The sequence below is a fragment of the Castor canadensis genome, chromosome 6 (assembly GCF_047511655.1).
Source record: "Castor canadensis chromosome 6, mCasCan1.hap1v2, whole genome shotgun sequence".
Taxonomy (NCBI): Eukaryota; Metazoa; Chordata; class Mammalia; order Rodentia; family Castoridae; genus Castor; species Castor canadensis.
The window spans coordinates 91158448-91230536 of NC_133391.1; the positions used below are offsets into that span (position 1 = coordinate 91158448).

General features: G+C 37.7%; 1 long non-coding RNA gene across 1 annotated transcript; it reads left to right on the forward strand.

Annotated features, from left to right (window-relative positions):
• Positions 1-1851: 1851 nt before the first annotated feature.
• LOC141423901 (uncharacterized) lies at positions 1852-55043 on the forward strand. The gene is made up of 4 exons (XR_012448664.1): positions 1852-2030; positions 6644-6729; positions 34705-34774; positions 52631-55043. It is a non-coding gene; the product is annotated as an uncharacterized lncRNA (long non-coding RNA).
• Positions 55044-72089: the final 17046 nt, after the last annotated feature.

The following is a 72089-nucleotide window of genomic DNA, read 5'->3' on the forward strand; positions in this document are numbered from 1 at the left end:
AGGTCTTGTTTACAATCCTGGTTCTTACTTTAATTTTGTGGCTTTAAGTAAAGTACCTTATCCTTTCTAAAGAACTTTTGTTTTTATCATCTCTGGCATAGAGTAAGCATTCAATAAATGGAAGCTAACAGCAATAAAAGTATATATGAGCTAGAGAAATAATGTAGCAGAGAGAATGGTTTGGGGAATTGATCCAGGAAGGTTTCAAAAAGATGGTTGTGCCTTTAATGGGCTTTGATACAAGAATAGGAGTTTTCCAGATAGACACTATTTTTTAAAGAATCCCAGGTAGAGAAAAGAGTACTTTCAAAGGTACACAGAAAGTGAACTCTAAAAACTCACTAATAGTTTAATATTGCTGTTTATGTTAGTTAGAATTCTGTCACTATAAGAAGTACTTGAAGTAATCAACTTACAAAAGAAAGGGTTTATTTTAGTTCACAGTTGGACAATTGGCAGCCCATAAAGGAAGAGAAAAACTTCTTACCTCATAGTCATAAAGGGATAAAAGACAAAGAGAGAGACCAGGTGTCAAAATCCTCAAGGGAACATTCCCAATGACTTTGTACCAGGCCCCACCTCTGAAAGGTTCCATTGCATCCCCGTAGCACCAAGCTGGGCACCTAGCCTTTGACTCATGGCCTTTGGGGGACATTCTATGTCCAAACTATAGCACCCTTTCAGTCCTTTTGTGAGCTGAGGCTGGAAAAATGGCAGAGGCCCATTCCTTAGGACCTTATATTCCATTAACAAGTTTGGACTCAATACTTCAGTCCAAAGAATGAAGATATGCTTTCTTTGTGATGACTTTTCTGTTTCAGTTTTGTTTTATTTTTGTTTATGGAGTCCAAGGCCTAAAAATAAGAATATTTTACTCAATCTTCCATATTTCTGGCTTCTTCAGAAATTTTCTGTATTTTCTCATGGGTTTTTTTCAATTGGTTGGAGATTAGTAATGGTTGCCCTTGGGGTGGGCATGCATTTTCTTCACAGGCAATAAAGAAACTCAGAAAGTTTTAAATAGGCTGCTTATGTGATGAGACATATCTTATTACTTTCTTATCTTTCCCCGCTGTGCTTGAGGGAGAGGAGGCTACAAATTAAGAAGGATAAGATTCTTTCCAAAGTTAGTTTAATGGAAAAAGATTTGTAATGCTGCTCAGGTTGGTAAGCAGACAGCAACATTAAAAAGTAAATATTACTGTAGACAAGGGGTTATGAATTTTACATATAGAATCAGTGATTGTTATTGACTGTAGAATCACAGTATCTTTGAATTTTTTTCAAAGATACTGTGAAAGAAAACAGAAAAATAAAATCAAGCTACAGTGCAACATAAGCAATCAAATCCAATGTCTTTTCCTTTCTCTTTGTCTTAAAAATGGAAATTCCCTTTCTCCACATAACCAGCTGCAGAAGTAGATAGGATCTAACTCTCAAGTCAAAACCAGTAATCTTGGCAGATAGTTGGGAGACCATAACCTTGAAACTTTCCAAGGTCTGAGAAGTGGTCAGATGCCTAAGTATAGCTGGAGAAGGTCAACCATCCAGGAAAGGAGGAGGAAGAGGAATAACAGTTCTAAGCACAGGGGAGGCAAGAAAAGGATAGAATGAGGGAGAAGGAGGGAGGAGTCCCCAGGGAGACAAGACATTGAAAGGAATATCCACATGAAGCAATACTGAGGGTCTAGGGAGAGACTTACTGATCATTTACAATATAGGAATTAGATAAAATAACAGATGCAAAGCATCCCTGACATTGCCTTGCCACTCTGTGTTAATTGTATTTTATCACCTGAAACCTTGAGTAAAGACCTGTTTGGTATCTCAGGCATTTGGGTTCACTGGTGAGAAAGAAGAGTAAATATTACCATTCTACCCTGGAATGCCAGATATTTACTCATCTTTTGTAAAAGACTGGACAGCTAAGGGAGCCACCTTGCCAGCAAGCCAGGGTATAAAGCAGTCCTTCCCCAATCATCTTCCTTCTTCAGAAGAGCACTGAACATCTGTCTTCCCATGGGCTGAAGGTAATGTGCCTGGATTATACTTAGGTGTATCACTGGCTGCAGAGTACAGGGTATAGTGGGACATGAATATTCAAGACTGGGACTGTGAGATCATTTAGAAGATTTGAAATAGAAAAAAAAAACAAAGGAGGGTCTGAACGAAAGCTTGGGAGTACATATAGAAAAGAGGTAGTATGTCTCGAGGAATGGGGAAGAAGGGAATTCTAAAGGGGAAAATAATGGGACTTATTGTTTCTGGGTAAATTTGCAGGACTGATTTATAGAACAAAAGGAGATAAAGCTACAAAAAGGCTAGACTACTATAAAAGTAACAAAGATGTAGACCTAGAGCTATCTAGTCAGGTTTTTGACATGTAACTTATTAATAATTACAAAAACACAATTAAAAATATTTCCCTGGCTCGTGACATGAAAAAAAGTCACAGTTGACTTAACCCTTTGCTGTCTAAGCAGTTAGCATTTCCTGGTCTGGATGCTATGACAAATTTTCTGGTGCTTAAAGTTGGTATGTACAAGTTCAACCACTGACTATCAGAGCAGGAGCCTGCACTCTGCAGTTGGTCATTAAGTGGAGCACTAAACCATTCAGTTATTTCTGTAGCATAGCTCGTGCCCACAGTTCTGCCTAATTGAAACACTGCAGAGGTCCTCTTCTGTCCCTTCTGTTTATAGTTCTCTGGGAGAGTTGTATTTTGGGGATTTTGCTTTGTGTTTTCTTTTGCATTTTGTATCTTGTATTTATCCCCAGATATATTTTGTGCTTTTCTTGCTAAGAAATGAAGTTCTTTTGGGTATATAAATACTTTCATGATAGACCATAGTCAATATTTGGTTCCTGGAAAGGTCTAATATGTAGTGCGTGCACTTCACCTATCCTGACTGCACTAGGCACATTTCACTTACAAATAAATGTAGGACATTGAAAACAAAGAAAGAAGATGATATCATGACAACTTATGCCTTTAGGGCTACTTATTCCTCTTCCTCTACATGGACAGTATTGCCTCTATTCCCTTAGTCATTCAAACTCCATGCTATCTCCACTGAGAAGACTTCTATAAGAAGATTCAGATATTTCTTCTTTTCTGTATACTTCCTACCTTATAAATAAGTTAATTTGAATAGGTGGGTTATTTTGGAACCTTTGGATGCCTGCTTACCTGAATGTAAGTTCTCAGGCTCAGTGTCATTGAGAACTATAATCATCTACACCAATATGACAGAATTATTAGGACTGAGAATAGAGACTACCTCTGTCAATATGAGTTACCATTTTGTTCCAGGCAATATTTACCCAAGAAAGACAGTAAACTAATAAACAGTCACACTATTTGCCTCAAGTAATTCCTACAAGCTGGTTTATCTTAAATAACAGTTTGCTCATCTTGGCTCACTTACCAAATAGTAGTTTATTAAGCATCTTTTCTTGCTTTGATGACCATTATGTCATCACAATTATTCAGTCCCAACCTTTTTCTGCTTTGAAAGTCCATTCTTAAATTACTTGAGCCAGACTTCCAGATACCCTCTCTTCTGTGATATTGCTAAGCTGTCAAAGTGGTATTTTCTCTTGCTGCAGTGGGAGAGGTCATCTGGTAGTGATTTTAGTGTATATTCAACATCTTTCGGTCTGAATCCATCCTAGAGCATAGTAACACTTAATAAATATTTATTGAGAGAGAAAGTTACGAGAGAAAATCAACATGGCATAGTGCTTGGGTTGGATGTAGGCAAATGGGGGAAAGAATCAGGATGCTCCCAAAGTACTAAGTGTTAACTTGTGCCATCACTTAAAGAGATGGTGAAAACAGAAAAGAATGTTTTCAGTGAGAGCACAGTAATTTCAATTCTAGACATGTTGAGTTTGAGATTTCTGAGTTTTGGAGATAGAGATGTCTAATTCCATGCTTAGTGATGGAAGGCTTCAGATATAAGATTGCAGGGGAGGTTGAGAGCATGTTTTCTTTCTCACAGTATAAGTAGCAGCATCAGCACTACCTGGACACTTGTTTAGAAATGCAAATTTGGGGACCAGGTCAGAGCCACTGACTTGAAAACTTTGGGGGCTAAGTTCAACTATCAGCCTTCCAATTGATCTAAGGCAACTACTTTAGAGATTAATTAGAACAACCAAGCCCTAACTCAAGAGACAAAATGCTACTCAAACTTCTGGTGATATGCTTACTAAGTTATGCTAAGACTCTGTTCTTTGCATAGTCAGTTCTTCACTAACATGGAGAACTAAAAGGCTGGCTGCTTTACACAGCAATTAAAACTTTTGCTTGCTGCATTTGAATTGACTGCACAACTTTTTACGTATACGCTTTAGGGAGAAAATTGCTTAGCTAAGGTTCCTCGTCTGTAAAATAGGAATACCAATATACACATTTCATTGAGTTCTTGTGATTAAAAGAGTTAATATGTAAAGTGTTTAAGGCTATAATATATTTGTCACTTTTAAAATTTTTACCTGTTTATAAAATCACTTGCCTTTTACCTGCTTAACTAAATATTTAATGTTTACAAGTAGTACACTTCAATTCTTTCGTCAGTCAGAAGCCTTCACTAGTTAGCCTTAGCATTAATTATACTGCATTGTTTGACCCACAGGAGGTGTTCAATAAATACATTAGTTCAGTGAATCGGCTTCCAGTAGTCATTTCTTTATTTCTTCTCTGAATTTTACAGCTTTTATTATTGGTACCTGTTATTTTGGCTCAAAACTATGAATTGTATTTATGTCTTGTTTCCTTCCTAATTATAACCTGTTGGGTGGAAACTATTGTAACTTGCTTTTTTTGGTCACCTACATAAAGGGAAATGAGAAATAATTTGTGCAAAATAAATAATTTTACTAATATTATTTTAAACCATGAAACCATTTACCCTACTAAATTATCGTAATTGGCTATTTTCCCACCTTACAATAATTTCAGTTATCTTCAGTTTATCCTGTCACTTTCTTCAGAAGGTCACAACATGGAAAGAACCAAGATTCTCCCATTCCTGATGTTAGCCAGTAAGATGGCTTTTATTATTTTGAGCCTCAGGGTCAGCCTCCTAGATTCAGTCTAATATTCCTAACATTATTTCTTGAACCAAAGCTAGGGTATTACAAGCTATTACACTTAAGCCAGAATAATGGTGTGTTATATGTTTTTCTCTAGAAACAGACCTCCAAGACTGGGGCAGGATGCTATTTGTCCTCTATGAGGCCCTATTTTCACCTGTAGGTTCCTTCAGCTTTCATTTAACCTTTCCAATAATCTCACTGCTTTATTAACACTGAGTTGAAATTCTGCTGGCATAGAGTATTAAAAATGTCCCTTCTTGTGAAGCTCCTTTAAATGTACAGAAAATTAGTATAATAAGTGTAATGAAAAGAGGTAAAGTAGATCTGAGCCCTTTTATTTGGAACCAAAGAAATCTGAGATTAAAATTTTAGCTCTGTTACTAATTTTCTGACCTTGAGTAAACAATTTAACATACTTGAGTGTCTATTAACTCATCTATAAACAAGGACATAAATATTTACTTTATGGAGTTATGTGAGGAAATCAAATAAGACAAGTTATGTTTGGTGCCCAGGGCATTGAAGGTATTTAAAAAATGATGGTTATTACTAAAAAAACAAAGGAAGAGAGGCCAATCTAGAGTGCACATGTTGTCATTATCTAGAAAATATGGTGGCCAGTATTGTGGGTATTAGTTGTATTCTAAAATTCTATTTAAATTCTGTTCAAATCTAAAATTACTTAAGGTAACTGATCTTTAAAGATCAATTAATCCTTAATGAAGTATTAACTGAAGGAATCATCCTACATAGTCGGATTCTGTGACACTTCTACCCTGAGAAGTTGTTCACTGTTCATGTGTGACTTAGTAAACCAGGAATTCTCTTAACCCATAGGCAAAGGCTGACTATAGCTAACTGACTGACTATTCACTGTGCACATCTCAGTACTGCCTTTAGGAAACAGGGTATGTTAAAAATAGTTGTTCTCAAGGGCTCTTTCAATTTTTTCATCAAGCTCTGGAGGAGGCAGTGAGAACCTGGAAATCCAACGATAAGCCTTTTCTTCTCCAGAAGAGCATATGCATTCAAAAATAAAACAGAAAAGTCTTTCTGAAGAAGCAAGATCATGGTGGTTATGAGTGGGAGAGAGCATTCTGAAGGGCATTTTGGAAATAAAATATCTTACTGTGCTGGGTACTAGTGGCTCATGCCTGTAACCCTAGTTACTCAGAAGGTGAAGCTCAGGAAGATAGTGATTTGAGCCCAATCAGAGCAAAAAGTTTGTGAGACCCTATCTCAAAAATACCCAACACATAAAAGGGCTGGTGGAGTGGCTAAAGTGATAGAGTGCCTGCCTCACAAGTATGAGGCCCTGAGTTCAAACCCCAGCACTGACAAAAAAATAAAAAAGAGAAGAAATCTTATCGTGAAATGCCAACATGCCACATGGCTTGCAAGGGTATTATTTTATTTATTTTTCCTGAAAAATACCTGTAGAAAAATCCCAACTGATATTCTGAGTCCTGTTGTTTTGACCACTGTCTCACATATAAGAACAGCTTCAATTTCTCCTATTTCTTCCTGTTATTTCCCTTAGGGCTAAGAGCTACCTAGGCTCCAGTGAGGGGAGCTGGTATTCTTACACAACCTGGGAGTTCAGAGTGGAGACTAAGAAGAACAAAGGTCAGTTTATGGAAGGTGTCTTCAAAGAACTTATGTCTGGCCAGAGCACAGACTTTGCAGAGATTTCTGCTGCAAATTTCTTTTTAAGTTTGCCAAATACAGCTTCATTTATATTAATAGACTTTCTATCTTTTACAAGGCATATCTCTGTAAGAAGTCTAAAAGCTCAAGCTATGCATATATCTCTATAAATTACTTACTTGCAGTCAATAAATTATTAGTGTCAGTGTTCTACATTATGAAATTTATACAAATTTGTGATAGATTGAACAAGAATCACAGAAACCATTGAGATTTATAAATAATAAAGTTGATTAAGTTATAGCTAAATACATTTTATACTATAATTTTTGTTCTCTACCCTTCCTTTTCTTATGAAGAAAAGTTTTTTTTACATTCTTGAACAAACATGGGTCCCACCCCCTTCATTTGTGATATGACTATAAAAATGTTTGTCGAATGAAGAATAGTCAGAATGTTCTTGCTATTCAAATTTGTTTTGGATTTATTAAAGCCTCTTCCTGACGTTTATGCTTCCTGGTTAGTTTGGTGCTCTTTTTGTGTCGTACTCTTCAATTTCGGTCTCATTATCCTTTTTGATATCCTAAAAAGCAGTCTACATTTGCTCCTACTTTCTCCCTCCATTTGCTCTTCAAAGCTTTGTAATTCGAATTTTGTCTCCTCTATTTTACTAATACCCCTCATAAAGCAAAATGGTGCCCTTACATTAGTCAAATTTGAAGGCCTCTTTTAAGTTTCCATCACTTAATTTTAATGCAGAATTGAATCATCTTGTCCTTAAACCTTTGATTCATTGTTGCTTTTTCTCTCATCTCTTAGAGCAGCTGATTTACTAATTTCTCTTCCAGTAACCACTATTCAAAGAAAGAATTCCTTAAAGATCCCTCTACCTGCCCCAACTTCCAGTGGTTCTCAGCTTTGGCAGTGTTGTAGAATTACCAGGGAAAGCTTTAATTATTTACGAGTCTGAGTCCCACCAGCACAGGTTCTGATTTAAATTTGCTGGAATATAGCCCAAGTAGTGGGAGTTTTTATTAAAAGCTTTCTAGGTGATTCTTCCATCCTTCCAGGACTGAGAACCATCTTAAACCGTAACTCAGATTTCACAGGAGCTATTATTTTCTTAGAAGGGCAAAATTGGATCAAGCCACCATCTTATGGAAAGCCCTAGGTGCCCTTTAATCCTGTGAATGCTGGGTGTTGACATTCTCGTGGTTCCTTCTTGTTCCAAGTTTCTAATCTTCTCAAAATTTGGTGTCCCTTGCATCTCACCTCTTCACTCAAGTGGTCATCTTGCCTCTGTTCCACACAAGTCAAATGCAGAATTCAACCCTCTTTCCTTGCCATCTTCCTAAACCAAACACAGAAGGTATCTTTGTGGTGGCAGACATTACTGAAGATTTGGGTCATTGTAAAGGTTTCATGTTGAAGCAAAAGAACATGGGCAATTTCTCAGTAGACTCCAACTCCCTCCCATATCCTTGAGCCTTCTCTTACCCAAAAGACTCTTCTCACACTTTAATTACCCTCATGTGAGTATGCTAAGTAATTTAGGTTTCTATCTCTTTTGACTACTTTTTTTTTAAATTGACCTCATGATTTTATTTTCTTCATTAAAAAAAACAAAAGATGGATCTTAGAACTGGATCAATTGTCCCTTTCTCTTCTTATCTCCTACCAGTTCAAAATGCTTCCATCCCTTAGTCAGCATTCTCTTAGACCTGCAGTTTTCTTTGTAGTTTTAGCCTTTTTTCTGGAAGATCGGCTTGGTCTGCCCATCATAGCCACTCTGCTTCCTGTCATAATGCCATTTCCCTGGCATACAGAGAATACTCGCCAGTCTTGTACTGTGTAATTTTGTGAAGTTTCTGTTTACCTCACTTTTTACAGAAACCCTGGTGAATTTTAGGAATGTTAACCTCTTTGATCCCACCACTTCAATTCCTTGCCCCAGAACCAGGTTACTTTAGAGTTACTCGGCCATTATTGGGTTTCTTTGGTTACATCAATGCCACACAAGGGCCTGGCCCCATCTGGGGAAAGTAACACTGACTCGGGGGCCAGGATGGTGCTGGGTATGACTGCGACCCAAGTCCTACAATGATTACCTTTTCACTACTTCTTAGTGGCAATCTGCTCTTACCAGTCTTTAAAATTGGGATCTAGAAGTATATGTTAGTTTTTTTCCTCTGAAAAGAAGAGGTCAATAGAATGGAAAATCTTGCCAAAGATCCAAGAATATGAAGGATTTTAATATATAATGTAGAAATTTCAATTCCTGAGTGCACTGAACTTCTAGTTTTGGTGGTATAGTGAATGTATGAGTTGATCACTCTCTGTGGCCCACACATATCGCAACAATAGAATGTAAGAAAAAGAAGAAACAATTTCAAAAACAGAATAAACTGTCCATGATCTTAGAATGCAACAGAAATGCAATGTAGTCAACAGGGCTAAATTCCAAGCTTATTGGTCTCTGGGTCATTGGTGCTTGGGATTTGGGATCTTTCACAGGAAAGGGTGAAGAAAACAGGATCACAGCTAGAAATTGTGAAAGAACTACCTCCCTTATGAAATAAGGTTTAAAAATAAAAGCAGAAGGTGAGTGCTGAGGACTAAGGCCTGCAATCCTAGCTACTCAGGATCAGGATTGTGGTTTGAAGCCAGCCCTGGGCAAATAGTTCATAAGACCCTATCTTGAAAAATACCCAATACAAGAAAGGGCTGACAGAGTGGCTTATGCAGTAGAGCTCCTACCTAGAAAGCATGAGGTCCTGAGTGCAAAACCCCAGTACTGCCAAAAACATAAAAATAAGAGCAGAGACACTGTACCTGACCCCATCTTTGGACTTTGAGGAAGGTATGGGCTAAGGGAGACTAAAAGAAACAAACAGTCATGAAATAAGTAGTTGAGCTAAGTCATCCCTCTTTTCGTGACTAAATGTGCAAAATCTACAATATTTCCATAGGTAGGACCCTACATCACTATGATAAGGTTCTGATATGAGGTTCTTGGCAGAACCTGAGATGAATGAAAAGCCAGTAGGCTAGAAGGAATATAGGAAGAGGTTAAAAATGAACAGAAAAAAGGTTTTTATTCAGAGTGTTTTTTCAATCTCCCCTAAATCCCCAAAAGTCATGAGGAAATCAAATGCCAAACAGACAGAAAGCAAAATCAGTAGTCAAAGCTGGCATTTACTCCAGAAGAGAAAGTTTGAAAGTAAATATGCTTTGGCTCTTCGAAAAGTTGAATGAGGCATCATTTTCATTTTAAAAAGCAGTAAGTTGTTAAATGATATAGCCACAAATGCAATGAAACAACAAATAGATTTGATTATATACCTTAGAAATTAAAAATAGAGCCATTGAAATAAAATGTAACTACTTCAGTTATCTATTGCAAATGTAATTAATGTGAGAAACTGTCTGGAAATTTAGTGGCTTTAAACAATGGCGGGGTCTTTCTGCTTCTGGGTCAGGGCCTTGGGCAGCACTCACTTGGATGGATAGTGTATTTGACTGCACTCTGATGGTGGCCAGTCTGCTCTAGAAGATCCCATTCACATGCTTTGGAGTTTTACCTTGTGGATTTTTTCTCTCCATACCATGCCTCATTATTCAATAGTCTAGCCTGTGCTGCTTTAAGGCATAGGGGCAGGTTTCCTTGAAAAAGTATGAAAGCAAAAGTGCCAGGCCTCAGAAAGTACTGGAATAGACAGAGTGCCCATTCTGCTGCAGTCTCTTTGTCAACTGAATCAATCCAGATTCATGGGAAGGGACATAGGCTCAACCTCTTCTTGACATGAATGCAATGGAAATTCTCATTGCAAAAATCATGTGAGACAGGAGATAGTGTTGTGATCATCTTTGGATATAAAACCTATTTTAAGAGTAGACTGAGTAAACACCGTAGGAAAAAAGTTAGTGAATTGGAAATGCTATTGAGGAACAGACTGAGAAAGCAGCATAACAGAAGCAAACAAGATGAAAGAGCAGTTAAGAGAACAGATTGATAGGAAGAATAGAGTTGAGTGAGGAAATGACAAAAAAAGCAGCATTTGTTGAGATGGTTAATAAAAATTTTCTCAAACTGCAAAATGTCAAAGTAAAAAAAAATTGTTTGAAGCAACTTGATAGCTACCCTGCAATGGAATGAGAAATAAAATTTAAATAGATTACAGAATGTGATGAATTATTTTCAATAAATATATAGAAAATAACCTTCAACCTCTAATTTTATATCTAGCTAAGCTATCAATCAATAATGAGGCAAATACATAACATTTTAGACACTGTAAACCTTAAAGTGTTTACAATTCACACACTAGAATTAACTTTTTTGAGATGGAAAATGAATAGAAGGCAAGGGATATAAGAAACAATGACAAACATAGATATTGATAAAATTTTTTGGTAAATGTGATATGTACATTTAAAAACAAGCTTGCATTAAAAACTCCCTCATAATAAAATTTTAAGCAAAATAATAACAGGGGTGGTGGTGATGTTAATGACTACACGTATCTTTGTTGTCAGCATAAGGATTAAGGTAAGGAATAATGAAGGCTTTTATTAAAAACAATTAATGATGAGTTCACATGTTGAAATTTAAGATTAAGATCTAAGATTAAAAACCAGACACATTTATGTAGAGAATATAGATTGCTTTTTCAAATCAACCAAAGACAAGCGATTAAAAAGAAAAGAAACACCAAGTTAACAAAAAATGCAAAAATAAAGATGCAAGAAATAAGTGAAAAAGTATCTGAAGTCTTAATGACATAAATGGATTAAATTCACCTTATTAAGGCATGATAGATTAAGACTTTTTACAAATCCAACCATATGCTAGTTACAAAAATAAAGCTGTATTATAACATGGAAAATGTAATTCAAAGCAAAGGATATTAACATATACAATGGGTACATAATAATGTGATGAATAGTCCATCAAGAAGACACACACACACACACACACACACATGCACGCTTCATTCACAAAATAGCCTGAAGATGTATAAAACCAAAATTGACAGTTAGAAAGACAACTGGACAAGCATGTAATTATCACAAGAGATTTAAAGATATTCTGCTAGAAGTAGATACTTTCTGATGTGATGTGCTGAAAATTAATGATGGTGTAAGCAGAACTTTGTGTGCTCCCTGGGTTACAGGGGTGCTGAGGTATGATCTTTTTGCTATTGTGGTTTCTGTTGTAAGCCTGGGACACCTGAGCAGCCCTTCATTCTCTTGCAACTGCCTCCAGTTGTGAACTGACTAACACATTTATAAAAGTGTCAAACTGGTGAGCAAAAATTTAAAAAGAAAACGTAATATCTTGAATGGGAACAAAGCCAGAAAGTTAGTGCGTACATCTATGCTTTTAAAGTGTTTAAGTTGGGATATGTTTTCTGCTTTGTAATTTGACAAAAATTTTAAAAACATGGAATATTGTACATATTCCAATTCAGTAATTATAATTCTAAAACATTTTATCAGTATAATCACACAAAAATACAAGTATATATTCATAAGGATTGTTATTACAGAATTATGTGAAACAGGAAAAGATTGAAAATAACTTAAATATCCAAAAATATGGAGTTGGTTAAATTCACTTGTAGTTATATGATAGAATGATATGTAAAATTAAAAGAGGTATAGAAATGACCGAGACAATATTTCATACTTCTAGCAAGTGTTACCTGGATTTGTGGAGACATTGGTATAAGGACTGAAGCATTCCTTCTGACTTATAACAGAGTCTCAGAATTCTCTTAATATCAAACTGTAAGTCAGAATCAGAAATAAAAGAAAATGTGAAGTTTATGAGCCATACTTATTGTAATGGGAATAGCTAATGACATAGAAAAATGCTCATTATGCACTGTATAAGGGGGAAAGGTGGAATTACCCAGCAGCATATATTGAAGACAAATTTTCTTTAATGAGTATTCATGCTTACATATGTGTAGATAAAAATGTTGGCATTAATGTAAAAGTAATCATTTTCAGGTAATGGGATTGTGTATGTGTTTTATTTTTATTTCCCATAGTGGTGTATTACTTTTGTAGGAAAAATACATTTAAAACATATTTTTACTTACTTTTTAAGCTCCTGCATTTAAGAATCCTTCCACATATTGATTCATTTTCTCCCTTGACTCCTTCAGGTGTCTGAGCCTTTTTCATTGCACTTATCAGAGTTTGACATTTGTTAGAGCAATCTGTGTGTATACGTCTTTCTCCTCAACTAGATTGGAATTTCTGGAGGGTAGTGACTCATCTTACTCATCACAAGTGGATTGCTAATAATAGATGCTGGGAATTATTTTGCTGAATTGAATTCAATTAACTTCTGGAGAACACTTTCATCTAAGTCCAATGGCAATAAATCCATATACCTTATACTCAAATACAGTCAGAATTGATTCCAAGAGGTGATAGAACCTTGAAGCACGTTGGGCTCAGGGAACTTCTTCAATTCCTTTAAAGAGCTTTCCCCAGACTTCTTAATTTTGTGCTAGCAAAGGTAGATATTTTACTTCTACTGTTTAGAACTTGGTGGGATGGATATTCTAGGTAGTATGGACATTTTAATTAAGATGGACAATTTAGGCAATACTTTTCCAGTTTTCTGTCTGCAGCTGAGGAGGTGTTCATCTTTTTAGAGGTTCTTGAACTCAGTAGATATAGATTATTTTTCACCTCCGTGTCCCTGTGGCTATGATGTCATTGTTTAAAAAAAGATGAGCTGGAAATAATTTCTCCCATGGGCAGAATATTCAGTGATCCAGAAAAAGTTACTTAATCTCCTATTTTGCATCATTAGCACTATTTTCTGTTAGAAGACACCTGAAAAATAAGTATTCTGAAGGCAGGACCATAAATGGAGTAAGAGAGATAGAGAGATATTTCCAGGACATGCTTAATGGAACACAGAACTTGTGAAGCTAATCTGAACCTAAAAAAAGGAAGCTGGAGATGAATAATAGAACTATCATTTCCATTATTCAGTGAAATATTATTATTAGCTAAGCTTTTCTAAAGTTGAGTTTAAATAGCCACACAGCAATAATAGCAACAAATCACATTGTTGTAGTCCCTGTTGTTTGTTGTTCTGCTTTTATATTAGTCATGACCAAACCATTTCAGGAAAGAAAAATGCCTTCTTATTAATGCTCTTCAAAGTAGGAAAGTATATAACCTTTCTGGGTAAACTATTTCAGAGTTGAGCATTGCTTGCTTTAAACAACAAAGAACATTACATATATAAATAACTGACAGTGAAACTGAAGTCTATGCCATTTTGTTCTATGTTTAATAGGTATGGGACTAGTGGTCCTAGTTCTCAGTATTATAAAACTTTATATGTATGACAACAGGCACTTGCACCAGAGTTATAATTATTAGGGAAATGACAATAGAGATTTGTATGTCTCTAAAGTTTACTAGTCTTCCCAATTACTTGTAGTTGGGTAAGCTGGCCATTTGGGTGGCGGAGTTGTTATGTATGCAGCTAGATGTAATTTTGTGGAGGACATGAAGACTAGGATGACCTGCATTCATGCAAATGTAGTAACAGCATAATCAATAATTTTTCCTATTTCTCTTCATGATAAGCCAGCTCCCTGGTTTTATTTCTTGATATTTAGACATAGGAACATGGGATTTTATACCTGGAAAAGATTAGTAAAATACTCTGCACAAATCTCATAATTTTCCAGACAAGAAAACCAGAGGACTAGACAGCATAAGTAAGTGAAAGAGCTAACGTAGAACACAAGGCTCCTGACCTCTGGCCCTAGCTTTTAATGCCTCTTCATTACAGCATTCTGTATCTTATGCTTTACAACAGTGGCTCAGTTAAAGACATTTGTGCACAAGAGCTTAAATTCTTGTTACCTCAATTATAGTCCTTTGACCTGTGACAATCCATTATTGTCTATCTCTGGACAGTGATATGTAAAGAAACCAAAAGTAAGTATTTACAAACTTGTATAAAAATAAATTTATATTTATTGTATTTATAAAAATAAATACAATTTATTTTTATTGTATAAAAATAAATTTGTATCTGTTGACTCTAATAATAAACCAGTTGGACTTGTATTTTTTAATGTGTGTTTTTGTAATTTCATAATTCATTTTGCAGTATATTATAAATACATTGGTCTTTACTTAATTAGAAGTAAAAACAAGTCCACCATAAATGGATTGAGAAGCACTGATCTAAGTGGGGCCTTGGGTTTTCCCAACATTGAGAAGGCATTAAAACAGAACAGAATGCTTATAAACTTATAAAAACAATCAAAAGGAGTGAGCTTAGCATATACATTATAACTGAACTTGGACAGGTAGGCTCAGAAAAACACTGAGTTAGGAATGTTTTTATTATATCCTATTAATTACTCTTCAGTCAACAAAGTTCTTTTTTTGCCAAATCAAGAAATCTTTTAGCAATGGGACAATTACTATATACTGTTATTCTACCACGTTTTCTACCATCATTTTTAATACGTGGCCCAGTATATCTCTTGTCCCTTAATTTGAATTTTCTAAGAATGGTAGTATCTATCACTACTTACTAGCCAAGTTCATTCTAATCACAAGTAAAATTTCATTGTCATTATAAAAAATTTTATTCAGTCCTCTGGGCTTTTTCACCTCAAATTCAGTAAGTATAATTGCTTCCCATTATCCAAGTCAAAGAAAAACTCAAGGATGCTTGAACACAGTATCAATCAAATTTCTCCCAGGATTGATAATGATAACTGCCCTCTCAGATATCCCAGCCTTTTATTAACCCATATGGCACAATAAGGGCAAACTCCCAGAAACCTAAGTACCTAACACAGCTTAAACATGAAGTAAGAAAACCCCGTGATCAGTGAAAAAGGGCTCTCATAAAATCTGCACACATTTCTAAGTACCAGGGCAAAGTGTCAAGCTGTCCCAGATCAGGGTGGAAAGTCTTGGTGTTATGAACAGATTCAAGTTAGTCACTGATGCTCTTCCTTTTACTATGAATAGCCTAGCCACTTCTATACCGAGCCCTCAAACATTGCTTTCTCTGTCAAGTCTATTCTAAGACTTCTGTCCTTTCATTCTCACTGCACTGACAGGGCTTTGAGTATATTTCAGGGGATCTTCTCTAACTCATTGTACTTTTTTGTTTACATGTTTGCCTGTCAAAATTTTCCAGTGAACAAGATATAAGGCAAGGAATGTGTTTTATGTGTACCCTTAGCCACTAGTATATAATAAGCATTACACAGGGTTTGCTGAAGGAATGAATATATGGTTATCTGATTTCCCTTCAGTTCTTCTGAGGTTTAAAAGCCCCTGTCTGGTTACAGCTATCATATTTATTCCTTAGTCATAAAATGTACATATAACCATAGTACTTCTGTCTACCAGCAGGTTGCAGTTTTTTCTTGCAAACATCTGTGATTCCAACAGAAAATACAAATGATGCTAGAGTAGAATTTTGTCAAGGATAAAGCTCATAGCTCATACCTGCATTCTTGGTTCTGGTTCTGTTTTATTAATCTGTCTGTTTCTATGTTTGACCCTTACTTGTCTTGACCGGTGGAGAGCTGATGGGCCCTTCCCTCCAGTTAGACAAGGTGTGTCGATTCCCTTCCTGCATCCTCTAATCTGTCTCATGCCCAGCATATCCTGTTCTTGTTTCCACTTGTTTATAATTTTAGAATATCTACCTCATGTAAATTTCTAAGTATGAAATATGAACTCTAAGCCAGATGTGGTGGTTCACTCCTGTAATTCCAGCACTGAGGCTAAGGCAGAATCATGAGATTGAGGTCAGCCTGGGCTACATAGTGAGACTATCTCACAAAAGAAAACCAAACAAAACTGACCAAACAAATGAAAATCCTCTAAATACGAAACACTGGAATGTATACTAGGCATGTATTTTGCATTAGGCTTCTTATTTTATACAATGGACACATGAAAGGGCAATGTATAGCCTTGTTCTTGGGGAACTCACAATTTAGTGGGAAAGATACATGGATTAAAAAAAAATTGATGGTACTTGGGATTAAACTCAAGGGCCTCAAGTACGCTAGGCAAGCACTCTCCCATTTGAACCACATCCTGGGACTTTTGCTTTTAGGGTTTTTCTTTTTTTTAGACAAGGTCTTACACTTTTGTCCAGGTAGGCCTTGGACCTTGAGCTTCCTCCCTCCACCTCCCAAGTGGCTGGGATTTTAGGTGCGCACCACTGCACATAGCCAGATAGTAAATTATTAAATTACCTAGTGCTACCACTGATTGAACAGGCACTCTGCTAAGTCTTTTCCTTCTTATTAGACAACAAAATTATCATTCTTGTTTTACAGAGAGAAAAATGAATCTTGGGAGAGATTGTATAAATTATCTCTGGACCTGTTACTTATAAGAAGCAGTGAATATTTAAGCTTAAAGCATTTGAGTACCAAATCTATACATGTAGCTGTGTGGTACTGTCTCTGGGGCAGAGGTCCCTTCCTTGTCTTCTTTCCTAGCTTATCTAGAAATTTCATTGTGAGGAATTTCAATTACATCTGATAAGTTAGCTGCCATGTGTACACTATTTTTCTTTAATATAGATGAGTGATGTCATGCAGGATCTTAAGTAAATGTGAGAAATTAAAACCTGCATATTTGCTCCAATATATCAGGACCACCACCTTACCAGAGACTAGGTTATTATTTTAGTATTTATTATTTAGGAAAACAAGCAGGCTGTCACTATAGCCTACATTCTATAAATGTCTTGAAAATCGTTTTGCCTTAACTTTCTCTCCCTATTCTTCCCAGCTAAGTTAATTAGTCTTATACTGTATAAATTTCCAGGTCATTATCCCATTTTTTTCTTTCTAAAACAGAATCATCTTTCCATTTCCTGAAACCTGTCTAATCCTATACAAATTCTTAAAACTGACAGTTAGCTGACCCATGAGAATCTGATAATTTCATAAACACCTTGTTAGGAAAATGACAGGCACTATAAACTTGAACTCATTTAAGTTCCTCCCAGTTCTCCTCCAACTGTTGCTTGATTTCTTGCCCTTGCAGCTTATATAATATCTGCTATGTTTCCAATAACACTTCATTTCAGTACTGTGGTTTTATTAGTGTTAACTATGGTCAGTTCTCAAAAAAAATCATAAAACAAAACCAAAACAACACAAGAAGTCACATCAACGTATCCCTTCATTTTTCCTGCAATGAGAAGTGATACACATTGAACCAGAGTTCTGGTTTCCTACAAGCTAGCAAATCCTGCCTTTGTTACTCTGAACATGATGGCATTTAGTAAGCAGCGAACCATGTCTGCTCTTCTTTATGTGCTGATGCTTCTGTGATATGTTTCCCCCCGATAAAGATGGAAACTCCACAATCTGTTGAAAAGTAAGCATTAAATTTATAGTGAAGGGTTGTGAATTTTTGAGTGCTATTTTTATTTAGTTCTGCCCATATTTGATAACTCCACTATCCAAAGAGACACAATAGTTAATTCAACTCATTTAAATATAATTAACACATTGAATTTGGCCAATATTTGATTATTAATGCTACATTTGGATCTATTTTTAGTGGATTTTAATAGTTACTATTAAGTTGTGAATATGTCACATTCAGGACATTTCTTGATGATTTTATAAAAGAGATTTCTGCCTTAAAGACCTTCATTTCATCATATTGTTGTACTCCACACAAATATTATGGAACACAGTAGTCAGAGATTGACAGACAAATAAAACCAATAGGATGCATAGACACTTCAAGCACAGGTACTTTCCAATTGGAGATGGAGTTTGTAAGTAACAATCTGTATGGCTAGAAAGGAGAACTTGTTAACTCTGAGCTAAATCAAGACATTCCATGTCATTTCATGGAAAATGAAATAGGTAGAAGCACCCACACATGAATTTCTTACCTCTTCTACTGAGTAATAAGATGCTTATAGACAGAATTATATATCACTTTTCTTCTGTTCCTTATGGATTTTTGCATCTTTGTATTGTTTAAATGAGAGAATGAATCTCTGAAACAATTAACCCATAAATTCAATAAGCAAAGCGATCATGGAAATCCAAAAGATCATCAAGGACAAGATTAAGTGTAGTGACAGTCCAGCTAGTGAGGGAAGAGATTGAGTACAATGAGAGGTGAGGGAATAGAAGTGTCTGGGAAAGAGGCTGTTGTCATAAAGAGAAATGCAGTGAACTTGATGTCTTCATCATAGTGGTTTTTTTACAGAATGTGATCCTCCTGCATGTAAAAGTCCTGAGGTGGAGGTATATGTATAATGATTTTAGACAATCAGTGCAGACAAAAATATTTTTTAAAAACTTAAATCTTTGCTAAAAGAATTCTGAAGAAGGTTTTCTATAATATGTATGGAATATTATACAGAATTTAAGATCAAATATCCTTCCCACTGAATTAAAATTTTATCAATGATAGACAAGAGTTGCAAAATAGAATGAAGAGTAAAGGTAAAAACAAGTGGCTTGATTAGCAAGCTCCAACTCACTATGGTAAATGGGTCAAAATCTCTACTAGGTTACTATTTATACATGAATGAAGTATGATGAAGTTACTGTGCTGAAGTAAGTCCAAGTGATAATTTACCTATTAGACATTCTGCTTCCAATACTGTTTTGAATCAAGGAATTTACTAATGTAAGTGTCAGACTCTGAGTTCATTAGTGGTGAATTGACACATCTGCCTGTCGTCATGTGACTTGACTCCAAAGGCAAAGGCAGGTAGAATGCTAGCCTTAGTTCAGAGAATGCTCATAAAAAGACAGCCAAGCACTGATCTCCAAGGGTTCTGAGTCCTTTGATAGGCTTCTGGCATTTACCGCTTGGTCCTTTGCCTTTCATACTGAGGCTTTTGTTTCTTTGAGGACTGGTTTGAAGGAGCAGGCACAGAGAAACGCTTCCATGTATCTGGCCATGCCAATTGCTCTATCACATTTGGGTTACTATTAACATCTGGAATCTACCCATCTCATTATTGCACAAAGAACAATCAGCTCAATTCTTCCCTTCTTATCCTGCACACTGAAGCAACATGTTCTCAGTGGAGAGAAGCATAAAAGTTCCCTGCCTCCTCTCAAGGGAGGAGGCTTTATTCTCTCTTTCCTACATAAACCTGACAAGGCCATGCGTTAGCAGCACAACTTTGACCCATGGGTTGCAGAAGTGGACTAAATAACTCTGAGCACCTTGTGAAAGTCCTCTGGGAAGTCTCTTTTAAGATAATATTGTGTTCCTTGGAAATGTATAAAGGAAAAACTGGACTTGAAATAAAAATACATGATTTTGAATTTACCCCAACTTGCTAGCTACATAAAAATAGCCAGGTCTTGTTTCTGAGTTTCCTTATGGCATGAGAACAATAAGGTTCACATCAAGTTGCTGTGGAGAAATAATGAGATGTTCTGTGGCAAAGATCCTGGTACCAAAAAAAAGATGCTCAATTAGTAAGTGCTAATGCTATCATGTCCTCATGGCATCTGATAGAAGACTAGGCACTGTGCTAAGTGCTTTCCAGATACCATCTAATTTATTCCTCCCAATTATCTGGTGAGGGAGTCACTGTTTATCCTCATGAATTTGATGAGGAAATGAAAGCTGAGAGAATTAAATAACTACCTCAAATCTCCCAATAGTGAATATAAATGCTGGAATTTGAATGCTTTCAATACATTTTTTTCCTTTTGCATGCATTGACTCTGAATTTTAAAAAGAAAGTTAAAGAGCCATAAAAAGGAATAGGCTGGAACTCTAATAGACTCCTGTTCTCACAGCCAGGGTACGTGATACTTCTCTTACTTGATATTTATTACTTGATACTTCCTCAACAGTCTAAGCTCTTGAAGATTCTAAGTTTTATTCTTTATTACTATTAATTTTATGTATAAAACACAGCACCTAGAACATAGTAAAGCTTCAACAAAAGGTTTTTAAAAAATATTTATGATTTCATGTATTTGTTAGTATAAAGATTTTTGATTATATGAAAGGAGTATGATCTACAATTACTCAAGAGATGAAGAGGGAGGAATGACTGTGGGTTCCCCATGACTGTCCCAGAATTAGTAAGAACTTATAAATTTTCCTGACTGCTAAATCATTCCAAAAATTTATTATAGCAGAAATTAGCCTGACAAGTGGCCCAAAACTAAAACAGAGTTTTGAGTGATTTGGGTTTCTTTGAAATTCCTTGTCAAGTTGGCACTGATTTCCTGACCAGAGGTACTAGTGTGTCTTAATGTTTCTGTGATGCAGGTAACTCACAGGCCAATAATGTCACATAAGTCATGGAAATACACTCAGAATTGCAGCCATTTAAGAGTAAAAAAGTAATAGGTAAAGTGACTTAGGGGGAATTGTTTCTCATGAAAATTCCATTGTAAGAGGAGTCTGTGGAATTACAAAAAGGAATCATGATATCATTTTAAAATACTGAAAGAAGTCCTTGTGGAAACTGGAAGTAATTTCATTAAGAGCTTTGTCTCATGGAAGACTTCTCTATCTCTTGGTTATTGATTTTGAACAGTTTTATTCACCCCAAGGCATACTATGATCTCCGTTCATTGAAGGAGGCAACCCCATAGAGTGACTAATGACTACCTTCATGAACTGGAGATGTGCTGATGGACAGTGTTGGGAGAAGGAGAAAATAAGACTGGAGTGAAAAGTTGGAAGCAGCTTATTAGATAGTGGAAAAGCAAGATCATGGATCAAGGGATTCACCCAGAATTTTTAAAACATAGTTTCAGTTAGCTTTCTCTATTTTCTGGTAGGCCCCTAATACTCTTAGATTCTGATACAGTTTTTATTTATTTATTGACTGAGTTTGCAGTGTAGGCTGGCCTTGTATTGCTATGTAACCTAGGTTGGCCTTAAACTCATGATATTCCTGCCTCAACATCCCAAGTGCTAGGATTATAGTTTTGTGTTACCATGCTCTCTATAGATTCTATTTTTTTTGTTATTGACAGATGAGTAGTTTATTAGTTTGCTTGATTTTCTTTTTTTAAAATATATTTTATATATGTATACATTATTTGGGCCACTTCCCTCTACTTCCCCCCACTTCCTGGCAGAACCTGTTTTGCCCTCTTATTCTCTGATTTTGTAGAAGAAAAAATATAAAAGATAATAAGAAAAACATGGAATTTTTGTTAGTTTAAGATAAAGATAGCTATACAGAAAGATTCCTTATGTTCTTTCCATGCATATGTGTATTACAACTCAAATTGGTTCATTCTACCAGACCTCTTCACTGTTTCCTAGTCCCCTTCCCACAGTGGCTTCTATCAGTTTAAGATTACTATATTTGTTCCTTTATAGTGAGCACGTCATCCACATTCAAATTTTAGGTTTCCTTTCCTTTCCTCATGCCTCCCGTGCACATTCTCCCTTTTAGTGTGTGACCCATGTCCAATAATATTACTGCGTTTGTTTTAAGTCTATAATCTGCATATGAGGAAGAGCATGAGTTTTGGCCCTATTAGCCTAACTTTGCTTAAGATGATGTTCACCAGTTTCATCCATTTACCTGCAAATGACAAAATTTCATTCTTCTTTGTGGCTAAATAAAATTCCATTGTGTATAAGTATCACATTTTCTTAATCCATTTGTTGGTAGTAGGGCATCTTGGCTGTTTCCACAGCTTGGCTATTGTGACTAGTGCTGCAATAAACATTGGTATACAGGTGCTTTTGTTGTAAGCTGACTCACAGTCCTTTGGGTCTATCCCTAGGAGTGGTATTGCTAGATCATATGGCAGTTCTATTTTTAGCTTTTAAAGAACCCTCCATATTGTTTTCCAGAGTGGCTGTACTAGCTTACATTCCCACCAGCAGTGTATGAGGTTTCCTTTTTCCCGCATCCTCGCCAGCGTTTGTTTTTGTTGGTGTTCTTGATGATTGCTATTCTAACAGAGGTTAGGTGGAATGTTGGTGTGGTTTTGATTTGCATTTCCTTTATAGCCAGGGATGGTGAGCATTTTTTCATGTGTTTTTTTTTTTTTTTTTTTTTGCCACTTGGACTTCTTCCTTTCAAAAAGTTCTGTTTAGTTCATTTGACAATTTCTTAATTGGTTCATTGATTTTTGGCAGAGTTTAGTTTTTTGAGCTCCCTCTATATTCTGGTTATCAGTCCCTTGTCTGATGTACAGCTAGCAAAGATTTTCCCCTATTCTGTGCATGGCCTCTTCAAGTTAGAGTCCATGCGTTTTGTTGTGCAGAAGATTTTTAATTTCATGTAGTCCCATTTTTCAATATTTACTCTTAGTTGCTGAGCCAATTGAGTTCTACTGAGGAAGTCCTTTCCTATATCTATTGCTTCTAATGTATTCCCTGCTCTTTCCTGTACTAGTTTCAAGGTTTCAGGTCTGATACTAAGGTTCTTAATCCATTTTGAGTTGATACTAGTACAGGGTGACAGGCATGGATCTAGTTTTCAGCTTCCTGCAGGCAGATAACCAGTTTTCCCAGCAACATTTGTTAAAGAGACTTTCTTTTTTCCATCATATGTTTTGGCACCTTTGTCGAAAAATAGGTGAGCATAGTTACGTGGATTCATATCAGGGTCCTCTATTTTTTTCCACTGGTTTTAACGTCTGTTTTTGTGCCAGTACCATTTTCAATCTTTGTGATGTCATTGGGATTTTGATGAGTATTGCATTGAACACATAGATTGCTTTTGGTAGACTAGCCTTTTTCACTATGTTGATTCTGCCAATCCATTTGCATGGAAGATTTTTCCACCTTCTGTAGTCTTCTTTGATCTCTTTCTTCATTGGTTTGTAGGTCTTGTAGATGTCATTTACATCATTTAAGTTTATTCCTAGGTATTCGATTTTTTTTGAGGCTATGGTCACTGGAATTGTTTTCCTATATTCCTTTTCAATCTGCTTATTGTTGGTGTGTAGAAAGGATATTGATTTTTGTAAGTGGATTTTGTATCCTGCTACTTTGCTGCAGCTGTTTATGGTGTCTAGGAGTTTTGGGGTGGATTTTTTTGAGTCTTTTAGGTATGAGAGCATGTCATCTGTGGATAGGGATAGTTTGACTACTTCTTTACCTATTTCTATTCCTTTTATTTCTTCTAATTGCCTTATTACTAATGCTAGGAATTCCAGGACTATGTTGAATAGGAGTAGAGAAAGAGAGCACCTTTTTCTTCTTCCTGACTTCAGGGGAAATATTTTTAGCTTTTCCCCACTTAGTATGATGTTGACTATAGGTTTGTCGTGTACAGCCTTTATAATGTTGAGGTATATTACTTCTAGTCCTAGTTTCTTCAGAGTTTTTATCATGAAATGGCATTGAATTTTATCAAAGGCTTTTTTTGCACCTATTGAGATGATCAAATGTTTTTTGTCTTTGCTTCTTTTAATGTGCTGTATTACTTTTATAGATTTACATATGTTGAACCACCCCTGCATCCCTGAGATGAAGCTGATTTTGTTGTGGTGAATGATCTTTCTGATATGTTGTTGAATTAGATTTGCCATTATTTTATTGATGATTTCTGTATCAATGTTCATTAAGGAGATTGGCCTGTAGTTCTCCTTTTTGAATGTATCCTTGTCCAGTTTTGGGATGAGTGCAATACTGGCTTCATAAAATGAGTTAAGCAATGTTCCTTCCCTTTCCATTTCTTGGAAAAGTTTAACTAGTGTTGGTATTAGTTCTTTAAAGGTCTGGTAGAATTCAGTGGAGAATCTGTTAGGTCCTGGACTTTTCTTTTTTAGGAGACTCTTTATTGATGCTTCAATTTCATTATGTGTTATAGATCTGTTTAGGTATTTAATAGCCTCTTGGTTCAGTTTTGGGTGGTTATAAGTATCAAGAAATTTGTCCATTTCTTCAAGATTTTCCAATTTCTTTGAATGTAGGTTCTCAAAGTAGTCTCTGATGATTCCCTGTATTTCCTTGGTGTTTATTGTTATCTCCCTTTTTTTTAGATTTTACTAATTTGGGTCTTTTCCCTCCTCATTTTAGACAGATTTGCCAGGGGCTCATCAATCTAGTTTATTTTTTCAAAGAAACAGCTTTTTGTTTCATAGATTCTATGTTTTTTTGTTTTTTTTTTTGGTCTCTATATCATTAATTTCAGCACTTATTTTTATTATTTCTCTCTTTCAGTTTGTTTTGGGTTTTGCTTGCTTTTGTTTTTCTAGGAGTTTGAGATGTAGCCTTAGGTATTTACTTGAGATCTTTCTGTCCTCTTAATAGATGCACTCATGGCTTTAACCTTTCCTCTTAGGCCTGCCTTTGCTGTGTCCCTAGGTTCTGAAATGTTGTATTTGTAGTTTCATTAAATTCCAGGAACTTTTTGATTTCCTCCCTTATTTCTTCTATGACCAACTAATTGTTGAGCAATATGTTGTTCAACTTCCAGTTGCTTGTGTATTTTCTGCTGCTGTTTTTGTTGTTGTTTTGTTTTATTGCATTGTGATCAGATAGTATGCAGGGGGTTATTTCAATATTCTTATATTTGTTGAGACTTGCTTTGTGCCCTTAGATATGGTATATTTTGGAGAAAGTTCCATGTGCTGCTGAGAAGCATGCATATTGTGCTGTTGCAGGATGAAATATTCTGTAGACATCAGTTAAGTCCATTTGATCTATGGTGTCATTTAGTGCTAGGATTTCTTTGCTGATTTTTTATTTTTTTGGTGTGGATGACCTATCTATTGGTGATAGAGTGGTATTACCACTGTGCTGGAGTCTATATGTGGTTTTGTGTCTTTTGGTGTATGTTTAATGAAGCACTGACCTTGGGCACACATAAATTGATAATTGTTATTTCCTTTTGATGTATTGCTCCTTTTATTAGTATGAAGTGACCTTCTTTGTCTCATTTGACTAATGTAAGTTTGAAGTCTACTTTGTCTAATATAAATTTTGCTATTCCTGCTGTTTTCAGGGGCCACTACCTGGGTAAACTTCTTGCAACCTTTCGCCCTAAGTCATTGTTTATTTTTGTCAATGAGATGGGTGTCTTCTAAACAACAGTTTATCAGATCTTTCTTTTTAATCTACTTTTCCAAACAGTGTCTTTTGGTGAGGGAGTTGAGTCCATTGGCATTCAGTGTTAACATTGAGAGGTATGTTGTGGCTCCTGACATTTAGTTATTTTTGTTGTTAAGGATTTGATTATGTGCAGCTGAATCAATGTTCCTCTCTGATTACTTGTCTTTTCTTCTCTTATGGTTTAATACTTCCCATCCTTTTGTGGTTTTGTTTGCTTTTGTCTTCTGTGTGTAGAATTCCTTGTAGAATCTTCTGTAGTGGTGGCTTGGTGGTCAAATGTTGTTTTAGTTTCTGTTTATCATGGAAGGCTTTTATTCCTCCATCAAATTTGAATAATAGTTTTGCTGGTAGAGTATCCTAAGGCTGAAATTATTTTCTTTCAGTGCTTGAAGTACCTCACTCCATGCCCTTCTTGCTTTTAAGGCTTCTGTTGAGATGTCTGCTGACATTTTGATGGGTTTACCTTTATATATATATTTTTTTCTCTTACAGCCTTCAATATTCTTTCTCTGTTCTCTGTGCTTGTTGCTTTAATGATAATATGCTGTAAAGAGGTTCTATTTTGGTCAAGTCTGTTTGGTGTCCTGGAGGCTTCCTGTACCTGAATGGGCAATTTATTCTCAAAATTTGGGAAATTTTCTGTTATTATCTTGTTGAATATATTACACATCCCTTTGACTTGTACCTCTTCTCCTTTTTCAATGACCATGGTTCTCAGGTTTAGTCTTTTGATAGAGTCACTGAGTTCTTCCATATTCCTTCCACAGCTCTTGAGTTGTTTGACTAATAGTTCTTCTGTTTTTTTCTTTAATAACTATTTTATCTTTGAACACTGTCATTCTGTCTTCTACTTGTTCTAGTCTGCTGGAGTGGCCTTGCACTGTGTTTTTCATTTGACTAAGGGATTTTTATTTCCAGGATTGCTGTTTGATTGTTTTTTCTGAGATTTTCCATGTCTTTGTTCAACTCCTTTTTTGTATTTTGTGCTGTCTTCTTTATTTCATATACCTCCTCTTTTTATAGTATCCTTTGTTTCACTTTGGTGTTTGTTAAACTCCTCTCTGAACTCATTTAGTTGTTTGTGTGTCTTCTCAAGTTTTTTATTTGTGGTGTCTTGAAATTTCTTGAGTGCATCTTGTTCTTTCTGGTTAATTGTGTCTTGCAGTTTCTCCATGAGTTTCTCAGTGATCTCTTCCATGATTTCCTCTTGGAGATTTTTTTTGTGGCTATCACTAAGCTCATTTGTGACATTTATCATTGTTCTGTTGGGGTCAGGAACTGGGTATTCATTTTCTTTTTCTCCTTCTAAATCCTCTTGAATTGTTTTTTGGGGAGTGTAGTTTCCTTGACTTCTTCTCCCCATCATTCTAATTGGTGCAGTGAAACTATGTTCTTGATTGGCTAGTTGGCAGTTTTAATTGTCTGTTTTCTTTTCCCTTGATTTAATTTTTGTGTTGTGACTAACTTGGCTGTTAGCTAGGTTGATGTGCTATTTCTGTCCCTGGCCTGGAGGTGTAAATTAGCAATAACAAATTCACAGGTTCAATACTGGACCAATTGTTTACATATTATATAGAAAATCCCTTGGTGATAATATCTATAAACTGTGGGATTTTAGGGAAAGGGTAATGGTTGTTTGACTCGAGATATAAACTTGGGTAACTGGTAAAGGTGGCACTAAAATGGGGGGTGAAAAGAGGAAGAGGGGTAGGGGAAGAAGTATGAGGGCTGCTGGGTTTTGTGACCCTTGTGTGTGTTTGGGTGTTTTTCTGCTATTGTAGTATAGGGTACTTGTATCAGGGATTGCAAGGGGCTGGGGTTGTGTGTGGTTGTTATAGTAGGATAATCAGCAGGTGCTGAATGTGCAGAAGGGTAATAGGGTAACAAGTTGGGAAAGGATTTGAGGGGGACATGAAGACAGAGGGAGAGAGTGGATGAGAAGGGGCAGAAAGAATAGTTGGAGGGGAGAACAATGGATTGTACCACAAGAAAGGAGAGAAGGTAAAGGGGGTGAGAATAGGGATAAGAAAAAAATAATGGTAAAGTTAATAATACAAAAAAAAAAAAAACAGGTACAACAACAACAAAAAGTTCAGTCTGCTTGGCAAAATTTCTGGACTTGTTCCTTTGGGATCTAATCCTGGAATCCTGGTATTGGCATTTGGTATTCTGGGCTTTGTGGGGCAGGGTGCTGTCTCTCTTGTCAGATAGCTTAGAAGGGAGATAGCTACTTTTTTTTCCCCATTTTCCTTCATCTTACGGACCGTCAATTACAAGCAGGAGTTCTGAAGTGGTCCCACCACATGACTGACTTGTGAGCAGTATTTGGTTCCTTCTGTCCACAGGGCAGGTCACAACTGGGACCTAATGTAGCTCACCACCAGTTTGTGCAAAGTGGTCCAATATGTTGTTGTTTTTGCCAGGTGGCAGCTGCCTTACCCTACTGCTGCAACTCTGTCTGGTCAGCTATTGACCCAGGAAGATGGGGCAATGCAGTTTTCAGTACCACCCTCAGTCCAACAAAACTGGCTCAGTGATTCACCATGCCCCTGCTTGGGAGACTGGCTTGTCACTCCACCCCCGCACTCAGCTATTGTGCCTACCCTGCCTCTGCTTGCTGATGGTTCTGCTCCTCTGGGAAGGTGGTTCGCTGCCCCACCCCACTTTCAGCCTTTGTTCCTTGTCCTGCCTTTGTTCCTGAGAGTTCAGCTCCTTGCCCCACCCTTATTCTCCAAGGCTGGTTCAGTGTTCCACCCCCATCCCCACTGTTGGTGGTAGATTACAATTCATGCTTTTCAGTTTCTTTTTTGGGGGGGTTTCAATCTGCCCAGGGGCTGCACTGGATTATGTTACTGGGGGGTGGGTAGGGGAATTGTGTGTGTTGTGTGTTGCTCACCTGTTGGGTCTACAGATTTATGCAGGCAGCTTTGAATTTGGCCAGTGGGGAGAAATGTCATGCTGCTTTTCTCATGGCAGACACTTATTGGGATTGGGTTCAGCATGGCAGGGCATAAGTAGACTTTCCATGGGTTAGGGATCCAGGATGTCACAGGGTCTTCATTTTAGAGGTTGTAGTCCCTGGTCAGCTGGCCTCATTGTTTCTAGGCCCATGAAGAGGGAGAACACCATGGCAGAAGGACATGGTGGAGCAGAGCTGCTTACCTCATGGACAACAGGAAACAGAAAATGCCTGTGCTTTAGGTTCTAGTTTTTGAGACACTATTCTGGTATAAGTATGGAGCACAAAATTTTAGCTAATTTCTTGTAATTTAAAATTTCTTCACATTTAAAATTTATCTTTTAAAAAATTAATATTTCCCAGTTGTCAAATCTTTTCTGGTGATTGGGGTTTTTTTTTAAATCAAACTTTTCTATAGATTAAGATGTATATAAAGGTTGGCAGAATGGCTCAAGTGGTAAAGTGGTAGAGTGCCTGCCTAGCAATCATGAGGCTCTGAGTTCAAACCCTAGTACCAAAAAAAAAAAAAAAAAAGGATGTATGTAAACTATGCTTACAAATTCAAGACTTAAGATTTTAGGAATAAACAAGTATAGTGTCAGTGGAGATAAATATCTTAAATATTCTTTAATTTAGTAATCAGATGCCTTAAATTCTAGCTTAAATCCTACATGAATAACTCAGCTCAATCTCAATCCAGAGGTATTTTTTTGATGGGGCAAGGGTTTGAACTCAGGGCTTTGTGCTTACAAGGCAGGTACTGTACTACTTTAGCCATACCTCAGTCCACTTTTGCTCTGGTTATTTTGGAGATGGGGTCTTATGAACTATTTCCCCTGGCTGGCCTTGAAGAGCTTTTCTCCCAATTTCAGTCTCTTAAGTAGCTAGGATTATAGGTGTGAACCACCAGTGTCCAGCTCAATCCATATTTTGAAAACTGACACAGATTCTTTGGACTGAATTTCTATAAAAATAATTCCAAGTTCCTCAAACTTCCTCCCCCATCAGCAATTTTGCATATTTGTAATATGGAAGTTTTTGTTCCATTATTAAAAAAACCTGCCAGGCTTTTATGTATGTGACCAACCATGAGTGTTGTTCTGTTGTGTTACCAAGGGTTACTACTGTCTGGAGAACCAAAAACCATGATAAAATACACTAAAATAAACAAAAACATAAAGGTATGTCCATTCCATTTGTGGTGTCATATCAGGTGTTGGGAGAATAAATGAGATAATGAAAGAAGTTCTTGAGCTGTGAGGGAGACAGCTGGTCTATGCAGTCAAGACATCATTATTATTAATTACTTTGTTCATTTTCAAACAATCTGTTTCCAAACATGGGCAGTTGTAGCCCCATTCTCCTGTCTCAGTGTCCCCAGTGTGTGTCTTATACATATTTAAATTTCATCTGATTTCAAAAGAAGCAACAGCTTGCACAGATGGATGATGTAGGAACAAAAGAAAGGTATTAATCCATTTCTCTGATGATTCTTTTGTTTGAGACAAAATTATTCATTCCTCTTAAACTATTTTAAATACTTTGCTGCTGGTACTATGCTAATATAGTTTAGAATTTTAAAATTAAATATCGCCATCTAGTGGTAAAAATAAATACTACTTTAATATCTTGAGGGTATTTTTAGAATTTTTAAATTTCTTTTTTGCATCGTTATTATCTTTATTATTGTAATAATGTGTAATGAATTGTACTACATGATTTCAAAGTAAAATGAAGGTTATAAACTTAAGGCAGCAATAAATAGTTTGGACTATGTCTAACTAGATCCAATTATACAGTGACAAAATTTCTAATTCAAATTCTTTTTGTCCATAAGGAATGGTAAGAAATTGTGCAAAGCTGAGGAACTGGCTTTCATCTTATGTGATAGGAATATCTGGTGCTATCATTTCTTCTGTAGTCACAAATAAATAAAATGAGATCCACACATGAAATTCGGGGTCACTCTTGTGGAGAGAACAACTTCCTAAAGAGCTATAATATTTATAATAGCTATAATGAAAACTCTAATGTTTTTATTGATTCTCTTTAGTCTTTGCTTACCCTTGGAATTCATTCGTGTCTGAAATGTAGAAGCATAGAATTTTCCCTCCTCTTCCTGCTTCATGAGATTCTGAAGGACATGCTAGTATGAACCCAATAATACTAAAAGTGGAAATCAATATAAATGAAATACTGTATTTTACAAAGGATCTCCTCTCTCCTAACCTTTCTATTCTCTAAAGACCACAGAATGTCCCAAGAGAGAACTTATCAAAATTGGAAGTGTTTCCAGGCAACAAACCTCGTTTCTGTATCTTTTGATTTCCTGAAAATTGGCTGTTTCTAGGGGAACTGGGAATAGGTCTAGCACAAAGACAGTATTCAATAAATGCTGAAGTAAACCAAAATGAAGAAATGTTTCTTCCCTTGCAGCCCTCATAAGAAGAGATTTCAACCAAAATGGAATTTCTGAAATGCCAATAAATCCCATCACTTCCCTACTTTGAAGGCTTCATTATTAAATCCAAATTTCTTACAAAGCCATTTATAAATTTGATCCTTATGCACCCTCTTGACTTCTCAATTCTTCGCTTCACTTCTCTGTCTTAACACAAATATCCATGAGACTGTACACACACACACACACACACACACACACAATTACACCCTTACAAGACTACTTGCTATTCCCTGAAGCTAACATACTCTGTCAAGCCTTTGATGACTGCATTAGTCTGTTGCTATAACAAACTACCTAAGGTTGGGTACTTTAGGAAGAAGGATGTTTATTTAGTTCACAGTTCTGGAGATTAAAACAATGTGGTACTTGGTGTCTGCCCAGCTCTGGGTTCTGAAGAACTCTGTAGTGTAGCATCCCAGTGGAGAGAGTACTTGGGAGAGAGAGCGAGCACATGGAGAGAGAAGAAGCCAGAGAGAGATACTAGGGTCAGGCTAGCTCTTTTATAACAGCTCATTCTCATGAGATTTGACTGGGGTCCCATGAGATCTACTTCACCCCTTCTGAAGGAAATGCCTCCAGAGACCTAATTACTTTGTACTACAGCCCACCTCTTGTGGTTCCTCCTTCTTTAAAAACTACTGTATTTGGGGACCAAGCTTCCAACACATGAACTTTTGAGGGGCGTGCTAAAATCATCCTTTATCCAAACCTTAGCACTGACTGAAGAGCCTTTACTTATTTTTCCAGTGAATGCTTAATCATTTAAAAGACTTAGCGCACACGACTTTCAGTATGATCTTTGCTTGCTTTTCTCGTGGGTATGATAGTGCTTCATGAGAACCTCATAAACACACTTCAATATAGTGGTTACCTTGTTGGTATTGCTTTCATGGACATCTTCTTCAGTACGCCATGTGTTTCTTAAGAGTAGGGCTGTATTCTATTCCTTCAAAATCGTTTTTAACATACTGAGTGATAATTGATCTAAGTGCTTATTAAATTGCTTATGGAAGGCAGGAGTGATTAGTGAGAGAAAATGTCAATCAAAGTCTAACATTCTAATATTAATAGGACTACAAAACAAGGTCAGGAATGCCTGTAATCACAGCCTGGGCAAAAAATTTAGCAATGTCCCATCTTGATCAATAAGCTAGGTGTGGTAGAACACACTATTATTTCAGCTACATGGGAGGATCTTGGCCCAGGTCAGCCTAGGCAAAGCGTATTTGAAAAATGACTAAAGAAAAAAAGGGCTAGGGATGTATCTCAAATGGTAGAGTGCCTGCCTAGCAAACATGAGGACCTGAGTTCAAAACCTCCAAACTGTCCCCCACCCCTGAAAAAAGAACTCCAACCCACTCCAATCTGACCTTAGTTACCTAAGGAAAGCCATAAGATTAAGTTCTTACCAATGAGATATAAGTAGACAAAATATGTGACACTTCCTACCTTATTAGGAAACTACTTATTAGTTTATTTCCTTTGTCTTTCCTGTTTCTATCACCTGGGAATGGGTGACAACTGGTACAATTTCCTTGAACTAAGAGGTGGAAATTAATACTGAAGTTGGCTGAGTTGTCCTGATTTCCTGGGAACCTATGTAATCTTGGAGACTAGAGCCACCAACTCATTCTGCTCTACGTTGTCATGTTAGAGAAAAATAAGTTCTGTCATATTTATACCATCATATTTTGGTGTCTCTTTGTTCTAACAATTTAGCTGGTGCCCTAGTTAATATATAGTTAAATGGAAACTACTTTCTCTGATACTGAAGCTTTATTTTCTCACCTTTGTACTGTAGAAAATGGTTTCCATTTGTCTGATGTGTTAGGATACCATCTGAAAATATATCATAGTAATCATTTAAACATTAGTTTTATGAATGAGCTACAAGAATGTATCAAAATGTAGACAATTTCTACTGCATGTTAAGGGTGGTTTGGCCATAGACTACTTACTGCCAATAGAATTCAACACAAAGTGTAGAACATTTCTACTTACTGCCTATAGAATTCAAACCATCATAAAAATAAAGAAAACAAATATTTCAGAGAAGACAAACATCATTCTTGAAAAATATTCTCCATTCTCAAGACTTCTGCATCTTCTTCCTACACTGAAGAATTGATCATCAGCTCAGGATCAGCCTTGCCTTATGTTCTAGGAAAATCTTGATGTAAGATGGTGAAGGAAGTGTAGAACAACAGTTAGGTATTAATTGCTAGCTAGGCTTTCATGCCACTTCAGATCTTTATGCATTTTACTCTAAAAGTTAATGTCCATCCTTCTTTTCACCTCTGATATCTGCAACCATGTTTTAGAAACCTGAATGGTAACTCTGTTACTGTAAGGTTGAAGTTCCTTCCTTGCCTTTGCTGGCAATCTCCATTCAAATTCCCTTAGTCGAAATCATGACTGAGTCACTGCTTGACCTGCCTGATATAAATCCTTCATTCTTTAGTGAGTATCCTTTAATATGGACCACTGGATATTTTCTACCTCTTATATCATCTTTCACTTATTATGAGGCTATCATTATACCTACAATTTAGATTTGCCCTCTATCCCAGTACAGTGCCTGATGTTGCACATGATAAAGTCTTGATAGAATTTCTTCTGTCCCACTGGAGTTATTGGATGAGTAGGGATACTATCTTGCTATATGATGCTGTTGGGGAATGTTTTTCAATTTGTCATTAATGTATTATTAATATATATTTATTAAAGACATTTCAAACCATCAAGCTTTTGAGCACTTATTACCTTTTACAGTTGTCTTCAATCTAAGAATTGAAGGGAATACTACAACTAGTCTGTGCTCTAAATTTCTTTCCTTCTCTTTTGTAAATTATTTTTTTGTTTCTATTATCTTTTGTTAGCTATCTTTCTTTCAGAAAGAGAGATCATGAGCACTAAGGATACTGAAGCTAGAGATGCAAATGGCCAAGATGGAGACAAAATAGGTTTCCGATAGCATCTTTTGATTTTTATTTTTTTGCTTCTGAGTCCCATAAGTATCTAACAAGTTTGAACTGGTTTTCTTCTATTTCCTGAGAAACTAGTTTAGATTAAAGGTACTAAGCTATGACTCCATTGTCTATCTTATTAGCACACAGGTGTTTACATATTGTCAATGGCTTCTCTCTCACTGCAGCTGCAAGGCTGAGCAGTTGTGCCAGAGACTGTACATCCACAAAACCTAAAATATTTACTGTATTGCCCATGACAGCAAAAGTTTGACAATCCCTGGTTGCTTTTGAAACAGATCTTTTTTTTTTTTTTTTTTGTAGTAGTGGGGTTTGAACTCTAGACTTCATGCTTGCTAGGCAGATGTTCTACCTCTTGATCCATTCCACCAGCCCCAAACAGAATATTTTTAAAGGAGCTGTTTATTATTTTTCTTACACAATTTGAAGATTTTTCAAATAGAACATTTTTTCTTCCCATAAACTCTTAGATGACTTTTGTGAAGTGGATCCCCAAGAAAATTGTGACTGACAGTGTGATTCTAAGAGTGACACCAAAAGGTGGGTAATTTTTATCTTGTGTGTTTATGCTTGAATTTTCTTTGTTGATTTATAAGCTGACATAACTAATATAATTTTATACCTCATAATAAGGCAATGTGTTAGATATACATTTACCTTGAAGTGATATTTGCACCATAATTTGGTCTGTGTAGAGTTGTCCAGTATAATAGCCACTAGCTACATGTTGGCAGTTGAAGTGAGGCAAATCTGCATCAACAGATGAAAAAAGTGTGACATATGCACAAAATTGCAAAGAGTTAGCATGTACAGAAGAAAGCAGAAATATCTCAGTGTTAATTTTTAAATATTTATTAAATGTTGAAATAATATTTTGAATATATGAAATTAATAAAAATGTATTATTGAAATTATTACTTTCTTTTTTCTTTAAAACTTTTTAAAAAATGCATACTAAAAAATTAATATTACACTTATGGCTCACATTTCTTTTAAACAACATTGATCCAGACATTTTAGAAAAGATTAGACTGGATAAAGATTAAAATAAACTCATAACTTTGAAAGTACTGAAAATATTTTATTTCTGTAAAACAGGCAAAACCCATTATATTATTCTATTCTATTCTCTTGAGAACCCTTATAAACATACTTTTGAGCAAATACATAATTTCCATTTTATTAATAAAATTCAAGTCCATGAAAAAAATTACATACATATGATTAATTATTAGATGCTAATATATTTTTGTTATCCAAACTTAATTTTAAAAAATCTACACAGGAAGCGTTAGAAGAACATCCACAGAGTTGGTTAGATTCTTTTTTTTTTTTGCAGCCATATTCTGTTCTTTACTCAAATAAGTCTAAATATGTACAGATATCTAAATATGGCAGATATAATTGAAATAAAGTTTTTATCTACTTCTAAAGTCTTTGTTCTGTGCAGTTTCTTGTGGTAAAAAATACAAAAAAAGTTCTTCCATTTTTTTGTATGTTGCCCTACCACAAATGATACCTTTAAAATAGGAAGTGTGTGAGTTAGCTTTCAATCAGTGACAAAATACCTGAGATTATCAACGTAAAGTAAGAAAGATTTACTATGGCTTGTAGTTTTAGAGGTTTTAGGTCCATGGACACTTGGCCCAATGCTTCTGGGCCTGTAATATGGCAAAAGCACATGGCAAAGGAGGCCTGTTTCCTCATGATGCTGGAAAACAAAACGAGAGGAGGGGGGAAGGTCCTGATATCCCCTTCAAGAACATGTTTTCAGTGACCTAACTTCCTTAAACTAGGCTCTACCACCTAAAGGATCCATCTTCTTCCAATTATGTCATAATGGCAACCAAGCCTTTAGCATATGGGCCCTCAGGGGATATTTAAGATACAAACCATAACAGGGATAATGGTTGAAATGGTAGCCGTTCAAAAATTCAATCTAAGCTGGATGTGGTGAAATACACCTGTTACAGCAACACTCAGAAGGCTGAGGGAGGAGGCCGGCTTGGACTATATAGTGAGTTACAGGCTAGGAGGAGTTCTAACCAAACAACACTTTTCTGGATCTGATTAATTTGTGTTAATGTCTATCTTTAATTTAAATGTACCAATAAATGTCTGAATTAAATAGTAATACACTTATAATTTTCCTTCTAAATGAGAGCTTAAGCTAAAGAAACTAATGAATTTGTTACAGATTTTATACATTGATTTTACCCCTCAATAAATTTAGCATGTGTGTTGTTAATGTGTCATTTTGAGAAAGAAAGGCAGCTGTCAGGATATGAAAGAATGGCCTCAAACCCTGTATATATCAGCTTATCTAGTCAATATGAAATAAGTCGTTTTTGCTTCCTATTGAGCCTTTGTGGTTTTAAAAAGTATTTGTCTATTAGAGATGAACAGAAGTATAGCAGCAATTAGACAGTTCTCCAGTTGTTTCTGTGCACAGTGACCTTTTGGTGAATACATAGCATATGGATCATGTGGTGTACTTTAAGAATTTAAAAATAGATAGATTCATGGTAAGGTCTATATACTTCAGAGATTAATAGGTTCCTGGCTGTCATGCTTTGTTTTGCATTGCTATTTCAGAACCACATTATGTTAGATTTTTGGCTCTTTATACTACTTCAGTTTATATTATTTAAAATTTGAAATTGCTAGGAAAAAATAGAAATTATTTTTCTCTTGTATAGGATCTGTTTAGATATAAGAAATCATATAGGCAGTGTCTCAAGACCTCTGTGAGATGAATTTATTTAAAAAAATCTTTCTTCCAATATTCTGGTCTGCATAATGGTGTCAATTAATTTAATGAAGGGCAATGTATGTGCAGAAAATTTACAGTAGCTTCACCATCCTAATTACATTTTATTCATGCTATTACCATTTAAATGTCTTCCTTCAACCAACCTCTGATGATAAATGCATTTTGTGCTGTTACCTGCCAAAGTATTACTTCATTATAAAGAAAAAAGTGAGGTTGATACACACTGGATGAACAATGACACATCAGTGAGCAATTTAAAGTTTTTCTTTTCTTAATTTTCTCTTTTTATTATTGTTTTCATTTTTATTAGTATATATTCATTGTATAGTGGAGAGTGACAATTCTGAATAGCTTACATTATACATTGGTTAGCTGGCCCCTACCCTCTCCCCTCCACAAACCTTTTCCCACACACTTAAAGCAGTTGCAAGAGGTTTCATTGTTCTGTTTTATATATGTAGATGAAGATCATCAACCATATTCCCTTACCTTCATCTCCTCCATTCTCCCTCTCCCTCCCACAAGTACTCCCCACCTACACACAGTACCTATTTTACAGTCCTGTTTTTCATTATTAATTCCAAATCCAGAGGAGATATATTTGTGTTGGCAGTATTAAAAAAACACAGCTCAATATATCCAAGTTTTAATGTAACATTACATTAACTAACTTGAAATCTTTACTACCTATAAGTAAAATTGAGGTCATTCTATATTCAGTGAAAGAAAAATACTTCCTAATGTGGAGAAAGTGTTTAATAGTTGTATTTTTATGTATGCTTACATGTACTTGATTTTTTCCAAAGCCTAGTGTACCTTTAGCCAGATATGGGTTGGTTTATGCTTATAATCCTAGCTACTTGGCAGGGAGAGTAAGGAGGACTACATTTCAAGTCCAGCCCCTGGCAAACAGTTTGGGAGACCTATCTCAAGAATACTCAACTCATAAAAGGGCTGTCAGCATGGCTGAAGTGGTAGAATGTCTGCCTAGCTAACATGAGTATTACCAAAAAAAAAAAAAAAGCAAAAAAAAGCCTATCATACCTTTCAAATATGGCTAGTGAGATTTAGAAGTAAATTGAGTGTATTTTCTTTTGCTGTGACAAAATACCTCAGATAAATAACTTAAAGAGAAAGGGTTTATTTTGTTTCACCATTTTAGAGGTTTTAGTCCATGTTTCTTGGCCCTGTTGCTGCAAGCCTGAGGAAAATAGAATATCACAGTGCAGAGCATGTAGCAGAGCAAATCTACTCACTTTGTGTGGGCTAGGATGCAAAGAGAAAGACAGGAAAGGGCTGGTGTCCCAGTATCCTCTTTGAGGGCATGTTCCCAATGACCTAGCTTTCTTGCATTAGTGAGAAAGATTCCATTACCTCCCAAGCTGGCCACAAGCTGGTGGCCAAACCTTCAATGAATGACCTTTGGAGGGCATTTAAGACCCAAACTACAGCACTGAGTAAATTTTATTTAAGTCATACATAATAATTTTATATATTTATGGGGTACAGTGTGATATTTCAGTACATGTGCAAAATGTACAATGATCAAATAAGATTAATTAGCCTTTCTGTTAACTCAAAATATATAATTTCTTTGTATTATGGACATTTGAAATCTTCTATTTTGAAGTACGTCATAAATTATTGTAGACTATATTCATCCTGCTGTGCTATAGATCACTAGAATTTATTCCTTGTTTCGAACTGTATTTTGTTCCTTGTTATCCAACCTATCTATTTTCTCCCCTCTTCCCAACCTCTAGACACTACTATTCTACTCAACTTTTATGAGGTCAACATTTTTTAGCTTCCACATATGGGTGAGAACATTCAGTATTTGTCTTTCTGTGCCTATATTATTTCATTTAGCATAATGTACTCAAGGTTTTTCATGTTGCTGCAAAATGGCAGAATTTGATTTTAATTTATGGGCGAATTGTATGTATAGTATATACATATATAACACATTTTCTTTTTTTCATATACCACATTTTCTTTATCAATTAATCTGTTGATAGATACTTAGGTGATTCCACATCTTGGCTATTGTAAATAGTGCTGCAATAAACATAGAAGTGCAAATATATCTTTGATTTCCTTTCATACTGATTATATTTCCCCTGGAGCTATATCTAGTAGTTGGATTGCTGGATAATAATGAAATTCTATTTTTAATTTTCCAAGGAATGTCCATACTATTTTTCATAATGGCTATACTAATTTACATTCCCACCAATTGATATAAGAGTTTCTCTCCTCCACATCTTCACTGGCCCTTGTTATTTTTTGTCTGCTAAAGCTTCATAAAGAAAAAGACTTGGGAGAAAGTTAATGCTACAGACTCTGGAAGAAAAAGTGAAGAAATGAGCTAGGCACACACCTGTAAATCCCAGCTACTCAGGAGGCAGAGATTAGGAGGATCATGGTTCAAAGCCAGCCCAGGGCAAATAGTTTAGGAGACCCTACCTTGAAGAAAACCCATCACAGAAAAGGGCTGGCAGAGTGGCTCTGAGCATGAGACCCTGAGTTCAAACCCCATATATCATGGAAAAGAAAATAGTAAAGAAATGAAAATGGAATCTGTAGAAGAACATCTGGCATTGTCCCAAGCAAATGTCTTTGGTATCACCAGATAATGTTTTGTATTTAGTTTTGCTCATGCAAGGAATTGAATACAGCAAACATATTAGCTCTTGTTTATGCTTCTCTGTTGTCTGGGAATTAAATCTAGATTATGCTGTATGAACAAGGTGAAAGTACATGAATTGGAACACATCAATAGCAAATTAGCAAATGCCATACACATTTTATTCAAGGGAAACATTCAGCCCATTACTTTCAACATAATCATATTTGTTTTTATGCATTACAGTTTTTCCTTTCCAGATTTTTCAACAGAGTAAGTCACTTGGTTTGAGACAAACTCCTTTCAAATTACTGAGTATGAAGACAGTAATGATGTTTTGTTATGAAGTTTATGAATTACTAAAAAACTTTTTCTGAAGAAGCCAGAAAATGTCATTTCTAAAATGACTTTGACTAGATTAAGCAGTCATGTTTGTTTTAATTGGATTACTATGTAAAGATTAGCATTAAAATATACAACAATTTAATCATATTATCATAGACTTCTTTCTTCTAAAAATTTATATAGTACATTTATTGGTAAATTCTATTACTATGGAATATGGACTGGAATAGGACAAAGTCTGCCTTTTAGGACTATAAAAAGAAATTTCCAGTACATGCAAATAAAATAAAAGCATTAGGTGTGTGGGAGGAAGCTAGCTCATTGATTGTTTGTTTGACGATGAAGATTAAGTACCCTAGAGCTATCTCCTAGTAACTGTAAAGCATAAGAGTGCCTAAATAAAACCACTGCCATTCTTGTCCTCTAGAAAGTTCTTCACTTTATGTCATTGGAAAGAACTCCTTTCTTGGTGGCTCTTTTCATAACTTTTATGGCCTAATTGAACAAAAACTCAAGGAACAATAAATTACTAGTCTATCTACCTAGAGTGACAATTTTCTATCCAGTAGGAAATACCATCAAATTTTCTGTGCCTTTTGCAAATCTTAAATGTCTAATTTTAATTTAGGTTTACCACATCTTTTCTACTGAAAAGAGAAATATTTTATAATTCCTTTCAGTAGTTTGTAACCTGCAATTATTCTTCAGTCAGAATCAAAATGTTTCTCAAATAGGATGTTGTTACATTTGTTTATCTTTCTGAAGAATATTTAGATTAGAACAAGTGCACGAAATTCTCACTGCATCATTTGTACATAAATATAATAGGTCACATAATCAACCTCAATATCCAAACAACCCAGGACCCTCAAAGTGGTCCCAGAGTATTCATATGCTGTGTCTTAGGAGGTGGAGGACCTATTTGGAGACTACTGCTTTGAGATATTAGGTATATAGATATTTACCTGCCTCATTAACAATAAGAAGGAAATAGTTCAATGATGTACAATCATTTAAGAAGTTATTTTGGCCTTTAATAACTCTAAGAATATTGCTATTAGCCTGGGTAAGTTTCCTTTGAAAATGTACTTTGGAAGAGGAATCAGAAAATAAACTGAAAGCTGATCAAAGTTTCTCTAATATGCTAAATAAATCAATAAGCATGCTGAATGCTTCCCAGAATTCCTAAAATATTTGGGATATTTCTCATCTTGAGGGATTGCTGGTATTCTAAAATGAAAAAATATAAAACAGGATAATTAACAACATTGTGATATGATTTACATGTTTGTATTTATCAAATGAAGACTTTTAACACAAATAGAATTCTCTGACTATATGTCTTATAAGCCTCTTAGTGATTCTAAGCACGTGCTTCCAGTAAGTCTAGGAGCTGGAGTTCATCTCCATTCTGTTGTTTACTTAGAAATGTCAACAGGCAAAGGGCACAGTTTCTCCTGTGTTCAACTACTACAGAAGTAAAATTGGAACATAATTATTGACATTCTTGAAAGGAACTGAGCCATATCGTCTTTTCCACTCAAAAGATGTGTGACGTTCTATCATATTTATTTTTAAAGCCCTTAGTTCTGGTCCTCTGGAGAATTGAGAGTGGATTTGCATCTTAGTTTGAATTTCAGTGGCTGACTGAGAAATATGTGTAATCATAAAATACATTCAGTGATCAATGGCACATTTTTCCAATCTTGAATATATTTTAGGATATGCCTTATGTAATAAAAATATTTGTTTCTTTAACTTAATTTTTCTCTCTCCTGTGGGGAGGCCATTGAGGAAAGAATGGGTGCCTTTGTTTTGTTTAAGTAACCATAGAATATTTATTCTATGGGAAAATTCAAATAATGAAGGAAATAAGACTTTAGGGCTCACTTTTTACAAAGGAAAATTACAAGTATTTTTAGTTCTTTTGTTCTTAACTAATTTTCTTAAATTGTTATAGGAAACTTGAACAGAGACACACAGGACTCTGAGGCAAAGAAGCAACACTTTATTGTGCTGGCACAATTGTGCCAGACTCGTGTCCAAAGGCTGAGCCCCAAGAACAAAGGGGTCTCACCTTATATACCCTTGCAAGCAGGTTACAGAGCCAATAAAATAAAATATAATAAAATAAAGGTTTAACCCATATATGCTTATATTCAATTCTATAGGCTATTTCACCCTAGTGCCAAGTGCCCCTCTAACCCTAGTGCTATGTGACTTTCTTCAAGTTTGGATTCTTTAGGTTTTATCTCTCTGCTATGCCATCCCTTCACTACTGTTACTTTATCAGAACACAGGCCTATCTGTTTCTTTTCTGGTCTTCTTCCCTGCTACATTATTTCCCCCTTTGATGCTCAGACCCACCTAGGGCCAACGAGCATCATCTTGATTTAGGGGTTTACATTTCCATAGCATCATTACATGGGAGGCCATTTTTCTTTCTGTAGTGGCTTCCATAATGGTCCTGGTAGACTGCAATACCAGGGAAGCAGGCAGAGTAACATCAGACACACTCCTAAGATTATACCCTCTGCTCCTATCAGGGTTTTGAATCTGCCCAAGGCAGAGAATTACCCACCAAACAACTGTTTGAGTTCTATCCTTTCCACACCTGTACAGGTACATGTACCATCTTTCTAATATTAGTGGCAATCTCTGTTACTGCTTGACCATTGTTGTATATGTGGAGGCAACTGGTCAAGCAACATTTGGGTCTGTTGCTTGACCATTAGCTCTAGGGCAGAGGCAGTCAGGTTGGTAATAATTTCCATGACTGCCTGTAACCTAATAATTCTGTTGAACATACAGATAGGAGTCCAGTAATGCCAGCTCCCATCCTGTGCCCAGGTGGCTGGTCCATAGGTCTCAATAATCTTGTGGGGAGGCCATTCATGTTCTTCCCATCTCTGTTGGTCCCCCCACTTTGAGGTCCCTTTTTATTCTGGGCCCCAGAGTTTCACAAACAGGAACTCCCAGTTGTTCCCCTTAGAGGTTGGGCAAGAGGAAGAACCCAGGCTGAATAACTCTTATAGTACAGCTTCCCTTCCAAGTCCTAGGGAGTTTGGTATAAGCTCACTTCCCACATATCCAAAATAACCCATGGATGCCTTCTGCCACCCCAGTCAGTATTGGTGAGGCTTATTCCAGTATTTGCCAATTTTAGGGATGCCTCAGAATGGATTTGCCTCACTGGTAGTAGAACAATTTAAGAGGCTGTCATTGGTTGGAGAATCATGACATTGGGAACCATTTTCTGATGGGGGAAATGGCCAATACCATTTAGGCTCATTGGACCACCAGATTAGTCCCATACCAAGTGAGTACCCTTTTACAAGGGTTTCCCCCCTACAATTTTCATTCTCTGACCCAGTTCTTTTGATGCATTCTTCCCCTATCACCTCTGATGTGAGAATCCAGGTCTGATATCAGTTATTCTCTTGTCTAGTTATAGATTGATTCCACAATAAAAGTTGGTAAGCATTTAAACTGGTCCCTTTCTAAGGCCATTCCTCACTCATGAGGGCACCTCCGCACCCCTAATAGTTTGAGACATTTAGTTCTTTGGCAATCCTTTCTGGTAAGTCTACAGAAATATTTTTTCCTATTGCCTAATTCATCTCTGATTTTGTTATATAGTGGCTGAGTGCTTTAAGTGGCAGCTGGCAACCAGTCTGGGTGACAGTATTTTTGACATCTGGTGTGCTGTTTCTTTAAAAAGATGTTCCTGAGCTATGTCCTAGACTCCCCCACCATCAGAGGTTCCCCAGTATCCTAAGTAAGACCAGCAGACCCACTCTCCCCGCTTTCCATGACAAATATAGCCTGTCTTATTCCTCTTACTCTGAGACTTCCAGTATTACCTACCAGTAACCTTGCAAACCTGAGGAGTATATGAGCCAATGTAACATCTGACCTGTTGGCAGGTTAATGATACAAAGTACGGCTGTGCAGAGGTCCCAACAAAGGCTCTCTTATAACATTCAGTACATAAGGGAAACCTTGCAAGGGCCAGTCCAAATAGTAAGAGTCCAAGTGTATAGAGGAAAACAGGGGTACATTCCATGTTTGAGCTTCACCCAGGTGTAGACTACTCAGCTTCCCGAGTGACTACAGCAGGGCTGTCATCACATTGTTCATGATCCCCTACTATTTCTTGGGAAGCAGAGTCCTGCCAAAGGAGGACGTTGATGTTCCAGAGAGTGATCCTATTCAGCGAAGCCATTATCGAGGATGCACTCCCACTCAAGAGAAGTTAGCTTGACTTGGCTGTGGTGGATCCAAGGAGCTATCTTTGCTACTTTGACTGCAGTGGGGGTAGACAAATAACAACAAAAGGGCCTCTACAATGAGGCTTTAATGGTTGGATATTTCATTTCTTTACCCAGACGGCATTCCCTGGCCAGTAAGGGTGCGTGGGAGTTGTCAGGCTGACAGGAAGTCTCTCCCAGACCCATTCATTGATCTTTGAGAGAGTCAACCCAAGGGCCTGCATCTGCTGCGTCAAGGTGAGGTCACCTATTTCTTTAAGGTCCCCCTTGATGCCCTTGATTAAGGGGGATGGGTGTCCAGAAAGGACTTCAAATGGTGAGAGCCCTGTCTGCTTTGTGGTACTAGACCTAATTCTTAATGAGGCCATGGGCAGTAATTGATCCCACCGCAGATGGGTCTCCTGACACAGTTTTCCTAACTGATTTTAGGGTTCTATTCATGTGTTCCACTTTTCCTGAACTCTGAGGGTGGTAGGCTATATGCAACTTCCAGCTAATTCCTAAACCCTTAGCCATTAGCTGTACCACCTCTGCCACAAAGCCTGGCCCATTATTTGGCCCAATTGATACAGATATTCCAAATTGAGGGATGATTTCCTTTAACAGACATCTGGCCACCTCCCAGGCCTTTTGAGTTTATGGGGGGAAGGCTTCCACTCATCCTGAGAAAGTACAAACAAACATCAATAGATATTTGCATCTTCAAACTCATGGCATTTCAGTGAAGTCCACAATCAAGTTTTCAAGAGTAGTTCCACCAACACTATGCACCTGAGGGGGTGCCCTCAAGCCCTTGGCTGGGGTTATTCTTAGCACATGGGGTATATCTCTCACATAGTGCTTTACTTACGGTGGAAAGCTTGGGGACATAAAAATGCTGGGCCAGGGTGGTCTCAAGGGTTGTTTGTCCTGAATGAGTTCCTGGTTCCTATGTTAGGGCCACTTGTTTGTCATCTTTGTCGGCTTTAAGTTTCCCCAGGCAATTGTTGCATCTCCCATCTGGTGCCTTCAGCAGTGTATAACTGCCACCCATTTAGGGGCCCACACAGCATCTAGCAGTTCGAGGATTTCCTGCCCGTACTTGATACTTTTTCCTCCTGAGTTAATGAGTCCCCTTTCTTTATATAAGGCCCCATGGACATGAATGGTTGAGAAGGCATATTTAATGTCAATGTAAATATTTACTCATACTCCTGCAGTGAACTGGGGTGCCTATATTAGGGCAACAAGTTCAGCCTTTTGCACAGAAGTCCCTTCTGACAGTGAATGAACCTCAATAACTGAGTCCAAAGTCACCACTGCATAACTACCAAAGCATGTGTCATCCCAGACAAAGCTGCTGCCATCTGTGAAATATTCAATGTCTGGATTGCTGATTGGATGATCTGTTAGATCTGGCTGGCTCAAGAAAACCTCATCCATAACCTCTAAGCAATCATGTTCTGGGGGACCCAAGTCAATCAGCAATAGTGTGGCCAGATTTAGTCTTAACAACCTCCAGCCAGATGTGTAGGTTAACACATAGCATACTCTGGCATTTGACCATCTGAATGTGACCAATAATTTCCCTTATACTCCATGAGTGTCAGAATGGAATGGGGAACCCAGACAGTGAGTTTGTGCCCTAGAGTAAGTTTATCTGCTTCTGTCACAAGGGCAGCAGTGTCTGCTAGGACACACAGGCAGGGTAGCCAGCCTCGGGAAACAGCATCAAGTTGTTTTGACAAGTAAGCCACCAGATGGTGCCAGGAGCCAAGTGAGTCAAGATCCCAACAGCTTTTCCCTTTCGCTCATGGACATGCAGGAAAAACGGCTTCACCACATTTGGCAGGCCTAGAGCAGGGGCATTGGTGAGTACCCTCTTAATTTCTTTAAAGGCTTTCTCTTGCTCCATCCCCCATACTAATGGCCCCCGTTCTCCCCCACCTTTGTGGTTTCATAGAGGGTTTTGGCCAAGAAGGAGTAGTTAGAGATCCAGATTCAACAGAAATCTGCAGCTCCCAAAAACTCTCTAATTTGCTGTGGGTCTTAGGGGCTGGGACGGATCATATAGTCTGTTTCCTCTTAGGGCTGAGCCTGTGGTGCCCTTGGGATGGATGAAAGCTGAAGTATTTTACAGTGTTTTGGCAAATCTGGGGCTTTTCCTTAGATACTTTGTATCCTGCTTCCCATGAAAGAGAGAAGAGACGGTGTTTCCCTTCCATACAGTCCTCCTGAGTTGGTCCAGCCAGGAGGAGGTCATCTATGCACTGGAAGAGTGTGCAGCCATGCTGGTCAGCTGAGAAGGCTTTTAGGTCAGATGCCAGGGCAGTTCCAAAAATAGTGGGCAAATTTTTGAAACTTTGTGGCAACTGAGTCCAGGTTAGCTGCCCCTTTTCCCCAGTGTTGGAATTTTCCTATTGGGAGGCAAAAATAGGCTGGCTCTGTGAGGCCAGGTGATTGCAGAAGAATGTGTCTTTAAGATCTAGGCAGGTAAAAAACTTTGTCTCAGCTGGAACAAGGCTTATAAGTGTGTATGGATTTGGGACCATGGGGTACAAAGTGACAATTGCTAAATTTACTGCCTGGAGGTCCTTAACTGGCCTGAAATCCTCAATCCCCAGTTTCTGGACTGGTAATAAGGGGGTGTTCCAGAATGACTGACAAGGTTGGAGGATCCCATATTTTAACAGTCTGTCAAAGTGTTTTTGAATTCCAACCTTGGCCTTGTGAGGAATGAAGTACTATTTCTGGCTGATGGGGGTGGTTCCCAGCTTTACTTCCACCACTACTGGGGGCACATTTTGGGCCAGACCTGGGGAGTTATCTTCAACTCATACACCTGGAATCTTGAAGGGAAGCTCAGAAATCTCAAGAGACCTCCCTTCAGGGGCATAGAGGTGCCATTCCTCTTCTTGTGTAATCATGAGGATTAGAGTCTTTGCTTCAGGTCCTCTCAACTTTGAGGCAGCTGTGCCAGCTAAATCAAAAATTATCTGTGCCTTCAGTTTTCATAACAAGCCCCTGCCCTTCAGGCCCACAGAACAATCAGGGAGATAGAGGAATTCATGCCTTACTTCATGACTCTCAAGATTGCATCATCTAACCATTAAGAAGGGGAAGCAAACCCAGTCCTCTGTGGCCCCAATAATAGTTGTATGCTTGTTGGAAAGAGGACCCACTGGTTGGGTCACAATTGAATGCTCTGCACCTGTGTCCATCATGTGATCAATGGGATGGCCCCCTATTTTCATTTGGACCATAGGCTCCTGAGGGCCCAGTAGAATGGAGCCTGGTCTGTCCTAGTCCTTCTCATAGCCTTCCAGGCCTGCTACACCAACAATGTTTTCCTCTCAGGGGGTGGCTCCCCTGTGGGTGGGCTGATATTTTCCTTCAACAACCTGGCCTCTGCTTCTGTTCTGGGAGGCCTTTTGGGAGTCCCTGACCCACTGGGGACATTCATTCTTTCATTGCCATTCCTGACAACAATTGGCACATTGATTTTGCCCTAGTTCCTCCCTAGGACAAGGGCATCTCTTGTCTTCCTTGGGAATTGCATCTGCTTCTGCCTGGATTAGCTCACTGGGACCCATCTGACTGTACAGCAAGGGCTGCTGCAAGGAGGTCCACTTTCCTTTTCATCTTCCTGTTGGTGTCCTGCCTAGCCTCCTGATCCTGCCTCCAGAAGCTGGCTAGCATTCATTCCAGTGAATCCCTCCAGTTTCTGCAATTTTCGCCTTATGTCTCCCTAGGTCTGGCTAACAAAAACTGCATTTTTCATCCACTGGTTATCAGTGGCTTCTGGGTCTAAGAGGGTGTATGTATGGAAGGCCTCACACAAATGCTCATAAAACTCTCATCTGGCCCTTGAAAGAACATGTTTTGCTCATGTTCATGGACTTTTCCACCTACTTCCTTCATTTCTCCCAATAATGCCTCCTGTTACCATTCAAGTCTCTGGTAATCTCAGCTATTATTAGAGTCCCAATGTGGATCTTCCTCAGGAAAATGGGCCTGAGCATAGGCTTGAGCATTTAGGGTACACTCAGGGGCATGATCTTCTAATCACTTCAGAGCTGACAATGTTATACAGCATTGCTCTTCAGTATTAAACAGAGTCAGAAGAAGGTGTCAACAGTCTGTCCAGGTGGGTTTGTGAGTCTGGATGATAGACTCTACCAAATCAATCAGAGCCTGAGGTTTTTCTGTGAAGGAGGCTGTATGATGCTTCCAGTTGAGGAGGTCTGTGGTCGAAAAAGGCTGATTGACAAATACCTACCCTCTTCCTTGTATATGGCCTTCCTGGTCATAATACTTGGGGCTCTGGGCTTCCCTCAGGGGCATTGAGAGCAGAGGTCCTCCTGAAGACTGGTTAGATGCTCTCAATAGAGTGGGGAATGTGGGGTGACCACTGGAAGACTTGGAGTGGGTATAGAGTCCATAGAGCCCAGAGGAGTCAGAGTCAAGGTCCCCGAGGCTTCCAAACCAGATTTTATAAGTGTGATTGTCCCTTAAGCTGCCCCATGTTGGAGTTGAGGGTGTGGAACTGGGTGCTGGTGGCAGAGATAGATGGAGTGGCACATAGGGTGGTGGTATTTCCTTGGGTTTCTTGGCCAATATAGGTTCCTCTGTTTTCTCTCTATGCTTGGAAGTTGCAGCCACCCTAGCAACCATAATTCTACAGGCCTCTTACAGACAGGACCTTAGCCATGTGGGCCAGCTGAGGACAGCATCCTGCCAGTAGTCAATATAGGGAAATTGTTGTAGGTGCCTACAATTACCCTATAAACTTTATTAACCACAGTTTTATCTAATGACTCTTCTGGGGGCCACTCTACACCAAGAGCAGGCCAATCTACTTCACAGAAGACCTTAAGCTCATTTGGAGTTAACCTAAGTCCATAGTCTCCATTAAATCCCTTCTTAAAGTTTTTAACCATACACTCCAAGGGAGTGTTTTCACTCTGATTTCCACCCATCAACTCCTGTTACCAGATGGCAAGACAGACACAGAGGGGGAGGGGTTTTGGAGGAGAGGTAACTGGTCTTCTTCTCTCACACACAAGGGAGGACAATCGTGCCCCTTATTGGTGACCTGGATGTGGTTGACCAGCCAGGAACTGTACCTACACAGGGTTCTCACTTGCTTCCTCTGTCTCTGGAGACTCCCTTTGCAGAGATTTAGGGATCTCTTTGGCCTTAGTGAGTCTGTTCAAACCCCAGACCAGGGGCCCTGTTGGGCTCACCTTTGACCCTATGAGTTCACCATGAACCTGTGGATCAGGACTCCTCACTTGCTTTGCAGCTGTGTTGCATCTCAGTCTCACATTTTCACATACTCTTACACAGCACCGTACTTCCACCCCACTCCCTGAACCTGAGAGACAGGGTTTCCCCAAAAGGCAGTTACTAATGGTCTCTGGGAGTTGGTCAGTCTCCCCTTCTGCCTCCTGAGGCACGTCTGAATTTGAACCCAGGTTCTTACCACTGACATGCAGTGCTCCCCTTGTTGGTTCCTGTGCCTCACTGGTTCTGTTGTACATCTGAGGCAATTACCCAGACTTGCAGGAGGATGAATCCCTCCTCTGGATCAAGCTTTCTGTTGGTGCCAGGCAGGATCTTCTCTTGGCAGTCTGGGGGATGCACCCCAGCAACAAGGGAGGTGAAAGAAATCACAGTCTCTGAAAATCCTGAATGAGACCCCCAAGAAAAGTTATAAGACACTCGAACAGAGACATGGGACTCTGAGGCAAGGCAGCAACACTTCATTGTGCTGGCACAGACTCAGGCGACTCAAATCTAAAGGCTGGGCCCCAAGAACAAAGGGGTCTCACCTTATATACCCTTGCAAGCAGGTTACAGAGGCAATAAAATAAAATAAAAAACAAGATTTAACCCATATATGGTTATATACAATTCTATAGGCTATTTCACCCTAGTGCTAAGTGCCCCTCTAACCCTAGTGCTATGTGACTTTCTTCATGCCTAGATTCTTTGGGTTTTATCTGTTTGCCATGCCATCCCTTCCCCACTGCTACTTTATCAGAACACAAGCATGTCTGTTTCTCTTCTGGTCCTCCTCCCTGCTATAAAATGACAAAAAGTTATGTGTAATATAAACATAGCTATTGCAATGGACAAAGTTAAAGCTAAATCTTTGAGCATAGCCACCATCATTTCCTTAGAATAAACTTTAGAAGCAGATTTGCTGCATCAAAAGTATGCTTATTTTAAAGCAATGAATACAAATGGATAAAGAGTGTCTCTGAAAATTTTAGTCATTTTATATTCTTTCTTGGTTGTATGCACAACTATTTCCATGGGCAAAGGGTGGACGTTTTTGATACATGTATTTGTATCTAGACAATACATAGAAAGATAGATATGGAACTTTGAAAGAGATAAAAGATATTGTCCTATTGTTAATAATATATTGCACCTTAGGGAAAAGAGATGTATTGAAGAGTGTGCAATGGAAGTGTTAATGACTGTAAAGAGTTTATGTGCCACTAAAAGGGGAAAATCACATATTTTAATAGGTTTGCAATATATTGCATCTGCATGGAATGAAAGAGTAGCATCCCTTACTTTGTTTTGTGTTAATGCAAGACTACATTTTAATGGAAGAAACAGGCTCTGTTAATTGTCATAAGTATAAAAGATTGAAAAAAGAAATATTTACTGTTTGCTTCAGACCTGGGGAAAAAAAGAAATTTTATCGAGGTATGAGATTGCAGGATTATGTGAATGTGAAGAGAATAACCAAATCAGTGTACTTAATTCTTACGGCCCTATGATAGGCTGCATTTTAGTTTTTGTTTGGCATCTCTCCTAGAATACACTTTGTTTTAGCTATTCAGAGCTCAGTGCTGATGAATTAGAAACTCTCTTTTTAATTTGACATCAATTCATACTTACTCAACTTTCTGACTCTTCTTCCTTTAAGATAAATATGGGAGGTGTGTAATGTGAGGCAATAAAAACAACACAGGAATTTCAAGTAAGAAAAAGTTGGATTCAAATTTTTAACCCAAAATGTATTAACTGTAAATTTGCTTAATCTCATATGCAAAAAAGCTCATTAATTGCTATTGTATTACAGTAATTTGTAAGTTAGAAGGTATGGTTCTTTAATGTTGCGAAACTGACAGTCAAGATAAGCTAATTGATGTAAATAGAAACACTTCTCAAATAAAGAAAGGCAAATGGGCAATAAACACATGAAAAAATGTTCAACTTTGGTAACCGTTACAGAAATGCAAATGAAAACCACATTGAAATTCCCCTTTGCCCCAGTCAGAATGACTATCAACAAGAAAACAAATAACAAGGAATACTGGTAAGGATACGGGTGGGCAGGGGTGGGGGAGCAAGGGAGAAAGAACTCATAATCACTGCCAGTGGGAATGTCCAAGCACTATGGATATCAGTATGGAGGTTCCTGAAAAGATTAAAAATAGAGCCAGGTACAGTGGTCATATCTAATCCTAGCTGTTTGGGATGCTGAGATTGGGAGGGTCACAATTTGAGGCCAGCACAGGCAAAAAAGTGAGTGAGACCCATATCAACTGGTAAAAAAAATTGGTCAAGGTGGCATGCACCGCTCATCCCACCTACATGAGAAGTATAAATGGGAGGATTGTAATCTAGGATGGCTTGGGCATAAGCATGGGACCCTACTTGAAAAATACCTACAGCAAAAAGGGTTGTGGGTGTGGTTGAAGTGGCATAGCACCTGCCTAGCAAACTCAAGGCCTTGAGTTCAAATGTCAGTACCACTAAAAAAATTAAAATAAAAACAAAAAAAATTCCTTTATGATACAGTCCTACCATTTCTGTATATATTCTCAAAAGAATTAAAAACAGTTTACTATAGAAATAACTGTACTTCCCATGTATGTCATGGCACTATTCACAATAACCAAATTGTAGAATTAGCCTGGTATCCATCAAAAGATAAATTGATAAAGAAAATGTGGCATATGTACACAGGGGAATTTTACTAAGACATCAAGAACAATGAAATCATGTAATTTGCTGGAAAATGGATGACACTAGAGCTCATCATGTTGAATGAAATAAGCCAGTCCCACAAAAGACAAATTTCATGTGTTTTCTCTCATTTGTGGAAGTTGGGGGGAAACAACAAAAAATCAAAAACAAGGTCAAATAGAGAAGGGACTAACAGAAAGGTGGAGGGGAAAGGGAAAAGGTGAGGGGGAAAGGGATATCACAGAGCAATGGAGGGATAAATATTATCAAAGTACATTGTATGCATGTATGGAAATGTCATAATGAAACCCCTTGCTATGTACAATTAATATACACCAATTATAAAAAAGAAAAATTTAAAATTTCTGTGACCTAATGCAATAAAATTTTATTTCTCATTTATGTTACAGACATAAGTCAACGGGTGGTGAATATCTATTGGCTCTGCTATCCTGTACATCAGAGTCCTCTGGTACTTGGAAGACTAAGAAACTGAGAGGACATAGTATCAAATGGAAGTGTTCAGCAGGACAAGCATGGATATTCCATAAATCATATCTATTTATGCTTCATTAGACAACATTTAATCACATGGTCATACAGACAAATTGGCTAGCTGGATTCTTGCTACAACTTGGATCTGACATGCCCATCAAAGGCCCATGTGTTAAAGGTTTGTTCCCCAGCATGATGCTATTGAGAAGTGGTGGAAATATTAAGCAGCAGTCCTAGTGGGAAGTGTTTATGTTATTGAGAAAGCGACCTTAAAAGGGTTAGTGGGAACTGAGCCCTCTCCTCACTCTTTTTTGCTTCCTGGACATGAGGTGAGTGAGCAGTTTTTTTTGTTATTGTTGTTTGTTTCTGCCACATGCTTCCATCATGACATACTACCATAGGACAAAGAATTGAGCCAACTGATTATGGTCTGAAGCTACAGAAAGTGTGAATCAAAATGGTTTGGTTTGAATATGAAGTGCCCTCAGAGACTCATTGCTGAAGGCTTGGTTCCCCAAACTGGTGACACTATTTTGGTAGATGTAGAAACTCTAGGAGGTGGGGCTTAGCTAAAGGAAGTAGGTTACATGGGCTTTATCTTGTCCCAGGACCTAATCGCTCTGCTTCTTGACTGTCATGAGAGGAGTAAACACTGCCACATGCTTCCATCACGATATTCTACCTCACTACTGGCCTAGAGTCAATGTATTCATGACTGGATTGAAACCTATGGAACCATGAGCTAAAATAAACCCTTTCTCTCTTAAGGTATTTCTGTCAGACATTTTGTCATAGTAATAAAAAATGTGACTAATACACATAATGCCCTTTTCTGTATATTAGTTGACCATCTAAGTAATTTTTTATAGTGACAGAATGCTGGCTAACAGTGTTCAAAGAAAAGAAGAAATAATTTTGGTGGCCTTCCAAACCAGTCTGTCCATTGACCTAAGTGAGATAACTAAATTCATTGACCTCAGTAATCTTGTGTGATTGAATCGAACCAGTCCAGCCAATCATAAAGATTAGTTTTTTTAAATAGTAGTTTGTAATCATAATAAGGAAGTGATGGCTACAGGTTCCTGTGTCTTTGTTTCCCTGTATGTAATATATTTTAACCTGTGCTAATGATTTACTTTTCATAACAAGTTTTCCAGATGCACTTTGATGTTATTTTATTTCTTTTATTCTGCTTGGAATTTGTTGAGCTTTTTGGATCAATGGACATAGAGTTTTCATTAAATCTGGATATTTTGGGTCACTACTTTTTCAAGTGTTTTTTCTCTGCTCCTCTTCTACTTCTAGGATTGGAATTATTATTCCATAGGTCATTGATGCTCTGATTTCTTTTAGTACGTTCTCCTCTTCTTCATTTTGAATAGTTTCTATTGCTGTCTCTTCTAGTTGACTCTACTACTTCTATACTCTAAAATGCTGTTAGTCCTTTCTTGCTGACTTTTCATTTTAAATATTTAACTTTTAACTTCTAGAACTTCATTTATTTCTTTAAAAATATTTTTTATTTTGTCATTTTGATGTTTTTCTTTAAACACTTGAAGATAGTTATAATAGTTATTTTAACATCTTTGCCTTCAATTTTCATTGTCTTTGTTGTTTTTATTGACTAATTTTTCTCTTGGATATGGATAATATGTCTTGTTTCTTTCAAATATATAGTAATTTTCATTGGATGTTGCAAAATTTAAATTTTACACTGTTGAATGTCTAGATTTTTTTTGTCTTCCTTTAAAGAATGTTGGATATTTTTGATAGTTAATGTACCTACAATTCAGTGCAATCCTTCATGCTTGTTTTAAAGTATTGCTTGGGTGGATCCAGAGTTACATTTGTTCTAAAATAATTTAGACCTGAACTGGACACCGGTGGCTCATGCCTGTTATCCTAGCTACTTGGGAGTCTATGCTGGAGAGGATTGAGGTTTGTGGCAGCCTAGGCAAATAGTTCACAAGACCCTATCTTCAAAATAATCAGAGCAAAATGAACTGAAGTTGTGGCTCAAGAGGTAGATCTCCTGCTTTGCAAGCATGAAGTTCTAAGTTCACACTCCAGTCCCACCAAAAAAATAAATTAAATAAAATAATAAAATAAAATAATTTAGTCCTACCATTAAGGAATTGAGTTTCTGGATTAAAAGATCTCCACTCTAGCTTGTTGAAACATCTCCCAGTGACAAATGAACTTTTTTTCCCCAGCTTTTGCAGATTTCTTGGGTTTTCTATGTTATTCTTTCCTCTCTGGAATTCTGTCCTTCAATTTCTAGCTGCACCAGTCATTAAACTTTGATTTGGGGCTTTCTGAAATAGTAAATCCCATGTTTTGCTAAAATCTTCCCATTTGCTCCACCAGTTCAGAATGTCTTTCTAAAAGGAAGCTGGGCAATTATAGAATAAGCTCATTCATTTCTCTTTTCTTATGGATCATATTTCTATATTGCTTGTCATCTAATAACTAAAAATCTCCTAACATATGTTTGCATAAAGATATGTATTTGCCTAGTTTTCTAGTTGTTTATGAATGGAAGAAAATAAAGTTTCTATTACTCAGGAAGTTGACATCTTAGCCCAATCATTCTTGTGTCCATTATGGAAATGTTTTTAATGTTTACATTTTTTAAAGAAAAGAATTATCTCTGCAGGTATTATAATATTTTTTGCATCATATGGCCTGGTATATACCAAATAAAAATGCTACACATGTCTACTGAGGAGGTGAAGATCAAGAGGATCAGTTTAAGGACAGCTCGGGCAAAAAAGGTTTGCCAGACCCCAACTCCACCAATAAAAGTTGGGCATGGTGGTGCATACCTGTCATCCATGCTACACAAGAAGTATAAAAAGAAGGATTGTGGGCCAGGACAGCCAGACCCTATCTCAAAAATAACCAAAGCCAAAAATGCTAGAGATGTGGTTCAAGTGATAGAGAGCCTGTCTGGCTAGGATAAGGCCCTGAGTTCTATCCTCTGTAATGCCAAAAAAAAAAAAAAAATGCTACTTATTAGATATTTATCTGTTTAAACCATTAACATCTTTTCAATGTTCTTGATTTCTCCATTTTAGTCATTAATCCTTTCCCTTCTTCTATTTTCTGGCTAAGAGATGAAGTCATGGAGAAGAGGAAATTGGTTTATTCTACCTTAAAAATACTTAGCAATGCGAAAGCCTTCTCATGTGTCTATGGTTATTAGAATGATAAGAGCACACAATGTTCAGTTTCTGGATTAGAGCATTTGTTTGATTTAGTCACTAATCCAAATAGTGTTCACTGTGACCAATCAGTGTTGGTGCAATTCAAATCAATTATTAAGGGCTTTGATGCAGCCAAATCAAATGTATGGATGATTTTTTGCCTACCTGGAGCTTGTTGATATCCCTCAATCTTTATTTCATAATCCATTTCCTATTTGAAAATACTATGTTAAATGAACTGGATAATTGGTAGCTTCTTGTAGTATACTTGTTAGTCCATGGGTTTAAATGTTTAGCTTTGGTCCTGTATCTATTGTTTCTATGGATGTGTGCAATGAGGCTGGAAATTATTTCCCAAGAAAATAAATAAGTGGATTATTAAATGTGTTCCTTTAATGGAGTTGACTTTTTAAAAATACACACTGTATATATTTTGTTTTTCATGTTTGGGTCTGCTTAATGTAGATGAATATTTGCTAGATTATATTTTTATTTTCCATCTACATCACAAAGGATTTGTGGTAGTTAGTATCTGATATAAAATTACTGCCTTCTGAAAGCACTGGGCTTATTATTAGCTTTCTTTTTACTTATGGTTAAAGAAAACAAGAAAATAATAGAGGGTTGAATTTGTTCAAAGCACATTGTATGCACATATGGACAGCTCATGATGAAAACATGAGCTGTACAATTAATATATGACAATAAAAAACTAAAAAGCTGCAATAGAAAAAAGAGAAAACAAGAACAGATGCATGAATTTCAGAAGCACTTATTGAATCTCTACTCTGTGATAGGAATTGGTTTACCTACTGGGAAGTTAGCAGTAAACATGAGCCAAAATTTTTGTGCTCATGGAACTCACTTTCTACTGGAAAGATGGAATTTAATAACACATAAGCAATTGAACAAATAAGAAATTTAAGTAATAATAAGAGCCAAAATATGAGATGAAGGAGTGAAGTGTTAAAATAATTTCTTAAAGTAAACCCTGGTTGAGGATGGTAAACTTAAGATGACATATGAATGAGAAGCAGTCAGGTATGTGAAACAGCTAAGAGCTTTAAAGCAAGTATATTCCAGGAACAATAACAATTTTTCCTTAAGCAAAAAGAGAGCAAGAAAGTAAAGACATTGATTTGGCTAAATGGAGCAATGTAAAGGATGCAGTGGAAGCAGTGATGAAATGACAAAAGGTTTTATAATATATCTTCCAAAACACTCCTCTGGACAATTGCACAATTTGACACATACTTTCTTTATAGGACACATTTGTGTGAATGCTTTGACTTTATCACTTTTCCACATGCAATTTATAGATACCATTTCCTTCTCATGTCTGCATCTTCTTGGGTTATTAATCTATATCCAATTTTGAATGTGTAGAAACTCTGTAACCATGTGAATACATTTTATACCTTTCAGTTCCTTCTCAGCTCATTTGCACCTGCTAAAAGATTGTGAATATCATCAGAAAGTTGTGTACCTTATTGCTACATATTATCTTAATCGTCTTTCACACTGAGTTGAAAGGTTTGTGATAAGTGACACACTTCTTTAGCCTCTAATCAGAGTTTGGCTCTTGTACTTTAATGAGTCCATAGCCAGCTAGTTTCTTTGCATACTATACATGCTAGTGGGCAATCTTAAGCTTTTAAAGGATTGGTACAGTTTAGCTCTGACTACTCTTAATATTACTGCCATAATGGCAAGTATGAATATGCCTATTATGCTGCAGCTAATGACAGAAAGCAGAGATGGAAAAAAATCCCAAGTGCAACACCAGCTGTAAATGACTCTATATTAAGAAAGTGTTTCCTTTCTAGAACAACTATGAATGGGGAAAATGGAACAATTTTTGTGCCCATCTGTTGTGGCACAGCTTGGAAAAATATTGTTAAGTGGTTTAAGAACCAGTTTTTGGGTCTCTCCCACACTCTTTTATATATTTTGTAATTTGGCAGCCATTTAGAACATTTTGAGTACAATTGACTTAAATAGCTAATCTCTGTTGGCTCAGAATATTCAAATGTCATTCCAAAGAAGAACATCCTATTTCTGTATCCACATTTTATAACCCCTTTTGTTAATGCAAAGAAATAAACTCCCTTATACAGATAGAGCTATTTGAGCTATTTGCATCATCATGATCTGAAATCTGTGATAATTTTTCTTCCTTCTAGCTGACAAAACAGATAAATTTGTATTGGTGATACAAACAATAAATGAGTGAAATTAGAATATGTGAATAATGCTACTTCTAGATAAGGCCACCAGTGAAGATCTCATAAAATCCTCATTCTATCAATATCATGCAAAATTGGTTAGAAATTCTGAAAGCAGAATCTCTAATCCTCTGCTATTAAAAGGTAAATACTTGTTTGAGAAAATGTGTTTCAGATTTTGCAGTGGCAATGAAACTTCTAAGAGGAAGGAAGTCAGTCCCTTATGTATTTCAGCACAAGTACAAAAACTGATAGTTAGCTCTAGTTAGATTTCTCATTTGTAAACATTACTTAATTGCACAGAATGGACAAAAATACTTTAAAAAGTGTAAGGAAATATAGGCCCCAAAGTGACCACGTGGAGAGGAGTGATCTGGCCAAGAGATTCTTTATTGCTGGGTGGGAGAGGGTGAGAGCAGAGAGAGCCAAGAGAGAGAGGGAGAGAGGGGCAGGGGCTTAAATACCCCTCAGTGGGACTCAGCATGATCTGGTTGGTTAGGATCTTATGGTTCATGCTGACTGGAGGTTGGGGCAGAGGGAGGATTCAAGCTAGACTTGAGGCTGGACTGTGACCCTGGGAGACAGGAGCTTAAGGATGCAGTAAGAACTGAAACCTATCGGCGCCATTATTGCCAACATTCCTCCCTTTTTTGTTTGTTAAGGAAGCGGGGCGTTGTGTTCACTCTGGCTTCTTCGAGCTGACAAGGGGCGGCGTAGGGGAAGGGAGGGTCAGTTGGCAAACAATGTTGGGGTGCTGAGCCTCATGATGGCGTGCACCAGGCTCCAAAAATGAAGATTTCCTCTTCCCTGAAGTTGATGAAAGTCCCTTGTAGCCACAGGTCATAAAGAGTCTCAAGCCAGTCCTCTGACCTCTGCATGGTGGGTATCAGCCAACTATCCTGGCGTTTTTGGAGAGGATGGTATCCCTGGAGGTACAACTGGTTAAATTTTTGATTAGCAAGAGCAGACATGTAGTGTGATACAAGGGAGGAAGCTTAAGAATAGGAGAGCGAGAACATAGGCATCAGAATGGGCATTGGCCAGGAGAACCACTGTGAAATGTTCTTCCCTAGACAATTTCAAGAGTCCTCCAACTCCCTTCTCCATTTTCTAATTGTTTCTTGAGAGGTGCCACCATTGGGGGAACCCTTTGAGCTTGACAGCAGTGGGTGTCATGAGAATGACCAGAGGAGGGCTGGTCCATCAAAGTCCCAATGGAGAGGGTAGAAGATCCTTTTGGAGAACAAGATGCCCTGGTTTAACAGAAATTGTTATAGGGTGGGGCAGGATCTGTTCTGCATGCTCTCTGAGAAGTTCACTGAGAAGGCAGGTAGTCAGCCAGAGGAGCAGAGTCTGTTGGAGGCAAGTTTTTCTAAGAGAAAGGGGTGGCCACACATTATCTAAGACCCAAATAGGAGTATTAGGAGGAGCATAAAAAGGTGTCTGTTCAGGGACTACCTACCTAGGGATCTAAATTCTGCAAAATCCTATAACTGCCAGGAAAACTGTAAGCTGTCATATGGTATGGGGGTTGGGAAATGGAAGATTAGGCTGATGCATTTATGACTCAGTGAGTGAGTCTGTCCCTTTAAGGCCACACCTAAGTAGATGACCTGTGGGAGGCAGGGACTGTCAGGATTTAAATGTAACACTCTTGGATAAAAGAGAGCTTTAGCTCATTATTTTATATAAATTGACACTTTTAACCCTTTAAATGTTTATAGCATATTTAGATAAAGTATAACATAACACTGTTACAAGGTGGTCATTTAAGACACAAAAGCAAATATGTAAATGAGCTCTGATTTAGCAGTACTTAAAGCTTGACAAGATCAGCAGAAAACACAAATAATTTCTTTGATAAAATCTTTCTCTGTAATGGTTTTTTGTAGATGTTACTCAGAGCAGAACAATATTAAGATAACCTTGTTATTTCATAGGCATAGAGGATTTGATTTTAGTTTGACACGACCCTAAAAATCTTTTAGGCAACTCTTAGATTATATTGAACTTTAACTTTATCACACACTGAAGCTTTTTATTATACACTTTGAAACTTACTCAGACCTTCATACAACATACTAAACCCTTTGATGGTTTGTCCTCAGCTTTCCAATTTGAAACAATCTTTAGGACAAACCCTTCTTTATAAAATCCTTTCTCATCCAAAAAACCATTCCTTTTCTCTTTAACTTCCCAAAAAATACATTTATTACCTATCTATATCCTTTCCAGTTGTTTACTTTGTAACTTGTATTTTAAAATTAACTTTTATAAGAATTTTAAATTTATTATAGGGGCTGGAGCAACTAATTAGTAGCCCTTATTGTTTTTAGGAATAGGCAGAAGGCCTCATTGTCCCTCAGTCTTGAGGGGATATTGTTTTGGGTGTGGAAACTGTGAGGGATTTTTGAGTTTTATTTGAATAGGGAGAGCCATCCTGGCTCACCCTACACTCATCTCATCAGTCCACACTGTGGAATCTCTTTGTTCCTGAAGGAGGGGGCAGCAGAGATAGCTGCCTGGGGGGAGGAGAATTTGAGCTTTAATTGAGATAGTAAATCCTGTTCCAGCAGGAACACTGGAGTTTCAGGTACTATGGGAAAGAGTGACAGAGGAGGTCTCCCCAAGAGCAGGCCAGAGGCCAGGTGAACTAGCGGTCTAGGGGCTGGCCAGATTTGCCCCGAATGATAACTTTTGTCATTGGACCAGGGACCAGGAGAAAAAGGTAAAACAGAGAAACAGGCTCCACTGTCTAGGAGGAAAATGGCCTTTTTTTTCCTGCCATTATGGCTCCTCAACACTGATGCCAAGAAGTGGAGTGTGGACAGGCTTGGACCTATCAATCCATAGGAAGGTGGCACCTCACCTTCCATCTGGTGATGGGGGCACTTAGACCTCCAGTGGTTACCCTTGCAGAGGGCAGGGTCCTGGTTGGGGGTGGGGCTGTCTCCCGGGCTGTCCCCCCTTAAGCATTCTCTGCAGAAGTGACCCTCCTGTCCACCATGGTAGCAAGTTCAGGCTACAGGCCCCAGTCGGGTGGGGCCCTCTCTGAGCACAGCAATGGGGCCATGGTGTCTCTTATCTTTTTCTCTCCTGTTAGTAAGGTCCTGGACTTACAGACAAGGCCATAAATACAGATATGGCTGCTGTGTTACTTGGTCCAATGACTTCTCCCTTCAGCCACAGTCTCAGTTTTTTACGAATATCTGGGGCTGACTGTTAGAAATTTATCTTTGAGGAGAAGCTCTCTCACCTGTGACTCTGGGTCCACCATGGTATGATTTCTGATAGCGTCCTTAAGATGCTGTAGAGAGGTAAGAGGATTTTTTTTTTCTTTTTAAGTTGTTGCTGTAAAGTAAAGTTGTTATTTTACATTGACACCTGACACTCTGGAGAGCAAATCTCTGAACTGTTCTGGGCCTCAGTTTCCTTGCTTGAAGAATGAGGGATCTGGTCTAAGTTAAACTACGTTTTTCCACTATGAGATGGCTGAAGTGACATTAATGCCACTTATCTTCTTTACTTTTTTTTTTATGCTGGGGAATCGAACCCAGGGCTTTGCACATGCTGGGCAGACATTCTCCCATTGAGCTACTTCCACAGCCCCAAATATTATTATTATTATTCTTATTTTTACATTGGCTGTACTGGACTTGAACTCAGGACTTTATGCTTGTAAAGTGGCACTCTACTGCTTGAGCCATATAATCATTTCCAACCTGAGTGGCCTGGGCCCGATCCCATTGCTTTTCTGCCCATTGCTTTTCTAATGAGATAAGAGTCTGGTCTAGTAGAAGCATAATATCTTTTCATGTCAGTTGAAAGGTTTGGATCACAGAGATAAAGACTTGGATATATTTGGGCATCAGTACAGCTGTTTAGATGTTTTTAAATTTCCCTTAGATCTGATAACTGGAAGGGGACATACGATTTGTCCTCTTCCTATCATGCCTGCTGGAGAGGGAAGCACTCATTAAGAGGTTCTGAGTACTGGGGTGGCTTAGAAGGTAGAAATTTGTATAGGGGACCTCAGTTTACTTTTTTACTTTTATAGAAAAGGTCTAATTGGAGTATGGTACTGTAATTTAAGGAACCCTGTGAAGGCCACTTCTCTTGGTCACCCAAGGCATACTGAGGCCAGGCCTTAGTACAAAGCTTCCAACATCTACCAGCCAAAGACTGGAAGATGCAGGTCCCACCTAGAAAGAACAAAACGTTAGGATCCTGTCTTTTAGCTAACAGCAGGCAGCCTCTTTAATAAAGGCTACCTTTTTAACAAAGAAATCTTGTGTAAAGTTGGAGAAGGGCATTCAGAGGGCATTTCAGGCCAATAACAGTGCCATACGGGACAACTAGTGTTAATATTTGGAGGGGAAAATTTATGCTGAGGCCAAAGGTATAGAAGATTCTAAATGAGAAATTTAGAGATCACAGTAATGTCTATTTTGTTATTTCTGGAACTATAACCTTGAGCTAACAATTGGCTTACAAGGGCTGGGTCTGATGCCCTGAGGTGTGAGGTGGGGCTAGGAGCAGGACTTGTGCAAGGTGCCACTCCCTCCACACACTCCTGGGACAAATGACCCTGACTGCCTAGGCCTGATCCTGTGGCCTGTCGCCCCTCCCCCCTTCCTGTGTACTCTGCGCGCGTTTATTCTAGGGGAAGTGGCAGTGGGCCGCAGCCATCACCATGTGTGGCTGGCTGTCCAGGATTTGCTGGGTCCTCTCTGTGGATTTTCTTAGCTATGGCAGGCATTTTTGCTGTGTCCAGGAGCCGGCATCCTGTGCACAGGTGCTCCTGTTTGCTTTCCCTCCTCCCCTTGTGGGGGGTGGAGTTAGAGCATAAGCGTGGCAGCTGCAGGTTTTTGCAAGCGCTTTTGTAAAGCAGCTGACTTAAAGTTACTTTAGACTGAGAGGCCTGGCAAACTAGTTGGAATAACTTAAGTCATAAGGTACCATGCTACAGGTTTTTCATGGTAGGCAGGGTCCCAGTAAGCCCAGGGAGGGCAAGGCAGACAGAGACAGAGGACACATGGTGAGACCATGGAGGAGGCAGAAAGGTACGCTGACATCTTAGGTATGGGAGGGGAAGGCAGAGCCTGGAGGCATGATAAACACTTAGCCATCACCTGTGTCTCCAGGTTGCTCCAATTGATTGGTACTGGCAGCAGGCTTTCAGGGAACAAAACCTCCATTCTCCGGTCACTGAATAAAGCATGAGCTCTCTCAGAGCTGGAATCGCCTCGAGGTCAGAATTGGCAAGGAGTGGCTTGCTTAACTCCATGATGGGGAAAGTTTTTCAGGAAGATAGGAGGAGATAGCTATGGTCTGTTTACATGGGGAAGGAGGAGCTTTGGAGAGGAATTGGCTGATTTAGAAACTGGTTTACAGGCTGATAGAATCTACGGAGGGGAACAGAAAGTACAGAGGGAGGATTTGAAGTCCGAGAGACAGATTTAGACAGAGGTATGAAAAGGCTTGGACATAATGAAATCTCTCCCCATCGTCCCGATTGCTCACAGTAGTTATATGTCCCATAAAAGGTTGGGATTTTAAAGACCCGAAAAGGGGCCAGTGACTTTGGTTGTGTAAAGGATAAGTGGGCCAAATTTGGGTGCAAAAGCGGGTCAAATTTGGGTGCAAAAGAGGATCAAGTTTTTTGGTTTTATGTTTGGGGTCAAACCCAAGGTGTCCAAATTATTGAGGAGGCATCTCAATGGGGAGTCAGATGGCAGAGAAGACGTAGAGGCACCCATTATGAGGGACCTGGTCCCGGAATGGGAGGGGAGGATATTATGTACTGTGAAGCGTCCTTGCCCAGCACAAATATCCGAAAAGAAAACGCAAAGCACATGTGACTTGGCCGTCGCTGAGTGCAGGTGGTTTGCAGGCCAGAGGCCGGTAGCTTGGATTACCTAGGCCTAGGTTTTGTAGGGTCCCGGACCCTGTAAAATCCAAACCCTGCGGAGAAGGGGATTCCTCTACCGTCTGAGCCACCCAGAGATAGCCCAAAGCATGGGAAGTGTTCTAAAACCCAGAGACACCAAAGGGAGAGACCACAAAGGGAGCCCAAAAATGGTAGGTGGACTCACCAAAGATGTCCGGTGTTGGATGCAAGCGAGGGCTATCGGGAGGATGAGTCCTGGCCAGTCACGTCCTCAGGGTGGTCGTGGGGTGAGTTGGAATCGGGGTCCCACCAGGATTAGTGGGGAACCCTGCCCCGAGTCATGGCACCAAATGTAAGGAAATATAGGCCCTGGTGACCACGTGGAGAGGAGTGATCTGGCCAAGAGATTCTTTATTGCTGGGTGGGAGAGGGCGAGAGCAGAGAGCCAAGAGAGAGAGGGAGAGAGGGGCAGGGGCTTAAATACCCCTCAGTGGGACTCAGCATGATCTGGTTGATTAGGATCTTATGGTTCATGCTGACTGGAGGTTGGGGCAGAGGGAGGATTCAAGCTAGACTTGAGGCTGGACTGTGACCCTGGGAGACAGGAGCTTAAGGGTGCAGTAAGAACTGAAACCTATAGGCGCCATTATTGCCAACAAAAAGATTATCTGTGAAGAATCCAAAAATGTCTTTGTGAAGATTTTTATTTAATATTTGAGATTGCTATTCATAGCTGTGATCTGATAATTTACAACAAAAGTGAGTTTGAAACAGATTTTATCTGTGAATTTTATTATTTCTTTAGTGCCAAAGCATCTTTATATGAGAACAACTAACTTAGGTTCTAGGTATAGATCTATCCCAAAATGCTTAAAGCAGTCAAGGGATATTATTGTATGTTGTATTGTGAGGTAGGCATGTTGAAACTATATGATATTCCTGCCTCAAGTAATTTATTCTGTGTTGAGGGATTGGATCATATAAAAGGAAAACCTAATGTAATTTTTGAGTGTGTGTCTGCATATGTGTGTTAGGAGCAGAAGAGAAAATGCTATCAGAAGGAAGGCCTCAAAGGAAATAATATCTAAGCTGATGTCTGAAGGATGCACAGGGGTTGAACATGGAAAAATGGGGATATTGAAAGGAAGGGTGTCTGAGTAAAGGAGCCAATATATGCAAAGCTTTGGTTTTGAGAGAGCATAGTCCATTCTGAGAACTAAGAGTGGCTCAGTATGACTAGATTATTGATTGCATTTTGTTAAGAATGCTTTGGTTAGCCCTGGTTACTATAATATAATACCACAGACTGAGTAGCTTAAACAATAGACTCTCATTTCTCACAGTTCTTGGGCTGGGAAGTCTAAGATCAAGTCCCAGCAGATTAGAGTTTTGGGTGAAGGCCTTCTTAGCATGAAAAGTTGCCTTCCTTTTACTCTTTCCTGAGATGGTGGAGACAGGAAGCTTTGGTATCTCCTCTTCTTCTTATGCGGACACTAATCCCATCATGAGAACACCATCCTCATGGTGTTATCTAAATAACCTTATCTAAATTTAATCACCTCCCAAAGACTCCACTCCTAATATCAACATTAGGAAAGAGGACATTACTATATGAATTTTGGGGATGGAGGTATAAACATTCAATTCATAGCAAATGGGATTTTCTTAGTAATATCAAAGCATATTAAGTAATTCTTATTTGGGGTTTTTTTTATGAGACAGGCTCTTACTGTGCAGCCTAGGCTGGACTCAAACTCATGCTACTCCCAACTCAGCTTCCTGAAGTGCTGGGATTACAGGTATATACAACCAAATCTGGCCTAAAGTATATTAAATTACTACTAATAATTAATAATTATTAATAAGTACATAAGACCTTATTACTAAGAGCTCAATAAAAATCTCTGAGTGGTTTAAGAAATCTTTTAAATAACTTTTATGCCTAGCTCTTCCCAGAAAACTTGAAATCAGAATTTTTTTTATTTCTTTGTCCTTTATAACATAATTTTCTTATTATTTTATTTGGTTGAATGGGTAACAAATTATTTTCCATTTTTGTCTGGAAAGAACGGGCAAACTCTGGAGAGGAATGTTATGTTGAGTGAGCACTATGGATAGTGGGCTTAATCCAAGACTAGTACCAAATCACCTCCAATTGATTAACTTTTTTGGGGGCACAAAAAAGTAATTATCCTTAGCTAGTTCCTTTCCTACTTCCTTCCAAACCCTGGTTCCTTAGTAGTAAAGAAATTCAGACTAAAATTCTACTTTCAGGAGACAAAAAAGCATAGTCTAGATGGGTTATTAAAAAAAAAGTTGAAGTTAAAGATTTTATCACTCAGAAATCAAACAGGAGACAGAAGCTACATAATTATAACAGAATAATTTTATTTATTTTTATTTAAAATTTTTTTTATTGTTGTGCTTGGTGGGGGTACATTGTGGCATTTACACTTTCTTACAATATGTCAAGTATATCATACTTGAATTCACTCCCTCCATCATTTTCTTTTATTTCCTCTTCCTCCTGTTCCAGGAATAGTTTCAACAGATATCATTTTTAAGCAGGAGAATTTTAACATAAGATTTATTCATTATAACAGGAGTTTAACTGTGAAGATGTTGAGAGAACCCTAATACTTTAAGAAAAACAATCTTTTCTATAAAAGTATATATCACCCTCTTAGATTATTTAAAATTCCTCATGTTGCCATCTTGGATGGCTTGTATTGTTTAAAAGGTTCCTGTTTCTTTTGTATTGCCTGTGAAAATTGCTCACCAAACCACGTGCCTTAACCCATCGCCCAAGCCTTTTAGCCAATTGGGAGAGATTGTGAACCTTTGACCTGGACAAATCCCAGGTAAGGGGCAGGTACAACTGCATCAGGGATATAAGGAGAAGCCACTGTTGGCCATCTTGTGCTTGTGTGTCTGCTCAGCTGGAGTGAATGTGTGCTTATATCCTTTTGATCAAAAGAAATTGAGTTGTCAAGATTTTCTCTGTCTCTCATGTGTCAGTTTTTGACACTGGAGGGTCTTTAATTCCAACAATACTTATCCTAGAGTTAAGAAAGAATGCCAAGGAAGGACAAAAATTTGGAAGGGTGGCCCCTCCTCAAGGCTGGGATTCAGACTATGTTAGTGAAGGTATGGTTTTCAGGCCAGTAGATGGTAGAGAAACTTACGAAGTTGTGTGGCCAGAGGTGGTCTATAGACCACCTCTAGAAAAGCTGAAGAAATGGTAGGTGGAGGCTGCAGAGCAGGTACACAAAGCAATTTGTGTGTTACAGCTAACACTATGGTGACACAAAGCCAGGGTATATGATGTCTGGGTCAGGAGGACTACAACAAAGTCATCACCAGACTGGTGATGGAATTGTGAATTCATCAAGTGGTATATTTTCTGAGACAAGGGTAGGATGTATCAATCCATGCTCCTCTGGATACCACATGGTAGAGGCAAGAAGAAACAAGTAAAACTATACAAGAATCAGGAAAGAGGTCTTTTATTTTCCTGTGATGTCCTTCCTTCTCTCTCCTGAGAGAAACTTAGCACTATATTTATTGTAAAGAATTCCCTAAATAGATTGGTTCCATTGTTACAGAGAATACAATGAAGAGTATGTTTGGATCCAAGCATCCCTACACTGATAATTGGAAGATATATTGGCAAAATAAGTTGAAATCTTATTTTTTTCTGAATTGCTATAATACATTCAGAAGTTTCAAAATTCAAAAAATATAAGAAGCCATATAATAAAAAGTGTACCTATTTCTTTTACTCAATTCTCCACCAACTAGGTAATAAATGGTATTAGTTTCTTAACTATCTTGTACAAAATTTTATGCATATAGAATTTAAAAATATGTTCATAATTACCTAGTTGTTTATGGTATTCAGTACTTTGCTTTTTCACCTGAACAGATTTAGGATAGTTTTCCATCTATAACACATAAATAATTATAGGTGATACTTATTTTTTACTATGTACCAGATTTTTCTCAGTGTTTTATATGTATATTAACTTATTTAATTCTTACAATAACCCTAAAAGAAAGGTAATATTGTTATTCCCCCCTTCACTAATAAAGAAACTGAGGCACCAAGAATTAAGTAAACTTCCCAATGTTACATGACTAGTGAGTAGTAACACTCAATATTTTAATATTAACAGTGTTGCTCTATTGTTCATGTTTTTTACCTATTATGTTATACTGGAATTTGTAGAATTTTATCATCTTTGTCTACACCAGAGGAAAAAATATTGAATATTTAGTAGCTGCCATTTTTCTTGTAGTACTAGGTTTTGAACTCGGGCCTTGTACATGCTAGTCAAGCACTCTACCACTGACTGAGCCTACACCTCCAGCTCTAACATCTATCATTGTCAATGCTTACTATGTGCTATGGATCACCCCAGGAATTACTTGATGTGGATGCTTTAGGAGGCCCATTTTGTAACTCAAGAAGAAAGTCAGATTTAGATTGGTAACTTGCCCAATATTACATACAGTGGAAGTAAATATAGGATTGGGATTTGCATGTGACATCATGGTTTACCACGACATGAACCTGCCTCGGTAAATTTCAGGCTTAAATCATTACCAAGGAGACAACGCAATCTTAGCTTCTAGGTGATGATGCAGGAAAACCAGTGATGCCATCTTGGCCGAGCTTGCTTTTGAATGAGCCTATTGATCATCTGCACCTAACTTTTTTACCATCCACCACACTCTCCCAAAACTTGCTTTATTCATTCCATTACTTAGCACAATCACAAGAAGTGTGACAGGAAATCATTTGTGCAGGATAAATATTCAATTTGAGATATGTATTCTGGCTGATTCAATTTGTTTTTCAGACCACATTCAGAAAGTGCAAGAGGAATAATGATGAACTTTAGATAGAATTTGTTTTTTAAATTTTTTCTCTTTTGTTCTTGTTTTCCATCCTATTGAATTCATCTCTGATGGCCCTTGCCCTGCTTGAGGTTAATTTTTCTTTGAGTTACATGTGAGTGATTCACAGTTCTGGAAATCGATGGAAATTTGCAAAGTGCCTGAACAGCCTTTTTAACTTTCCTTTCAACCTTTGAAAAGGGATTACTCTTCTGGGGGAAAACGAGCAGATGGTGCCTAAAGCAGTTGCCAAATATCTATACCAGTGCTATTACTTGACTTTGTGTCATCAGCTAGAGCCTCTGTCAGGGGAAGAGTTATGCTTCCGTGCTTCTCTCTTGCAAAAATTAATCACACCTCTCCTCCTTTTCTCACTGTGAAGCATGTTGTCTTTTTCAGAACCTGGTGCCAAGAGATTTCAGTGACTCTCTGACATAATTCAAAAAAGATAGCACAACAACGGCATTACTGTGAGTCCTTTGAGACAAAGAGAGACTTCACTGAAAGAGAGGCTGACATTTGTTCAGTTATTTCTGACAAGAATATATAGAGTCAGTCACTTATTCTCAGGAGAATTATGATCTATGAAGACATCTCAGTAAAGAAAAGTACCTTAATATGCTATGAACACTGTATAATCTCATTCTTCTCCATCATTCTGACTTGTGTCCAGTTAGCTTACATTCAAATGTGTAGAAAAACCATCATTAATCCTTGTGGCAACAATGAGTCATTATTACCACATGAGATGCTCTGTCAGAGATGAAGCATCTGAGTGAAGCAGTATTTATGATATTGTTCATGTCAAGATATTAGGGTTGTACCAAAAAACAGAACCACTAAGATGTAAAGATATATATATATGCCTATATCTATATAATCTCCTCCATATATCTTATTAGTTCTCTCTCACTGGAAAAATCTCTCTCTCTCTCTGATAAGAATTAGCTCCCACATTGTTAATGGAAGCTGCAAACTCCCATTATCTGCAATCTACAAGACAGAGAATAGGGAAGTTGGCTCTGTAATTTAATTTGAGTTCAAAGGCTGGAGAACTAGGGGAGGGGCTAGTGGTACAAGCACAGAATAAGTAAGAAGTTCTGAGAACAAGGATTGCCAATGTCTTAGGCAAGAAAAGAAAAATTCCCAGCTCAAACAAAAAGCATGAATTCATCCTTCCTGAAATTTATGTTCACTCTGAGTTCTGAATAAATTGGTGGGGATAATCTTCTTTATTTAGTCTACTGATTCCAATATTAATCAAATGCTACAACACTTTCACATACTTGAACAGAAATAATTATTTTACCAGCTATATGGACATCCCTTAGCCTTGCCAACTTGACACATAAAGTTAGCAACAACTATTAATTAAGGCAGCAATTATAAATAGCCATGAACATGCTTTTAGCAAAAATTGTAAGAAAGAGGACAAGAGACATGCAATAAGTTGGAAGAGCTGGAGTCATAATAAAACCACTGGCCATAGAGGTATATACAGTTTGTTTAAGTAGAATTTTGCAGGTATATAAGAGTAGAATGAATAAAAAACAGGTTATATGCTGTATGTTGAGCACTGAACAATTCTTACAATCTTCCAAGTATAATCTCAATAGCCCAAACTCTTTAGCCAAAGTCATGCATGAAATTTAAAATTTGTCTATTTCATTGAAGCATTCATCCAATATAATTGTCAATACTTTTCTCTGAGGTCAGTGTAGATATGTCTAAAATGTTTGATCTTCATTACAGATTTTATTGTGGGAGTTAAAGAGTAGTCTTTGGCCTACTGATGTACTGTAGCTGAATTCTATGATTCAAACATTACCCAGTCCACATTCTTTCATGCTGTCTGTGCTAAGACTACATACACATGCCATTTCCTTTACAGCAGGCACGTGTGCTCTGCAGCTCTGGTTTTGGAGTGCTCCCTTTTTCCTTTTCTTCTTCCTTCCCTTACTCCTTCTTCTCTTCTTTCTTTCTTTTAAAAGCATAATGAAAAATATGTAAAAGGAGATTGGATTAATATTTTCTATAAAGATTTTATTACACTGTGGGAGGTTCTATCCTGTTATTCTGAATTGGAGAGTATATATGTTTTTAATAAATTTTGTTAAGGTGAAAAAACCAAAATATGTTTACCTGGCACTGGTCTAGTCCAATTAAGACTGTGTATGGTTTAAGCTGAAGCTAAGCCAATAGGTTTTCCCTCCAACATCAGAATTAGAAATTCATACTAGTTCAGGGGATGAAGCAGACAAAAGACTTTCTTTTCTTTTCCTTCTTATTCCTCTCACCAAAGCTTATTTTTACTTTTTTTTTCTGAGATGAATTTGAGTTTCTTCAGCTGACTCTGCAATAGGGAAGATATTGATAGGAATAAGCAAACAAGAATAGGGACTGCCTATGGGAAAACTACTCTAGGAGTGCTATGTTACAAAGCAAATGTCCCATCTTTTATTGTGTTGCTCATAAAACTACCACAAAGATGTGGAATTGTATCCTTTCCTCCATGATTAGTGGAGACTCTACATTTATATCTAAAAAGGGTGTAGGGGAAGACAGGGCAAGATGTGGGTTAGAAATGCCCTTCATTTTGATGCTGTGAATGGGAAGAATCAGGTAACAATGGAAAGACTATATTCTGAAAAGAGGAATAGAGGAAGAGCACCAGCAATCATAAAAGAGGTGGTAGGAGAGCTGAAACCCATAAAGAAACAGAAAGGCGAAAGAGAAAAATCAAAACAGTCCCAATTTCCATCCTTGGCTCCAAGAGCTATGGGGGTAGGAAGCAAAAAAAGCAATGACAAGATAAGGTATATGGCCCTGATGACAGACTGGCAATTCCAGCTGCAAGATAAGTCTACACAAACCACGAGTCTTATACCCAGTAAGGGATTTGTGATACTATAACTGTGCTGGTATAAAAGACTAGCCTCATCTGAAAGAAACATTTTGCTTCTCCCCTTATCTCAGAAAGCTATAAAGCTACCATCTTCAGAGGGGCCTATTAAGACTGATCTACTTTGTCCCTTGAAAACAAGAGACAAGCACAGCCCAGGGAGTCTTGGGATACCCTGCCATAGTTTCTAGGTGATATATGGTCACAAAAGGAGATCATGAAGACAGAAAGGGTCTGACATAGTCCTGAGAG